Source organism: Pezoporus flaviventris, unplaced genomic scaffold (genome assembly GCF_033815535.1).
Source record: "Pezoporus flaviventris isolate CSIRO_AGI_PZ_B2104156 unplaced genomic scaffold, CSIRO_AGI_Pfla_v1 ptg000213l, whole genome shotgun sequence".
Classification (NCBI taxonomy): Eukaryota; Metazoa; Chordata; class Aves; order Psittaciformes; family Psittacidae; genus Pezoporus; species Pezoporus flaviventris.
In genome coordinates, this window is record NW_026892761.1 from 10,066,991 (window position 1) to 10,134,514 (window position 67,524).

Here is a 67,524-nt window from a genome sequence, read left to right on the forward strand (position 1 = left end):
ACCTTAGAAAATTTGAGTGAGTGAGATCTAGTAGAGTTGAAAAGCTTGTACTTTCTAAAGAAGGAAAAATTGCAGATAAAAATTTCCTGCCTGAGGGTATAAGCTGGCCACCGCATGCCTGAGGTTAGGACAGACAGTCCCTTTTGAGCATGTAATTCCAAGATTTTCTGCTGGAGGATTTCCTTGCAACTTTGTCATGTGGGGCTGGCCACTGTCATATATTGGACTAGATGGCCATAACCATTGAAATTTAATAGTACAATTCTAGTCTTAACATTAAAATTTATTTGTAGTTTCAGCCAATGTCCTGCCCCCTCAGTAAACTTCAAAACTTTTGGCTGCCCCAGGAAAAGTTTGTTCTCTATAGAGTTAGCAACAGTATTTGTACAGTAACTGAGGCTGGGCATCATTTAACACCTGTTAAGTGCCACAGAAAACAATACACGATGAGTGAGTCATAGCTGGGTTTTGAAACTTAAGTTTCTGCTTACATTCTTCAGAACCAGGGAACCTGAAGCAATAGTTTTGCAGGTTTTGATAAAAGTGGTATGAATATTTCATCCTGAAATCTGCAGCTAAAGAAAGGAATCTTGCTTTACTTTTAGTGCATCTTCTATTTATAGTCTTCAGACTGAAGATGCAGAGGAAGCAGGTTGAAAAGGGAACGGTTCTCACATAAAAGGACTATTGTACCCCTGCAGAATTGCATGTGGCCCAGTTCAAAGCACAAAGCATGAGGAGAGAGCAAAGAGCTGAGATGACAAATTCACAATCTGAACAATTTGGAGGTGTTCCCTGGAGGTAAAAGAAAGAATAAGACATGAATGAGTTTACCCCCAAATGTTTGATTGAATCCTAATAAGAAAGCATTGAGGCACATCTTCAGTTGAACTAGGATTCAACTAGGATGTTGAAGAATTCCAATTTTAGGTGTTCACAACAGCTGAATGCCCAAATCCATGAGTACAACCAAGTTTACATACTAACATTTATCACGCTTGTTATTTATTCAGTCAGAACAGTCTTATTCTGGGAGATATAGAACAGTACAAATCACATTTCATTACAAACACTGCTAGAACATGGAAATCCAGTAAGAATTATACACGTATAAATAAATACTTGTATTTATGGAACGCCTAGAAGAGCTACATATCCCTGAGCTTCTCCACATAAAAAATACAGTAGACATCTGTTTGAATTTGAACACACACTGAAAGCAGACCCTTAAAGATTCACAGATTCTACAAATATATCCATTTGCAGCTATATAAACTTTGTAATGTTTACTGTGTGTTTATCTTATATTGTTTATACTGCAGCCTATCTGATACAGATACACCTAGAAACAATCACGAGGGAAAACTGAGGCACATAGTAACTGCTCACCTGCTTCTGACCTCAATGGGAGCTTTGCTGGAGTAAAGGTGAAGCATTTTACCATCTGAGCCAGTTTGTGCCTGAAGATGCCTTCATGACACGTATGCATGGCTTTCAGATAGCAAAGCTCTCTCAAAGATTTTACAGAATTCTAAAAGGCTTGAAAACTTTAGGCCATTGCATACCTGATCAATCTTTCTAAAGATATTCAGTTTATTTATAGTATCCACTTTGTTTCCTTTTCCCTTTTTATTGTTTTTCCTTTAACAAAGTAAAAGACATTCACCATGTATAAGAAATCAGAATGAATGAATTCACCATGTATAGGAAATAAGAATGCCAAAGTGTCCACAAATACAAATACACTCTAATCACTATTGGTTTGAATTTACTTGACACATCTATCCTGAATTGTATCTCAATGAGTAAAAAACTTGTATGAGGCAAGTGGTCACTTCTGTTAACATTACCAACAGTACTCAGCCACCTATTGCTACTGTTTCTCCAGCGCTTTCCTAAGCATAAAGTATCACTGTCTGAAAGGAAGGGAGAAGATCAAGACTACAACTCTCCCACTTTGAGCACACATCACAGGACCTTCTTAGAAGAGCTGTAGCTTCTGCCCAATTTGTACAGAACAATCTGTAGCCCAGAAGTTTGCACTCCTCCTGTTTCTTTCTTGTTGAGAGTGAGGAGGGGAACCTGCTACATCTCTGCACAGAACAAAGCACTTGATGTCATGTATGCAGGAGCAACCCTGGACAGTAAATAATGCTCCAAAATCAGGACACAAAACATTGTCATAGGGTCAATTCCCCTGCAATGCAGTTAGACTTACAGCCTGAGCAAGATAAGAACAAATGGGGAAACTCTTCCTTTCTCCCTTTCATAATTTAGTAATTACCGCATCAGCCAACTTAAGCAGAAGTAAACTGTGTGTGCCCAAAACCATCATCCAAAGGGCATTGCAGTGTTCCTGCAATATCTGGAGCCAAAGAACAACCAGTAACGGGAACAGAGCACTTGGTGATAAACTCTGACTGCACTTCAGTTGCTTTCAGCCCATGCTTTCATGTTTAATTCACATCAACACTTGTCTGAATTTCCCATTAGCTACTAGAATACCAGTGCACAAAGTGGAAATAGAGACTAGTACATGAAGAACACAGAAATTTACATCTATGTAAAGATCAATACATAACGCCTTTCATGAAATAAGTAGTGCTTTATTCCTCAGCCTTTATGCTTCATTTCTAAGATACATGGCTGCACAGAAAGTTGAAGTTACTGGCCTTACCCTTTTCAAGGACTATGTAAAGAAGGGCTGTTATGAGCACCTATTAACTGTACACTTCATTTGACTGTAAATCATGGTGAAAGGCTTCAATTTTATGTATTTTAAAAAAAGGAAAATATATATGACATCACAACTTCTGTTATGGTTGTGCTAATTCTTCAATGAATATGTTAAAGGAATAATCATGATTTATTCTGCCTTTTAAAAGAAAACTTTAGCCAATCATTACAGTTATGCTGCTTTCATAGATGGAAAACACCAAAATGCAAAACATGTTTTGATTAGGAACAGCTTCATTTTGAGAAGAACTAACAGTTGTTTCAGCTTTAGAAGAAAGGCCTGTAGCCCACACTGACTATAAAATATTCGAGTATACATGGCCTAGCAATGGCAAAAACGTACTGCTTTGACCATGAGCTGAACTTTTTCTTTTCATCCCTATGTCCTATTAATCTGCTTTCACATTCTCAGCAGACATGCTGTTAGCATACAGCACAAAGGATGATATCCCTCCTCAAAAGGTCACAGTCCTCTTCAGTTTCTCTAAACTGTCCCTTGAAAACATGAAGAACCTCTCAGGTAAGAGCAAAAACTCTTCACAGTTGTGTGTGCAGACAGTTGATAGTTCTGGTTTCAGACAGAGGTAGTCTCTAACTGCTAAAATTACTTGACTGAACATCTTCAATTGAAGATAATCCTGTTGTGCCTTAGGCTAGCGGTGCAGGAAGATGCTAATGCAAGCTCAATAGGTACTCAAATCATTTCACAGGAACCTTCTCCCTCATTCTTCACAAATAATTATCCCAGTCTCCTACACAAATATAAATTAAAGTTACTAATTCATACACTGTGGTGCCTGCTCCGAGATCTTTAGGTCAGAAACACAAATAAGCTTTTAGTCAATTAAAACCCCCAAATCTACAATATTGTAAGTGTAGAAATATAAACTATTGTGGTTCTTTCAGCTCTCCAGGTGACCCCCTCTTTCTATATTAGACCTAGAAAGTTCAGAATATCTGCAGGTGCCCTTCAATGCATCTTATAGGTTAGAAGTATTTTCTTCCCTTTATTTTGATTTCATAAAGTTGACAATGTTAGGCACTTTTTCTCATCTCATTACTGATGACACACTTCCATGGTTGCTCTGCTGCTTCCAGCACTGTTAACTTTTTGCTCCTTTTGTTGTATCTCTCAAATGTACTGTCTTTTTGCAACACTGTTTATTGGTTTGTAATTCTAAGATGAATTCATGGAACTGAAAACAAAGGGACTCATAAGATCTTCTGAAGGTCAAAGCTTAAAAGGTCATAGAAACTAAGAGTATGATACTTCAGGACCAACATGTTAGTAACTGTATCTCAGAACTATCGGAAGCAGGAAGCAATATGAATTTTTTTACTTCACCACAATAGTGAAGGTTAGTTCAGAAGTTTCTAATTCAGATTTTCAAGCAAATAGACTGCCAGACCTAAGAGCAGTATTTCTGTTTAGGACCAATTTCTGGTGTGCTAACTCAATCTAAATGGTATGTTTGCCCTTGAGAAGTCCAGTGGAACACAGTGGTACCAATCATGAAGGCAGGACACAGCAAGAGTAGTCATGTTAGGTGGTATCTGTGTTGCACAAGAAGTAGAGGTGAAGAATGGCAAGTGTATTTCCCAAACCCTGAAATTCTCTGTGTGAGAATTTTCTCAGTATTTTCTCAGTTTCCATTTTTCTTTGAAAAAATACAGTATTTGTTATGCCAGTGGCCTGCCTTGACCTCCCACATCCCAGATAAAACCTATTTAAGTGTGAGGTGTCCCTGCCCATGGCAGGGGGGCTGGAACTGGATGACCTTAAGGTCCTTTCCAACCCTAACTATTCTATGATTCTATTAATATGGTTACTGTGAGAAAAAAAATATCCACCAAATTACTGTTTGCACATTTATCTACAAAGAATAAAGCAGAAGGAACATGTGTTGCTCAAATTAGGCAAACATTACCATGGACTGATTTTCTACATCACCTCTGTTCAAAGAATTCGAGAATAAGTAGTAAAAATGAAATGAATTGGCAGGGGGGAAATGGGGGAAGGGGAATAGAGTAGAGGAATTTAAAACTGCAAAATAAAAATAAATTCTAATCCACTGCACACTACAGCTAAATCTGATCAACTACTGAGCACTTTATAACACAGAAGAGTGTCATTATACTGGAGATTATCCTTTTCTTCTTACAGACAGTTCTCTTCAAGGCACTTTCTTCCCCCCACACAAAAATGCCTATATTGATAATGAAATTCAGTGACAAACCTGTGGGTTCTCCAAGGACAGATTGTACCTTTGGGTGAATTATTGTGTCTCCTAAAATATGAACACAGACTCTTTTGCTCAACAATTCAAATAGATGTCAGGAGTATGGTAGGTTTATGCATACTATTTCTTTTGCTTAACACAGACTTCTGTACCATGCAGGAGTATAGCTCTTTTTTAAATGGATTTTTTAATTAATTTTTCCACAATTCAACACCATAAGTAATATAAAAGACACAAAGGACTGAAATTCCACAAAGTAACATGCTATTATGTCTTGAAATTTATGAGATTCTTATAACACTCTTTGTGTTACAGAAACAATTTTACCAAGATTGCGTACAAAGTTTGATACTTCAGTGTGACTGTATTCTGTTCTTCTCTGTCAGAAAGTAATGTCTGGGTATTGTTTCTCCACATTCAAATAAAATTGACAGAATCCAGTGATGCCTAAAATCAAGCAATCATCCTTTTACCTTCAAAGAATCTTCAATCTGACCCCTAAGTATACACTTCTGACAAGGAAAGTGAAATGGCAGAACACAGCCTGGTGGTGACAATGAAAGGAAATTGATTGTTAATATGAAATGGGTCACCTTTATGACTATGTGTCAGCTGCAAGTGAGTGATAGATGCCTGGGAGAGTGTTTTGCCCTACAGATGTATGAGTGATACATGAAAATTTTCAAGCAGAAGCTGCTAGCATAAAAGCCAAAGAACATAATGAATAGGAAGTGGTATCTGACCTTTAGAGGGGAGTAAAATGGACAGGGACTGTGTAGCTGACTGATACTTTAGTAAAAACAAAAATTAAAAGTTCAAGATGTACTATAGTCATATTGGGGCTTGTTCGTTCTTTTGTGCAAATTACTACTTTACATGCTATCTCTGATATAACATTAGTTGAAATAAGAGGTAGAGAAAGGGTGAAGTTCCAATATTACCCTAGGTCTCTTCATTGTTCTTAAGAAGAGTGGGTGCATCATATGCTGTCTGTATAAACAATAAACAAAGGGAATTCTAGTTTCTCCTTTTTTTACATGTTGCTTACCTTTTACCTAATTACATCCTATGCTTTTTACAATAGGGATGTCTCTTGAGTCTGCATACGGTGCCTAACACAATAATTTCCCCCCATAGGCGGTTGGAAGAGCAGTGGAGTGTGTCTCTGAAGCTGGGAGATGCTTAAGGAAGGAAAGGCAGGGAGCATGGTGAAGCCAGTTCCTACTTGCCCAGGCTCTCTATTGGCCTCAAATGTGGGGATGGCCCCTTCTTCCTCAGCACTTAATTTATACTACTTGTCAAGAACAAAAGAATGTACAGATTAGTAGCTCAGTATTAATCAGCTGCAATCAGCCTCCTGTCATTCTACTCCCACAATATTGAAAGCCCTTTCAAAGAATCAGTGCCTTGGAGCTCTGGAGAATCATCATTTAATATTTGAAACTACCATTCAGGAGGTACCTATCTATCAACATGTCACTTTACATACTAATAAAACAATTCTTCTTCTATTGTATCTGAACTTCAGATTCTCAAGGTGTTTCAGAAACAGCCTTAAAATTCTTACAGGATTCTTGTGACTTCCAGTGAAAAAATGGATCTGGCGGCCTCGGAGGTTGCTTGATTTCTGGAAGGAACTCAGTCTGACCAGTGAAAATTAGATCTCTTTAAAAGTATGTTCAGTTTAATCCTTTGAACTTGAAAACCAAAAGTGGTCATTCACTTTTAAATTTAAGCCATAGCCAGTAGTTCCTAATGCTGTCTGCTGGATCATCTATTAGACACAGAGCCTTCAAAGAACACAAAATACATCACATGCAAACAGAATTTTTTAAATGTTTTATGCTCCTTGATCATAACCTCAAAAAAAGTATTGATTAAATTTAAGATATAAAGAAAAAATGCTAATGACAGATAGAAAGGCTGCTGAGACATCAACATTTAAAAGCACTTTGCTGAGTTGAGCATTTCTTTTTATCTATCCAGAATGACTTTTGCACATTTTTATATTCTAAAAATACAGGATTAACTGCATCTGTTAGGTCAATAACATGAAGTAGCAATGCTGTCTTCCATAAACACCCAGTCAGTTTTATGAACTAGATTATTAGTAGTTAAATATTTAAAGATGCTTGCCCGCCCTTTGGATCTCACTTTGATGCTTGCAGCCAGAAAATACTATCTTCCAACACTACATCCAGGCTCCACAGCGTGGGAGGAAGATTCTGAACCAGATCAAGAGTAAAATTAATTTTCCAACCTAGACATAAAAAGAAAACCAAGAACGTGTTCAAAAACAATACTGCACATTCTGGCTCATTAGAGATGGTCTTCAAGGAATGATGCAGAATGAACCATATGAGAACAGGCACAACAAATTTAAGAGGGCAGGGAGTGAGGCATAAGGATCTGGTTAGTGCATATGAAAGTCTTAACATACACAAAGTAATAACATAGCAAAAGAGTGAATCAACCAGTCACACTTCATTTCTTTGTGTCATTTTCTGTTTCATGACTTTCTCTTTCCTCTGCAGTGTTTGGCACTCTCAATTCTCCTCTGTGTTTTAAGTGCATTATCTCTCAATCTTCCCCATGATTTGCTCCACAACACCCACCACACACATACACCCATTTAGTTTAGAAAGTAAAACTAAATGTATACCAGGAAATATCTATTGTAACTCCTGAAAAAAAATATTTCAAGTACATTAAAATGACTGGATGTCCATCAACTGGGAAGGCATTGACAGTATCAGAACTAGAGAGCTCTTTATCAGGAGGATTCCACAAGCTGATTAAAGAATCCCAGGTATGTCTATGGGAGAGAGGCAGTGGGGGGTACACAGGGTAATAGCAATGCTGTTACAGGAGTCATCTGGTCCTTTCACCCAAAAAGTGGTCAGTGTAGCAGCGACCAAGGCACAAACATATATAACCTAGAAACATGATTGCCTCCCTGGAATTTTGCCATTTCCCCTGAGTACAAGTCAGGCTGTGCACTGAAATGTAACAGTTGGTTTCAAACAAACTAACAGCTATATTACACTGAAATTTTAATGGGCTGAAGTCCTGCCTGATTTCCTTTCACAGCAACCAAGGAACAAACTTTAAGAGCTACAGAGTAAAAATCAAAGCAATCCAACACAAATATATAGCATCTAATTAATTCTTGGTGTCCACTTGTATTTAGAATAATCCTTTTCTCTTTTGTCTTTTTCTTGTTCCTTCAATTGCATACTCGTCTTTGGGGGCCCACCAACGTGCCTCCAAACCCACTGTGGCAGAGGGGATAAGACTTGCATTCTCTGGACACAAGCAGTGTTAAACTCTAAAAGAGCACTTCAGCATCCAAGGCTAGGCAGCAGGCATTGAGGTGTCCAAGCTAGAAAACATCTGGATACAACAAAGAATAAAGTGTAATATGTGATTAACCCAGAAATGCTGAATTGGGTATTGACTCTGGAAGTGATGCTCAGCTAGTACTTGACAACTAAAGAAGATACAACTGAGAGAATCCAGAAAGTGAGGAGCATAAATGTTAGTAGAACCATACCAACACCCACAGTTATAAACTCTTGTTTATGCAGAGTTTATGCATAAACTCTCTGTAAACAAAACATAGACCCCATCTCAAAAACAAACAAACAAATGAAACAAAAAAAACACAAAACAAAAAAGGGTCTGTTTCTCTAGCACACTGTCCCCATGACTGCTACCTGCTGCAGCACCCAGGAAGCAATCCAGTCTGTTCTTACAATTGCACAAATTGTAGTTGGAAATCAAACAATAACTTGCATCCCAATAGACTCCCATTGGTTTAAAAACACACTGCACTACATTTTAAAGAAATATCTGTGCATGTAAATTAGATGTTTACAGAGATTTCACAGGCAAAAATATAGGGTGACACACCACTAGTCCCCTGGCTAGTGGTAGTAAGCTTGTCACTGTAACACATTAGCCTATCTCTGCAAAAATGTACATGTATCTGCACACATCCATCTGCACACGTATTTCTGTCCCCGTTTCAAAAGAATTTCATATAGTGTGATATCAAAACAAAAAAAGCAGTCAATAGTAGTATTTACATGAAGTCAGAGTAAGTTAAGATGCCAGATTAGTGCTTGTGCTCCTCTGAGACTTCTCTATCAATTTATTTCAATTTAAATATAGCATATTAGTTTTTCTTAAAGAGAAAAGAAAAAGAATCAATCTTTTTGTCACTTGGAATCACATTATCTCGTAAGTATAATTCACATAAAACAAATTAAGAGGCTGATCAAATGCTCTGTCAACATAATTCTTTAATAATAATATCACTTAGATCTTAAACTTCTTAATTAGATTTCAGTCATTGCAATCAACAGCCTCATTGAAACTGTTCATTTATAATTCATACTTTTTGCATTTTACTATTCATTTTAAGAACAGCATTAACAGTAAGAGCCAACAGTAAGTATGAAAAAAAACCAATAGTAACAATTAAACCCAAAATTATTTATAGAGATGTTGCACTCTTTAGGTTTTGGGATGAACTTACTTCCTGGTTCACTGAACATCAACGGAAATACTTCAATTGGCTTGAATGGACTCATGATTTCCCCTTAGGAAAAACACATTTGGACTTTAAACACAAATCTAGAACCAATGTTTTGCATTTGGCCACAAATCTGAATTGTATAATATAAAATAAACTGTACTTTTATTGAAAACTTGACATGAAATAAATCTTTCCGGTACACTTGAGGCCTACACACGTTTAATTCAACTTCCTTTCACTAATGAGGTTTTCCTAGATAATGAAGATGTAAACAATAGCCAATGCAACAATAGCTGCTGTGAAATAATGTTCTTTAAAAATAAAGACCTCCACTTTTGCTTAGCACAACGTAGAAGAGTTCTGTAAAGAAGACACTTCTGTGTTTATGCACATCCAACCAACCACAACCATGTTTGCAGATAACATTTCTTCTGACTGCAGATAGAATTAGGTCATCCAGGGTCAGCTGATTTACTGTCTTGGGATAAATTACAGTTATATCTACAACAGTAAAGTACAGCCTTTGGGCCTGACCTGCAGGAAACAGAACTCCATATCTGATGCCATTCACACCCACAGAGCAAGTGGAATATTACAGTTCCAGGACTTTAGATAAGATTTATGAGGTTTGTGGTTCCTCTTTGAACAAAGAGTATCTTAATGTTAACAAGACAAGCATTTCACTTTTATTCCTATTATTTTAATGGCCTGATCTTCATCTTTGTGGTTACTGCAAGATTATATATTTATAATTATGCTCCTTTTAAATAAGCAGTCATTGGTTAACACATGGGTGTTTCTTCAATAACTACTTTAGTTAAACTGAACACATTTCACTAGCTTCTTCCTAGCAGTGCCCATAACGACCCCAACTGAATTTTAACACCCATCTCTCTAGAGCATGCTGCTAATATGCTCAAAATATATGTGTAAACTAGCAGGCATCTGCTAAGCTACTAGTGAAGTATCCAGTAAGTAAATAAATGCATCTGGGTTGCAGCCACTGAGATTTATAGCACTTTTCCCTGATTTCCTTTTTCACACTACAGTAAATACAGTAATGGTGCTGGCTAATAAACAGCCATAAATCTGCCTTCCTGTTTTTATGATGTTGCTGATTGAAAAGTAATGCTGTGAAACTGATGAAGTCAGTGACTATGAATGCAGGAAGGCTTTGTGTGCTGGGGGGGGGGATTCTTTCAGTGTATTTGAAACAGTTTATTTTGCAAGACTTTTCCACTCCCACAACAATAAGTTGGGTTTTTTTCATAACCTTCACCCCCTCTATTTTCCACATGTTGTAAGCTAGATATTTATTCCTAATAAATTCAACAGATCCAGCATAGATGTAGAAGAGGAGGTCTGAATGGTTTTTTGGACATGGCTTCTCACCAAGAACTTAATTGAGTTCCCATGAAGTCGTTGGAAAAATTCCTGTAGACTTTCATGACAGTTGAATTGGGCTTCTGTTGCTTCCTTCCTTCCACCCTATTTCTTTGATACCCCCTCTTCCATCCTTGAAGCAGCAGGACAGTTTGGGAGCTGTAGTATACATCAGACATCTGTTCTTACAACTCAGTTAATAGAGCAGTGCATGATGCTTCTAAAAGTTCAGGAAACATTGCCTGCAGGATCTCTGCAGGCAAAGCAAGGCAGAGGGTTGCCAGAGATCATCCCTATAAGAATATCCATACTGTTTCAGTCAATGTCTCAGATTTTGCTGAGCCTGATGGAACTGTCCATAAAAGTCAGGCATTTCTTATCAAGTGATGACACCTTTAAGAAAAGTGTGGAAAAGCGATAGTGGGGTTTTTTTCTCAAATATTTCTTAGTGATAGAACAATTAAATTAGAAGCAAACAGAAAAAGTGGCTCATTTAGTAGCAATTTTATCTTTAGCAACTATGGAAACAACTTATTTTATCTACCAAAGACTTGCCACTTCTGTAAGCTAGAAGTGCTATACACTTGTGAAAGGTAGCCCAAATATTAACTAAAGCAGTTTGCAGATGTCAAATCTGCAAGATGTCAAGTGATAGTTACAGGGAATTAGCTGTGTTTAGATTTCAAAAGAGAGGAAATATTTTGTCTTCCTACCAATGAGAAGACAGACAGACTGTTGGCATCAGCCACCAGGAGTACTTTTTTAGCAGCTCATCTAGTCTTTCCTGTGTGCATCTTTACCTCCTTCCCTTATACCAGATGCACTAGTTTCAGGAAAGTTTGAAGTGAGTTCCTTCAAAGAAAATAGTTAAGGTAGGCCTAGCTATGCTAAAAGCTCTCCCAAGAGGAAGCTTAATTTCATTTTGACAACCTTTATCCCCTATAGCAGTTAATGGCTACCAACTTTGCAGACTGATGTAAAATCCTCAGGGCTAGAGGAACAAAGGAAGAAGTGGGACCTCATGACTGACTAAACAAGAAATCCCACTGTTTTCCTTCCACAAGAGCCTATGCTACAGTCTTGTTCATCTCACGCAAAAACATGTACTAAAGGAGAAAAATATGTAATAAAGGGGAAAAAGCTCAGATAAAACACATAGCTATACAGTGAGAATGTCCACAAGAATTGTAAAGGACTCTCTCCTTCCCAGCTATTGTCACTTGTTTAGAGCTGCACAAGCCCAGCAACTGCTATGCCCACAAGGCAGGTGAGTAGGCATGAATTCATTAGAGTTCACAGAATGGGGGGAACTTTTTTGACACTTAAGAATAGGGGGGAATTCTTTTTTTTTTGACACTTAAGAATAGGAAATGTGCAAAACAAGCAGTTGTACAAATGATGCAGGTGGAAAAAGGCCTTCTTTATGAATGGCCAAGTTATTTTTCGTAAAATAACCAAGTTATATTTTGTTCAGTATAATTTGAAGCAGGAGTTAAATTGTACATCAGGACCACCATTGGTTTCCTGCATATTATGCAAGAGGAGAAACTAAAACTGAAATTTTCAAGTACAAAAGATAAAACATCACTGTGCAGCTCTTAGACTGAAAGGTCACTGCTTGTCTTGCTTTAGCCCTAGCATTCCCACTTTATAATTTCTCTGCCATACATGGATCTCAAGTCCCATTTTTATTAGTGCTAAAATAGACTGTTCTCCCACTGTCACACCATCTGTGGCTCTTCCTCCTGCCTGCCAGTACACAGAACATCTAGGAGTTGTTCTGAAAAGAGAAAAAAGGAAAGAAAGAAAACTGTATTGTTTTGGTCACACACTCTGCTGGCGGCAGCCTGTTTCCAGTAGTGACTGTCTTCACAGAGGGACACATTCAGCCTTTGCCAGCCCATGACACACATTTGGTTAAAAAAAAAACAAAACAAAGCCCTCCCTGGTTTGGAATGAGGAAAAATATGATTTCCTTTTGGCTCTCCCACTGTGTGACTGCAGAGAAGGGCAACTCCTCCCAGTATTACTGTGGCCTTGTTGATATTTCAGGTTCTGTATCAGAAATTTCTCCTGACAAATTTCTGATTCAGGCTGAGCCTGAATCAGCAGCAACAAGACCTGTTCATAGCAAACACCAAGAATGGGATTTTCAGAAAGTGACAGAAAACACAATATGGGCTGTTGCTGCCTTTTAAAAAATTTGACTTTAAATCTACAAATGCTTTGGGGGGCTTTTTAATACAGGCAAATTTCACACACCACCACCCCCCACCCCCCGATAGTCCCCTGTATGAGTAGCAGTCTAGGAGACTGCAAATTCCACTCAAGACAAGATCTTGAGTGGCATCAGTGGGGCAACAAGCTGTTGTTATAACGAGTGTCCTCATGTATAGTTTTATACCTAAGACTGGTACCAGCAATCACTATCTCATAAAACAAGTCAGTGGAAACACTTGTATTACATGTTAGAAACAGATGTAGACATTTTTCAAGGGGGAGGAGTCTGAATCAAAGATCAGTGAGCAGGAAAAGAAAAATGCAGTAAAAATGCATTATTTAGAACAAATTATCAGGCTGACCATCACCCAAGTCCTGCGAGGTAGTACAAGAAGAGAGAAAAAGGACTAAGCAGCATGAGACTTATGAAATTGTTATGATACAGGTCTGTTTCTACTGTATTTAATATATAAAAGCTTATCTAAAGAGAACATTAACATTTATTTAGCTCATGTGTTGGTGAAGGAACTTAAGAAGCCTCCAGTAGCTCCCCTGCTTTGACTAGAGAATATTTCAAAAGCAATGTAAGTGTGAGCCGTAACAAAGAAGCGTGGATAAACTACATCCAAAACACGTCAACTTGGAAAGTTCTGGAAGCCCTATTTTCCACTTATTTGTATGTGTGAACCCTTAATAATAAAACTGAAGTTCCACCAAAATAAATTCCAGCATCTCACAGATCAGACTGAGAGGCTGATTGGGCAAAACAGAGGGACAGCTTTGAGGAGCTTCCATTTGATTTTTATCTACTTCAAAGCAATATGGCTTCATGTTCTGTTTAATAGTCCTTACAACACCCTGTTTTTTTTCCCTGTGGTCTAAAAATGAATTTGCATTGAAATCATTTGACTTTTCAAACTTTTCAGATTTTTCATGGGAAAATAGCACCATCTGTAGGAGAAAGTGGACCCAATTTTATGAAAACATATTTTAGTTTCAAGCCATTAAGCAGAAGTTCCTACTTCCTAAGAGAGTAAATGTATTAATTGTCAAAGTAGGCTCATGCTTTATACACAGAGGAAGCCAAATGGACTTCTGCTGGTCTCAATGTCATTCCCATCTCACAATGAGAGAAGGTTCTAAGACAAAAAGCTTGCTACTGTCATCACCTCTAGCACAGTTCAGAGGTGCAGTAGCTGTAGCCTACAAACCCCAAATCTCTCTTGCAGACTCAACATTAATAGCTGCAACTATAACCTTGCTGTTGTAAAGAAGGTGACAACATTCCATGCCTGACAGTGGCACTACTGCACATTTTTGGTACTTCCAACTTTCCTGTGCATCACAAACAGAGAAGAAACTATTTGAAAAGAAGTTCCAGCAGTAAACTCTGAGTGGAGGCCTTGCAGATCATAGACTCACAAAACAGCCCAAGTTGAAAGGAACCTTGAAAGATCATTTGGTCCAAGCTTTCATGGGAAAGGAAGCCTAGATGGGATTATATTGCAGTAGGTTTCCTATTCCTCTCCAACTGTCACTAAAATGTTAACTTTGCTGCAAAATACCACCCATGGTGGATAACAGCATTCCTAACTTAACTCTCAGGATGTATTTTGTGTACTTTATGAGCACACACATTCAGTACAATTCACATACTTTCCTCTGTTCATAAAAGCACAGAATTAATACATGCCCTCAAAGAAAGGACAACATATGAACAGCTATTTACCAACTGTGCTAGAGTACTTTGCAAGGAGGTGACAGCGAATTCCATGCAGATTGCACACTAATGCTGTAGAAACATGGCACTGAGCTTGAGTTCTTAAGCACTGGTGAGACGCACGTCTATTACTTCGCGTGTTCACACAGCTTCTGGCTCTGAAAGTAAAGCAGCTACTGTAACATAGAGTGCAGATCCACCATAAGTCTCTGTATGTATCCATACAGAATAGATGTAAAACTGAATCAACAAACAACCTCACATTCCTCACACAGTATTTTTAGTTATCAGCATATCACACAGAGCAGGATATAGGGGCAGCCATCATTTGTACAACAGTCTGAAATGCCCTGTTACACAGGAGAAGTAACAAATTAGAGGCAGGAGGATAAGAACTGAAGTAATTCGTAACTGCTGCAAAAGAGTTCTTGGATATCTGAATGTAGCTGACAAAAAAAGAAAGGGTGGGGGGAGGTAAGAAGCATATAGAGACAAAGAAATCAATTCAAGCTTAATCCAGTGTTCACTGAAACAGTGAGTTGAGCCTTTAAGGTCCTGTACCACCATGAAGGCAAACTTTTATCAGGCTATTGTCAGAAATATTTTTCCATTATTGCTAAGAAAAAAGAATTAGCCCCTTCAGTAAAGTTCCCTAACTGCTGGCCAAAGTTAGGTCTAACGTATGCATCCACTATCTTCCACTAAAGCACACATATAGCAGTATGTAGCTACAATAAAGCACTAGAGAATTTGGCTGCTTGTTGTGAATGAGTAAGATGTTCCACAAAAGGAGCTGCATAAACATTTAAAAGATTATTAGTTCCATGTTCTTAATCAGAAGATGCAACATCTCAATTGACAGGAATATGTTAACAGTGACAGTAACTATTCTGTAAGCCATTTGCTCTCTAAAGAGAAGAAAAGAACTCCAATTGCTAAATACTCCCTAGGAAAAAAGTCACCAGTCTGGGACCTAGTCCTACTTCTACTGTCATCTTGCTGGGCAACACTGTAAAGTCATTAAAGCATTCTGTTTAAAATAAAAAGGAACTCTGTTGGCTTTGGAAATATTCATAGTTTATTTCATGCTGTTTGAAATGTTTATATATACACACCACACCTTATTTCCTAGCAAGAATGTCTTGCAATTTTCTGAAAGGCTTTCAGTATGTCTCATGACACTGGTTGCTTTAAATGTACAAGTAGAATTTCAATTAGCCTAATAATGGTTTCCTAGGAGAACAGAAGATTCACTTAGAAACACTGCACAGAGCAGAACAGCAAGTCTTCAAGCTAATGTGTGCATGTAGGCATGCTTCTATCTTTCTTCATCACATAGTCAGAATAGTGTTATTTGCCCATGGACATTTCTCAATTTAGCCTTCACATTTCACTCCACTTTCTGTACTGACCTTTATTTCTTCATGGCAGTTAGACTGTGTCTGAATGCAAAATTTAAGGCCCATCCTTGTTCGCAAAGCCTACAGAAAATCCTTGTGGGTTTTTGTTTGTTTTTTTTAAACAGTAGCTGCAACACAGCTGCACAAACTGATAATTAAAGAGATATTTCCCCTGTTCAACTGCTATGTTTTATCAGATAACATTATAGTGCCATTTTTTTCATCCAGCCTTCAGGTGAGATGTGGAAGAGCACAGCTATTATCAAAAAACAATCAGCTTATCCCACTTACGTAACTGCTGTTACATGTGATAATACAAAAAGATGACCAAGCTGAACACATTAGACTGGCTACCCAGCTAAGGTGGCAGTCATATAGTCTTATAGGGGAAAAAACAAAAACAAAAAATCATCTAACATCCAAAGAGCATAAATAGCACAATTTGAAGAAGCATAGGCAATGTGTTTTTACCCCAGTACTAGCTGCTGTCTCAAGAAAAGAGAATTTCTGGAGAATACACCAATCTGGTAATTCAAAAGGTGAACACCGCTCTCCTCAGAACTACACCAACTCCTCCCTGGAGTCAGAAGGGCATGTGAAACCATTCTCTCCCAAATGCCAGTTTTGAAGTTACGGAACAAGCTGTGAAGAGTGAAAGAAAAACCTCTAGGTTCCATTCCTTCTAAGATCCTACTGGGGGCTAGTCTCACATGAAATGACATCCGATTTCTTTGGGGGGTGGGAAGGGGGGAAGAGGCACTTAAAGCAGCAGCTGCAAACTCAAGTCTTGAACAAACTGAAGAAAAGCTCCAGTACAGCATCTATGCCAGGTGGCACTAGTTTCCAGTGAGATCCGGGCATAAAGAAGATACATGCTGTTCTCATCAATGGAGCATAGGGAGTTGTATTTAGTAAAAGTTGTAGAATTGTTTGAACAGCCCAGGAGATATTAATCAAAGACTGATTTGTAGCATCTGCCGTTCCCTCATCTGTCTTACATAACTGGCTTTGAAGATGGAGAGGGAGTTTGAGTCTCTGATATTACTTTCCATTTTATGGCATAACACCACCAGCTGTTGCTACCTTCTGGGCTAACACAGACTAGGTAAATCTCACCCATGTGGAGGCAGCTAGCTAAACAGAGCCTCCACTTCATTTACATGCTCCTTCAAGTACACTGATATATTCCACATGATGTCTGCTCCAGGATTAATTTCATTCAAGCTCTTTTCATATCTAATGACCTTCTTACACAAACAGTGAGATTCCAGTAAGCTTTTTCATGTATTCAGAAATTTTCATGATACTTAAGATGATCAGGTTTTATTAAAACGTTTAAATAAAACAATGTTATGTTTATTGCACTCAATTTCCAGCTTCTCAATAGCCATAAAGGCTAGAAACATAATTTAAAAGGTAAACTGAAACTGCTACCACATGAATTCAGGAGGTTAAGATATGAGCAAAGCCTCAAGTATACAAGAAGTGTAATGTAATACTGACATCACCACAGTATGTTGATATATCACCTTCATATTAAAGTAGAAAAATGTAGCTGAGACTTGTCCATATCACAACTTCTAACCAAGCCTGAATCCAGAAACTGGCACAGTCAGTTTCCTATAATGTTACACTGTGCTGAAATGGTTCCACAGAATATAGCCAAAAATAACCAGTCAGTTGTTCCAATGGCCAAAGTAAATTACTGAGAACAAGAGCTGGCACTTGTGTTTGTGAGGCATCTAGGACAATACAATCCTAATCAACTGCTAGGGGTTCCCAAACATTACTACAACATCAGTAAAAATTAAGTTTTAAAATGCTTGTGAAAAGTCAAGACTGCAGACAGCACACAACTTTTTCATAGAAAAGGAGCTTACATTTATTCATGGAGGCTGCGTATATACAACAGTTCAGATTTAACAATGAAATATAAAGCAGCATCAGCAAGGCCAGGGGCAAAAGAAAATCAGTTTTAAAACTCAGTATGGTTTTAGGACCCTATTTGAATTTTCATTAAGAACACTCTGCTTCATTCCAGCACCACAGAGCAGATACATGAAAGTGAGAATTTTGTTCTGTTTTCTCTCACATTCTTCTCAAACTCATCATTTGCAGCTCCCTGAGATTTGAACAAATTGTACTCAATCAGAAAATTTCCAGTTTGTAGGGCAGCTTCCCCTCACCCCAGTGAAAATTCATGACTGTTATGTTTTCCTCTAGCTTATTCCTGTGCATACTACACTTAGCTGTGAACCTAGCCTCCTCACCAAAATGTGATGAGTAGGAATGGAATAAATGGATCAGGTTTCAAGAGATGTCTAGCTTGCAGTGATATTTGAAGCTCAGGAATGTAAACTGGCAGACAAGCTGTCATGGGAGAAACACAGGAAGATCTCTTAGCATATTAAGTGAAAGTCTCCTTAACCACAACTCTTTCTGCTGTCTTCCCTCGCCTCACCTGCAGCTAAGGCGATACAGTGAACTACAATAACTTCAGCAGTTTCATGACTGTAATTAAACTTCCAAGTTAGGTGACAAACTCAGAGTAAAAAAGATTTCACTAAATTCCACAGAGCTTTGTGTAAGTATATGACTTGGGCCTACCTAAGTGAATTTCAAGGCCTTACAGTTTTGTGCTGAGTCTGTAAAATTCATGTGTACACGCCTTTCATGCAGTATCAGATGGAAACTTAACTTTTCCAGTTGCATTTTAATTTTAGCCTGAGTCTACTGGAAACTACAAATGATAATAAAATTTCATGGAAAAATACTGATGCAAAAGGAATTTACATAATACAGAAACTTAAGGCAATATTTGCACAAGTTCCTCCAAAGGCCAAATCCCAAGCATCACAGAGCAGCAGTCAGCATGTGTTGAGAAACACAAAATATTAATGACACTATGACAAGGCTTATATATTTCATCCTAGGAACAGGACTCCTACTGTTTATGTTTATATTTGATTTCTAAAAAGTAAGAACACGCATCACAGATGTTGGAATTTCTCCTGCTCTGATTTGACTTGGAAAGGCACGGTGCAAACCGATAGATGAATACCCGGAGACTGATTGTCCCACAGAGACATTTGCATCTTTCAAGACCTATCACACTTCATGGTATTGCACTGTGTAGCATAACAATGTGATGTGTCTGAATAACAAATCTTTGGCTTCCTGCTGAACTTATAAACAAATAATAAACATACTTTGCCTTCCTTTTTCTTTGGTACATATTCTTGTGAGTGAAAATTATGCGACACTCTCTGAAGTCAAAGGACTGACAAATAAGGCTTCTCTGCCAGCATTCAAATTACCAAGGATGGAAATGTTTCATTTGTCTCTGTTCAAACAAGGCGGGCTGTTTTTATTTTTTAATGCTAGCATAGACCTATTTCCCTGCAACTCTCTCACATTGCTCATCAGATGCATGCTCTACTGAGAAAACTCCCTTCTGATGTTTAATATTGATGTCTCTGCAGACTGCTTTCATTGCACCGATTAGAAAAGGAACAACAAAGCAACCCTCAAATTAGGAGTCTTAAAGTGTATGTAAAGGTAGTCTTGTGAAATGAGCTATTGTAAATATAAGCAGAGTCCTCAGAATATCAGAAAATAGTAGATCATAAAGTATACAGGCATGTATGTACCACAGAACTGGAAACTAATTCAGAAATTGACAATATTGACCCATGCCAGTATTATTTCTTCAGTCCACAATACCCTTGTAAACAATCACTTGCACCCTATAGCATTAAGCCAATCAATGTGGATGTCAAGCCAAACCTCTAAACTTTACTCTCCTTCCAAGCCTGTCTTCAATAGGTTATCTGCCTAAAATTTATTATATGGCATCATCCCAGCATCTTATGAAAGCTTCATCTCTTAACTGAGCTACTTGCCTCCCCCCCCCCCCCCCCCAATTTTTGTTTTAAATGAGATCAGAGAATCACCCAACTCATGTCCATAGAAAAATCACCAGGGAGGCTTCTTATTGCCATTGTAAGGGACAATTATTGTCATTATTGTCATCATAGGGATAAGCAACCTATGTGTAAAGTCTAGATGTAACTGGAATACAGCTCCTTATTGCTTCACAAGGAAATCCAGAGACACTACATTTTCGAAAAGCACTGTACAGTCAAACTGACTCCATTTTATCTGGCCCAGTTTCTAAAGGCCACAACCATCCTTTATAAGCACTGATAATTACACAAGTGATTTATTTTATGCAGTGGGAACAGGATTAAAGGCATTCAAACAAAATTACAAAGACAGTCAACATAAAATCTTTAAATTCTTATTTTTTACACCAACCACTGCTTTAAAGAATCTTCACCATCTGACACCACATTGTACATTAGGATTCTGTTACTATGCTCAAGTATTCCCTTCCAAAGAAACATACACTGGTTGCAAAGAATGCTTTGGAAAAGACCCTAATCAGGAGAAGCATATAAGTGTCAAGAATGTGCCATTTACACTATCATCTATGATAATTTTCTAGTCATATGACCTTCACTAAAAATGTTTCTACCCAGTCAAGTGATTAAAGTGATGAAAGGTCATTTAGCACTTTCTACTCCTTGAAGGCACTCAGTCACACTTTGTGCTGCAGAGTATTTGTCTTCTCTTAGAGTTTTTAGAACTACAGAGATGGCAACCAACATTGCCATGATGAGAGAGTTGTTCATTTCTCTTAAATCAATTACACCTTATTACTAACAGCTTCTATTAGCTGACACTCTTCATTTGCTTGTTGATTACAGCAGAGGACAAATCTTACTCATATTAATGATGAAAGATTTCTTCAAAGGTATGGTCAGTCAGGCCCTCTTTATTCTTCTACTATCAGTTTACATAAGCTGCTATAGGGCATTTCCAGTTACAGTAACTGTGTTTTAATATACTTTTACAAATATTGATGCAAACTAAGTTTATCTTGCACTTGTTGTTGGTGTCAATTCTCGAAGTTATTACAAACAATTTTAGACTATAACTACTGTGCTGTTTAAAAGAAACCCTCATTTCCTATGACAGAAAAATAAAAGTTAAGGCCCTATTCAGCATGATTTCCCTGCTTATAACTTGCTCAACTTCACGCTGCAGACAGCCACTTTGAACATAAGCCATCCAAATAATTTAGTCATTATTTCCAGATAAAACTTCAATATCAAATAGAGAACACTCTCTTCTCTCTAGACATATTCTTTCCAGATTACAGAGAAGAACTGCTGTCTGAGAGACTAAATTGAGCCTAATTCTATCATATAGAATCATAGAATAGTTAGGTTTGGAAAGGACCTTAAGATCATCCAGTTCCAACTCCCCTGCTGTGTGCAGGGACACCTCACACTAAACCGTGCCACCCAAGGCTCTGTCCAGCCTGGCCTTGAACACCGCCAGGGATGGAGCATTCACAACTTCCTTGGGCAACCCATTCCAGTGCCTCACCACCCTTACAGTAAAGAACTTGTTCCTTATATCCAATCTAAACTTCCCCTGTTTAAATTTTTAATATATTTGAAACAAGATTTTTCCCTCGATCTTTCCTGGTTTAAAATTGACTTTTTTTTTTTTTTTTTTAAGATTACTTCTTATATTTTAATTCTTGAATCATATATTACTTTAAACCTAGATTAAGCTATTTACAGAAAGTGTGGGCTATATATGGGGCATAATCTTACTCACTGTAAACTCAGTTTTGCCAAGTCATCCTTTCAAGGTTTGTTAAGTAACTGGAGGTTTCTGGGACCGCAGAAGCTGGTGGTTATGTTTGCTGACTGACCTTTTCTTTTTCTGTACAAATTGTTCTATTCCTTGGAAAAAATTAATAAACAGATTACAAAAAAAAAAATCTAAATCCATGCTTGAGTACAAACAGTTTCTTAACAACCACCACCAACATATGCACACATACACTGACACAGAATCACAATCTCTCAGAAGTTTCCTACAATTGTAATGCAGCCTCTCCTTATACGGGACACAAGTAGTGGAAAAATAAAACATGCAAAGAAGTTCTGATGGTCAGAACTCCCAATAATCACTATTGCCAGTATAAAAATACCCTCATGATTTCTATATTTTACAGAACATTCAATGTTAACTTTCATTTTCTAAGAATTAACAGCATTGAGCACAACAGCTTGCAGGCATTGGCATGTCATGCTTGTAGGTTCCAAACAAGACAACTTAGAGTTAGGCGGCAGCCACCTGTATTGCATGCAGTTTTTAACTCCATCTTTCTTAGATTACACATCAAATATGTACATTCCATACTTCACTTGTACAATGTGGTTTATATTTTTAAATTAGGATACCCCTCAATAATGCATAAATTCTTTTCTCTGAAGGATGGAATTCATTTTAGCTACACAGCAGAAAGCTACAACTGATCTACACTACAAGATGCAGAAGATACTAATTTATCACCACAAAGTCTGATTGACTTCCATGGATGATAGAATGAAAAATTACAAGGGAGTCACAGACAACGCAGAGACGATCAATGTGATCAAGCAATTGCCAAATTTATCACAAAGCCTTAACTCCTTATATACTATTTCTTACATGCACTTACAGTGATTTGGCATATTATGATTGGATACATGTCTTGAAGACCCTTAGTGGCTAACATATAATTGGTTAAGTACAGGTGTGAGAACTTGACCTCGAAAGCTTGCCAACAGTCCACAGTTCTCATTAACTCAGTGAATTCCAGCTGCTTCTTATCTTGCTTGCTTAAGCTTCCTCAGGCCTCTCATGGCCTTGCTGTATCTTTCAGGATTATTCAGAGTTTATGTACTACTTATGCATTCTCCCGTGAGAACACTGTCTCCACATCTCCCCCTTTTTGTTTTATATATGTTTTGGGTGACCTTACTTGAGCAGGGGATTTGGGCTAGATCATATCTCCAACATATGCCAACTACAGACTGCTGGGCCTGCCCCTTTTTTCTGCTGTATGGCTCTCTGATAACAGGGGAGGCCATCCTTCACATCAAGGTCTGGCATGGCATGTGTCCCCACCACTCCACACCTGCTGGGTTGCAGCCAACAGCGGAGCTAAAGGTTCTTCTTGGTGGCAAACACAGAGGCCAACCTAGTCTTGCCCTTGACTGTGGTAGCAGGCATTTGGTCAGCCTCAGTCCTTGCACCTTGTTGTCAATGCAGAGTTTCACCTTCTTCATCCAGTAACAAGTCGCTACTATAGCAAGGCACACATAAATTTACATTAGCAGACTAACTATTACAGGGTGCAGCAGCATGTTGAAGATGCTGATTGCAGCGAGGGACTAGCCAAAGAAATTTCTTACCAGTGGAATTCTCCCACCCTCTTAATTTGTTCCATCACCTGCTTTATAACACTACCACTGTATTAGAATCTTTCCAGCTTTTGCCTTAGCATTTTCTAGCAGCTACTGCAAATTTCCATACTCTAACATCTCTTTTACAAGTGACAAATCCATACAATACAAGGTGTAGTTCCTCATTAGCAACTGGCTAGTAAATACAGGTGGTTTTATACACAAAATCACAGCCTCTAATAATAGCTACTTTACAAGCACACATATTCAGGATGTTACTTTTCAGTTGCCCCCAAGTGATGTTTTGCAATCATTAGTTTTTCTCTTCCTCTATCTCATTCTGCTTGGGGTATTCACAGTCAGCTCCTGTAGCTGAAGCATCAGGTTTTTCCATTCGTCTGTCCAGCTCATGGCTTGACAAACTTTGCAGGCAGTCGCTATGGACCTGTAGGCAGGAGGACACAAATATACCCCCTCCTCCAGGTTATCAGTTCTTGAGAAGCAGACAGGTTAAACTGCACATTGTTAACAGTCACGGAGTTTGCTGCATCATTGCCTCTTTTTTTTTTTTTCTGCCACCCTGATGCTGCTTAGGTGACGGCTCATAAAGCTTGTGGTTGCACTACCCCTCTCGCTTTTTTAGTTAGCAGTTCTTATTTCAACCAATCTGTCTATTCCTCTATTCCTCCAAGTCTTGGATTCACCCCCAGGTTACCTTAAACATACTAAGCAAGGCTCCTACCATGCACTGTGTTGCCGGTGCTCTTTAGGCTTTGTCTGTGGTGTCTCTACAAAGTGCCTCAATACCTCAATAGATTGAGAGGTTGGGTTTTGTTTTGGTTTGGTTTTTTGTTGGTTTGTTTGTTTTGTTGGGGTCTTTTTGGTTTTGGTTTTTTTTTCTTCACTCCTCGGCTCTAGCGTCCATCCTGGCCGTTCTGCCGGTGGAGCACCAGGAGCTGAATCGGAGGTCAGGGTTTTTTTGTTGGTTTTTTTTTTGGTTTTTTTGTTTGGTTGGGTTTTTTTTAAAAAAAAAAGTCGCTCACCCTGCTTTGCACAGCTACAAACGCCAGTCTGCTCGGCAGAAGCTATAAAAGCCTGCCTGCTCGGCAGCAACCATAAATACCTGCCGGCAACCGCACTTTTGCATTAACCCTTTCTTGCCCGAAATGTTAAACTGCTACCGGTTAAAAACTTTTACATGAACCCAACAACAAAAAATACACAGAACACTGTCTGCCCTCAACACACACACACGTATGGGATCCCATGAGCACACTCCACACAACTACAATATTTGAAGCACAAAATCCAGACAATCATTACTCCCACTACAGTCCCACGTACAGAACGTGGCACAAGGACCCTGTGGAGACTAATAGCAAACCAGCTGCGAGAAGCATCATTGCAGTGCGAGGTGGCAGGCTCCTCCTTAGCAGGTGTCCCCACAGAGGCTCTGCCTCCCCCACATCGTATGAGGCTTGGGCTTTTACACTGACCAAAATGCACACTCATTCTGACACAGGTGGCCAGCCTATGTTGGAAGAAGTGGCCAACAATACCTATAAAGGTCTCCAAAGGTTGATAGAAACCTGGACATACTTATATTTACCAACTTTTAGTACAGGAATATCACAGAGAAACTGTATTAAATGAGTTGTACATGGGGTCCCAGGTCCACGGTCTGTCACAGTACGCCCAATACCCCTGATAAGAGCATAAGAGAGACCTTCCCACCACCAGAAAATCACACAATACATCTGTATCCCACACTGATCTCGCTTCCCTGGAGGTTCGGGAGCGAGTGGGGGGTGGTTTTTTCTGTTGTGTTTTTTTTTTACTTCAGCATAAAAGAAAGGTTGCTCGCTTCACTTTAAGAAAGGCTGAAAACATCCATAAAACGGATGTCCTGAGCTCAAATTCCAGTTCATTCAATCACTGACAAGGGGGGTGTCCTGGGGTGATGCTGACTCTTTCCAGTGTTTCACCCATCGAGCTGGCACCCACCGCAAACCGGAATCTGTAATTTACACACATATAACCTCAACCTGTTAGTTTTACTTCCACAGGACCTTTCCAAATGCCGATTTCCAAATACTTGTACTGGACAAGAATACCCAGAGTTTTAGTCATATAACCTAAACCTAATGCCTGCCCATGTATTATAGCAGGGGAGTCATTAAAGTCTCCTGTCAATCGCAAAAAAAAATCATAACATATACAGCTTGAGTATAAGAGGATTTTAACCCATATGTGGTCACTGCTTGTCAGGCCTCCTTAACTATTTTGAATCAAAAGCTTCCCACTCTTTAACCCCCTTCTGTGTAGTATACACAGGATATACAGAGAGGCCATTGCAGAAAATTCACCAGTAATAATAGCATCTTTGATTAACCCGTGCCAACAGTGCGCAGGATTTGTGCCCCCTGATACCTCTCCTACCCTCTCCCCCCATTTGCCTTCTTTAAGGAAGGGGTTTTGTGGAGGATAAGGTGGAGGCGCTGATGGAGACGTATCAATCCGAGTTTCGAGGGCTTCAAGCTTTTTCATCAATTGTTGCAGCCGAGTGTCTCCAAGGCCAGTAAGTAGTTGCTGATGAGCTGAGCAGACCGACCCGGGAGACAAAGAGTCAGAGTCTGGAAGCAGAGGATATAAATCTGGCTCAGATTCAGGGGACTTGGAGTCTGATCCTGGGTTGAACTGAGGGTCTCCGTTGTTCGCAGCTATGTCTTTCTTGTCAGGTGTCTCATTCAGTATGTGGCCATCTGCGGACCTAGCCTCTTGCTAGGGCGTTGATTTTTTCAGCACCGTTCCAGGTACCACAGGAGGTGCAAAAGTCATAGCCGCAGCACTATGATGGGGGTTAGAGGAGACAGCCCCTTCTGGAGCTGTGGTGGCAAATACAGAAGCTACTGCAGCCCTTTCCAATTTCATCTCTTTCAAAGTCCCAAACACCAATCTCCAAAGTGTAGAGTGTTTCTGTGCATCTTTGGTCCCTTTACTAACCTCGCAATCACGGGACCACTTTAACAGCCTCTGTAAGGCGGCACTATCATATTGCAGTCCTCTCTTAGAGAGAATGTGTTGGAGGAGCTTCACCACCGCTTGTTCCTCTTTGGATAGCAAGTGCCCCATCTCCTCCCCGGCTGCTCACCTGATCAGGGCGAGATTCCCGAAGTTTTGCAGACATCTGACTTCTCAGCGCCAGGGCAGCGCTGAATTTTGGCCAGCACTCCGCCCCCTCCTTTTTGTCGGACCTTCAAACTCGTCTTCATCGAGTTACCGATCGGAGGGTCCCTGTTCAGGCGCCACTTGTTGACGCGGGAGTCACAGACAACGCAGAGACGATCAATGTGATCAAGCAATTGCCAAATTTATTACAAAGACTTAACTCCTTATATACTATTTCTTACATGCACTTACAGTGATTTGGCATATTATGATTGGATACATGTCTTGAAGACCCTTAGTGGCTAACATATAATTGGTTAAGCATAGGTGTGAGAACTTGACCTCGAAAGCTTGCCAACAGTCCACAGTTCTCATTAACTCAGTGAATTCCAGCTGCTTCTTATCTTGCTTGCTTAAGCTTCCTCAGGCCTCTCATGGCCTTGCTGTATCTTTCAGGATTATTCAGAGTTTATGTACTACTTATGCATTCTCCTGTGAGAACACTGTCTCCACAGTTCTGTAATGTCTTCACTCCATAGCATCTATTTGGAAGTTGTTCCCTGAAAGTTTAATCAAAAATAGAAGAGATCAAAATGCCAAGTGCCTATGAAGACAGGCCTGTGCAGTAATCAGCACCACAACTGTTACTGTAACCAGAGTTGGTCACAGCTAGCTTGGTAGGGAATGGCTTTTGAGTGAGCACTGCCTTTAAGGAAGAGGCACATTTTAGCTCTTCCTACTGCCAGTGTCAACTGCTACCTAGCATTGGTCAGGAAAATAAATAAAATTTTAAATAAAAAATTATTTTAAAAGCTACAAAAATTCCTGAGCTTGCAACACACTTGCAAGTTGGAATATTTTGGAGAGGTATAATGTACATGCCATTCAAGAGGTACCTAAAATGTTCACCTATAGTTAATAGCACTGTGATAAGCACACAAAGAATACAGTTAACATGATACAAACCCAAGAGTACCGTGTTCAGCCATAATAGGGTTCCATGTGTTGAGAAATTTTTTTAGTTTTAAATGAATGGTCTTAGTGCATGTCTTCCCACATATAGTAAAGCATGTAAGTGCTTTGGAATCATCCAGTTTATTAACTGGCTCGAATCCTAGAGTATGTATTTTCCATTACTGCATTTCACGGTGATCTCCCTTAGGACAGATTTTAAAGGGTTTTATAAGATGATCTTAAAAAAAAATAATTAAATCCCCAAACACAACAGAAAACCACACAAAAAGCACCAAACACCAAAAAACACAAAGCACACAGTTATTGTGTGATAGGTGTGTTACCTATCAGAAAACTTGAAAGAAAAACATAGGAAGGAAAAAACTCATTCAGGTGAGGGGATTTTCATGTCTTCAGGTATTTACATCCTTTTCTACTTGTTGGCCAACTTGAGCTGCAACATTAAAAACTTGGGCAGAAGAGAGCAGTGCAAGAGAAATGTCACCTTTCTTATTACTGCTTGTACCCTGTGGGCCACACCTCATAAGCATGAAGAATCCCAGCCACATGAAGTACTGTCACCATAGTCAATGACAAAAAAGCCACATCACTCTTGCAAATGAAATTTGGCTGTAGTAGTAGCAAAGAACAGAACGCCAAGCATATTTTTGTTTGGCAAAATTAAAGGACGTTCTATCGTTTCAGCTAGAACCCATATGTCATTCATACCAAGAGATATCAGTAACACATTTTCGTCTGAAGAAAGAACACAATGAACTGATTAATCAAACCTTAAAACTGTGAATAAAACTATTACAGCCATTTGCTAAAATACAAAAAGGCATTAAGAAAACAGAGTCCTAGTGATATTTGCTATGGTTAATGCAATGATGTTTTCAGAAACCTAGCTTTACAGAAAATCAGCACCTTCTTTCTGGGACTTGAGTGCTTCTGAAGAAAGAAGTTTCTCTGACTCACTAAAAATTAAAAGATTTATTTTGTTTGTATCTACATGAATCAGGATAAGACTACTGAAATAAGTGTGCTTGATCCTACACTGGCTCAAGACTTTCCTTATAACTGTGTGTGTCTCCAAGAATAAGTTTACTTAAAAATATATCCGAAAAATGTAACAGTCTTAAAACAGGTCTGTGGCATCAAGACAAGAGCGCTATAGAGATGAAAGAAGATGGAAGAAGGCAGACAAGGCAAGTGTACAGCCATAAGGTTTCACCTCCGTCATGTGATCAGAGTTCATATTTTACCAGGAAGCACTACAGTTTTTCTGCCCTTTTCATTGTAATTTCAATTTTTTTCACTATGTCACACAAAATCTGTGCTAATTTCATTAGCAATCCTTCAATCTTCTTTCTCAGCAGTAGTAAGGTAAAGCTGAAGTGCTTAACAGCAACAAAAAACATGGTGCTGCTAAAGCAAGTACTGGATGGTTCACAGCCCACTACAGATTGATTTCATTTTATCACAACAGTTTTGTTTAGAAACAGAAAGAGGGGCCCTTCCATACCCTAGCAAGCACTTAGCTGTAGTATTACTGCAACCTGCTGGATAACTTTCATGAGTAAGTACTGATATGGCCCTTGGACTGTACTTCCCTTAGAAGAGAGACTTTCTTATAGAGATACCTGCAGAAGCAGATAGAAGCAGAAGTAAAATGAGCCTATAATTTAGTCCACTCCTGTGCACTACTGAGGCATTTAACCAACAGTCTTGAGGACCTTTGCACAAGTAGTCATATCAGAGGTTTCAGTAGAAAGTCCAGGCGAGTGCTAAGGATTCCACTCCAAAATAAGGAAATTCAAAGGAAGGCCCTTATTCCAAACAGTTAAAACAGTTAAGCATCTGCATACCTGCTTGAATGAACAGTACAAGTGACTAAATGAGACTGCTAAACCTGAAATTATACATGAGCAGAACCTTCCCAAGAGCTAACAAAAAAAGTAAAATTATCAAATTGGAAATGCAACACTCAGCCATTTAAAAGACAAAAGGACAAAACACTAGTGGTCACTGGTTTTCTTATTTAATTGCTGTTTCCTCAAAGCAATTAATGAACAGAACTCTGAGATCACATATAATGCTGTCTGGATAGAATTTCTGTTTCCACACCATACACACATGAAATTCAAAGTGAAAGACTGGAAAGCCTAATGCAGTGAAGATAGAAAATATCAAACTTTTCAAACCCTTCTTTCTCTGGCCTTTTCCTCACCCCAGTCTCTTATCACTTTTTTTTTTTTCCCCCTTAAAAGACATTATGTGTTAGGAGAGCAAAGCAGCCTGGGGAGGTGATATTTTACCATTGTCTGTGCCATTAATGCAGTTAAAAAATCCTCAGACTGGAAAAATCAGACAGATGCATCTTCCAGGTTCACATGTGCCAACTCCATCTGTTAAATCATTAACACACAGGCTTGGCAGATTCTGGAGAAAAACACATTTGTTTTCACTATAAAGACGAAGAGTAAACTTTCTTTCTCTTCTTATAATTCTCCCCTCCCCCATAATTAATGTGAAAAACTGCATGAATGGATACTATTTAACATGCTACTGAAAAAGGCTTTAATTGAATTGGGATATGTGTGTGTTAAATTATACATCATAACCCAGGTTAGCCAAAGACATGGACAGTGGGATTGAGTGCACCCTCAGCAAGTTTGCTGACAACACCAAGCTGTGTGGGGCGGTCGACACACTGGAGGGAAGGGATGGGATCCAGAGATACCTTTACAGGCTTGAGAGGTGGGAACCTCATAATTTCAACAAGGCCAAGTGCAAGGTCCTGCACCCGGGTTTGGGCAATCCCACACAAATACAGACTGGGTGGAGAATGGATTGAGAACAGCCCTGAGGAGGAGTTGGGGTGTTGGTTGATAGGAAGCTCAATATGAACCACCAATGTGCACTTGCAGCAACCTTGTCTAGGGGAAGGTGTCCCTTTCCATGGCAGGGAGTTGGTAATGTCCTTAAAGATCATCTAATTCCAACCCAACTCATTCTATGAATCTTTAATCTCTTAAACCAAAGTTTATAGCTACATTAAGATGTTTCATCATTTGCCTTTTTATTGCATATAAATTGTTACAACACCTAGTTAAACACTAATTTTCCTTACAGGAAAGAACTTGTTCAGCATATGTTTAAAGGTGTAGTTTACATAAGGAGCAGCAAATCTGATCACAGAAAGCTAACAAGCATTAAATAAAGTAACTGATAACAACCTTTTTCCAAACTTGAAGAAAAAAATACCTTTCACTTTCAGGATAAACAAAAGCAGCAAAATCCTAAATTCAACACCAATATCCTGTATTTTCCCAATATCAATACTAAATTGATTTATGCATTATTTTTTCCACTGCAGTCACTGTACAACCATTTTTCACTGTGGCAACATTACCTATAGAGCATATGTCTAAAAATTGAGCATTCTGAATGCAACTAAGTATGTCTAAGTTCATTCTATATTGTAAGTAGGACAGTGTAAATATTTTAGATCCCATGACCTCCCACAGCTACCATTAAAAAACAGATTGCTGCTGAATGCATTTCTTTCTGTATTCTACAGGGGAACAGAATTTCAATCTCCAGACAGGGCTTTGTATTCTATTGAGGAACAGAACTTCCTTCTCCAGGCAGCGGCTTATCCCAAGAGCCTTCCAGACATTAATATTGAGAACATTCTACTTTTTTCTTTAAAAGAAGAGTGTTTCACAGCATATCATTCCAAAAATGATCACAGACCAGTCTACAGTTTCTGTCAGCATTAAGGTACAGAGCTAACAATAATTGCTAAAATCACCCTCGACTTTGCACAATGCAGAAGCATGACAGCATTTTTTGACATGTACATGGCCATTTCACATAGCCAGAAAGGGCCTTTTCATTTCTTTGAGTAATGATAAATAAGATCATCATGATTTTGGAGGAAACCTCTTTTCACAAGACTAGTTTTTCTAGACAGGAAGGCTTAAAAGTACGTAGTGAAGAAGTCATTATTTCTGTGAGCACCTATCTTCTTAATATGAGTATTTACCCATATATTAGAAGCAGTAGGATCCCTTCAAGCTTAGTAGTAGAGAGATTTAGACACAGCTGTAGTGGCTAGAGGGGAAAACAGAAGATTTCTGGGATCCAACCCTGGAGAGCCAAGTTGTGGCTAGCTATGAGAAAAGGGCTTGGACGTTTTTACCATGAGAGGGAAAACATTTTCCTTAGGCACAGAGGAAATCACCTTTCAGTATCTGGGTCCAAAACAGTACAAAAATTTACTGCTTTCTCAGCATAAGACTTCTCTCTTGGAAGATCTCCCAGCAAAGGGACAACTGACCCTTTTCCAAGGAAATTTAAAAATAATGTGTTTCCAATGCTTTCTTTTGGGAGTTTAAACTGAGCCTGCTATATTCAACTTTCCCCTGTAATGATTTACCTATTTTCAAAAGAAAGCTGCTCAAACTATGCCCCACTTCCAGACCAAAAGAAGAGGAATCAGTAGGTTTATTAGTGGATAGATGAAGAAACACTATTTCATAAGTGTGTACATTGTGAAATTTGAATTTACAAAAGGTAATAAAAATCCCATCAGCCCAGCAGAAGTGGTTAAGATGTACTGAAACCAACCAGTTACCAGCTTGACTTCTTGAAGCTACACTCTGGCTCAATCTGATGAGGAGGCGGTAAAGACAGACAACGCAATACAGCAGGATACAGGCAATTCCTACTCCTGTATTACACAAGCTGCTACATTTGGTTCCATGGTTTCTTTTTAGTAGTTCAGAGGCCCTCTGGAGGTTACATTTAAAATTTAGACAACAGACTACAGCATTTTAATTCCATGGGATGAAACATCTCCTCTCACAGGCAGTTCCACAGACAGCAATACACAGCATTAGATTTTGTCTTCTGCTGTCTGCAAAGGTTAGCTCAAGGCCAGAAGGCTGCTTAATCATACATAAATCAAGCTGAACTCAGGCAGTATGGAGGTCTCATATAGGCACTCTCCCCAGGATAAGTATTCGCTTGTTAAGGACTGTAGAAGTTTACTTGCTGCAGGTGATTGTGTTTGCACTTTCTACATGGGGCTTTTTATGTGTGTAAAATAAAAACATAGCATAAGACTGGCTACCAGAATTTATACTGTTAAAATACTGAAAACTATGGTAATTTAAAAGAATGCTTTATAGATTTAGAGGCTAGAGCAAGTGTTTTAATTTCATAAATTAAAATAAGCTCAATGGCTTCTTGCTAGAGAAATTACTCTCAATTAGTCTACCACATCTATGGTATTTTTAGTTCCTATAATAAGAGGTGTATTTTTTAAAGAACTACTACATTCCCAAAAAATTAAAACAGGATAGATTAGGTGTTTGCCAAATGGCCAGTGAGCATGTATCAACATGAGATTTGGACCCACTGTAAGACTGCAGCCTAATGTCAAAACTAGACCCTTCCTGTCTGCACACAGCTTTCACAGCAGGGAAGCAATTTTATATCCTACCCCAGAAACCAAAATGTCTTAACACAGTTCTGGGCATACCCAAACCTCTGTCCTTCAGACAACATTACTATCTGACTCCATTTTTAATAAATTCCACAAAGAATGAAGCACTCTGCATAGATGCTTACTTTGCCACAATGCATTAACAGATCCAGAAACCCAAGCCTTCACCATTCTCAGCCAACAGCTCAGTAAATACAGTGTGTCACACTGCACACATTTCACTGCTTGAACACAGGATCAACTTCACTGCAATAAATGTCTCATTGCTCTGCTGTTACATCAGTGTAACTCCACAGTTGTCAGAGTGGGCTGGTAAGAAAGAAATATAGCCAGTACAAAATACGGCTATTGTAGTTGTTAATAGAAAAACAGCATAAAATGCTCCTACAAATAACTGAGCTTTCCTCACACTCGCAATATATTAAGTGTATTCACAATCCATAGACATGTACTGGAAAAACATTATTATCAAGAGTCTTCAGATTCTTCTGAATGCCAAGATATTATTTTAATACTTTCCTATTGGAAATGCTGAGTATACATCCAGTTGGTGGTTTACTTTCCAATTACAGTTTCCTAATTACTTTTGGTTTTAATAACATCAGTAATTATAAGCATGTTTTGTTGATAGCTTAAAAATTATTTACTGAGAGGCCATTAAGAAAGAGAAAAACATTCCAATGTTTGCCATTTTCCACTTCTTATTACTTGTTTGGTTTGGGGTTCTTTGGATATTTTAATAACTATCTCCTTGTCTTGAGAGAAACAATTTAAGGAATTCTGGGAATTTTTATAGACTTCATTAACATAAGGGGGAAAAAAAGGGGAAAATATTTAAAGATGAGTATGTTCACATTTATGTAGAAGCGTTTCCTATATATCCAGAAGTCCCCTGTACTTTGTTCATTCCCGTTTAAGCTGTACATGTCTGTTCAACCACACACAAATAATAAAAAAAAAAAAAAAAAATCACATAGACAAAAGATGAAGTAAATGTGACCAAGAGACAAATTCTATTAATTATAAACTGAGCCCAGGGTGAGTGATATGTACCTTTACTGTCATTAATACACACTTAAGCCAACCTGCTACAATAGTAGGTAAATTATTGTGTTCCTTGTTCCTTAAAAATGCAAAAGAATAATTTCATATTTGTCCATCTATTAATATTTGAATACATGTCAAAACTTCACATTTACTAGTTCAAACGAAAAAAAAACACGTGTAGTTTGAAAAATTCAGCAGCAGGATTATATAAATTACACTTGCATTGGATTTTGATTCATTTTTAACTATCAATAATATATATTCTATTTCAACTCGGCAGTTGTATTTGGAAATTTTATTTGACTTTTTCGTGGTTTCTTACATTTTTACAGCTATTTCATATCATCATTTTTCCTCTAGCATTCTTAACAGCAAAGTGGAGAAATGAACAGCTACTTCACATAAAGATGCCTGCTTTTACAAAAGAAAGGATATTCCACTGCACTATCTTCAAGTTCCAGTAAGTCATCACTACCTGCTATTTTGTGCATCAAGGCTCATAAAACAGACTTTAGCCTTGAAACCAAGACCTTGCTTTATGTGTTACATGACTGCAGCCTTCATTCCTGTCAACAGTCCTCACAAAATGGCTGTGGGAACTGCAGTTCTTTCCAAAAAGGGGTTGGAATATTTCTTTGGAACTGGCAATTCTTCTGCCTTTTTTAAATGCATGAACTACATTCCCACCTTTCACTCCCATCCTCCTCCAAAAATCCCATGAAAAATCTGATGGGATTTATTCTAACTGGTATCTTCACATAGATCTGATGATGAACTATGTTCTTCATCATCAACAACTTAAGTATTATTCTTGTATTTACACAGTCCTAGAAGATAGAACCTTGGAAAATTGCAGAACCATTGCTTTGAGTCACAGTATCACAGAAGGGTTTGGTTAGAAAGGACCTGTCAGATCACCCAGTTCCAACCCCCTGCCATGAACAGGGACACCCCTCACTAGACCAGGTTGCTCCGACAGTTTCCTAAATATTACTTATGTACCACCTAAATATGGCTGGGGTCTACATAGGGCACTACTTACAGCTTCTCCAATGAAAATAAACCTTGGTTAAGATCAAGTGGAATAGAGTTCCTCCAATACTGAGCAACAGAATATTTACAATATATTTACAACCTTACCACTTTTTATAGAATCAAAATAACTTCACTGTTAAAGCTTTACTCAGGTAAGACTAAGCAAGTAAGGTACAACACAAGTGTACCAAGTAGAAAAACAAAACACAGGCATATCATAGAACACAAAAAGTACTTTAAGTATTTTCAAACAAACAAAAAAAAACAAAAAACAAACACACGCCCCCCCCCCCCCCCCCAAAAGACAAAAAAAAAACAAGACAAAAACCTTATTGTAAGTATGTACTTTCTTGAAAGTGTTTTAATGCATTTGCTGAGACAATGCACAGGGAAATGTATCTGAAAGAGGCAGTAATTTCATCATGTTATGGTTGCAAATAGGGAAATCTGAACTAATAACAAATACTCTCCTAAAGTAGGATACATTTAGATGCTGATATCCATTATTGCCTACAATCACCCTCAAGGGAATCAAAATTACGTGGGACTAACAAAACATTCACTTGTTTTAAAATTTACAGGAGGCTCAGAGAAGTTTCACATGCATTTTACCCCAGAAACAATGTGCTACTTATTCTTCCTAGTGATGGTATTTTATATAGCATTCCAGGATCAAAACGTAATTTCAACAATAACATTTTTCTGACATTCTCCAAGGAAAAATTACTAGTTTCTTCCCTCTAAAAGGATTTCGATGGAATAACATCTGTGTTGAGATTATCGTGAATATGTTAAACTGACAGCAAGTCTCTAAGGGGCATTGCTCATTAATGTTTGTGCATAAAATTAAAACTTGAAATATATTTTTCAATCCATTTTGAATCATTTAAGCAATTCTCATGCAAAGAAACTATTCTGCTGCAATAATATATTTGCAGAGTAGGATATGAAAGCTATTAAAATGTCCTAGACCCCCTGCCTTTCACGCAAAAGGAAAAAGGCGACTCTGAAACATGCGGAAACATGCACTGTATTGAAATAAAAAAATTCTGTCAGACCATGAAGAGTTTAATTTCAGTTTATACAATGTAACAAAATTCAAAATTAGCTCTTTTTCCTTCATCTTGAATTCATCTTGTGCCTAGGTACTCCAGATTGTTATCAGCAGGAGAATTCTGGTAACTGTTGCACATTGGCATTTACAAGGAATTTTCAGCCTGAGCAGGCTACAGGGGGTGCCCTGGTCCCCTGATCTTTGACATTGAAATGAGTTGGCATTCTGCAAGGTCTCTGCTGCGAAGTAGTGCTCAGAGACAATGCCAGTTAATGAAGAACTTTGATGAAAACTTGTCCTCCAACTTAAAAGTGACAAACCTCTCCATACCAGCAGCAGAAATGTAATTGTTTGGAGGGCATGTACACTTCACAGGTTACAATACAATGTAAGCGTATCCAACAGGTGTTATGTAAAGAAGTGTCTCATAAATCCTTGTTTGAACAAAAAGCAATGAATCCACTCAAAACCAAATGAAACTCCAGGAATTACTGAATGGTATCTAAATTCGATTAAGATTGTTCATGCCTTCCAAGCACAGATATCTGCGTAAAGCTGTTGCTGTAAGTGCCATTTTATGGCAAGAAAAAGAAAACATATTATTGTTGGGAAAACAGACATACCACTTGCTGTTCAAAAGTCACTGGATAATTACAGCCACACTAAGATGACAGTTCTAAGTTTTGCTACAACATACAATGGTTCTAGCCAGACCATTGAGCTCCTTTCATAAACGGAAATTCAGGAACTCCAATTAACATACTCTGCATGTGATAGATTTTAGAAGGGGCTTTTGGAATGAAGCCAGTCTATAGTGTCAATTGGACTTTGTTTACTTAAATCACAGCAATCATAACAAAGCAGTCTACCTTTCAGGCTGCCTATCTCTGAAATATTATTTAGAAACATTAGCAAAAGACACTAAAGTTATATTTACAATATCCTCTATTAGACTTCCACACCTAATATTATAAACCATGGAGCAACAAGCACAGAACTGCCAGTACTAATTAATATTTTTGGCAAGCATTTTCAATGCAAGAGCCTAAGCACAAATTCACAACTGGATGTGTAAACGCCTCAGCAAACAGCTTCATTTTCAGAGGTTCTGAATTGCTGACATTGGAGGGGAACAAGCTCAGTGTAGCTGGAAAAAATATTGAAGCTGCTTTGTAAGGTTTTAGATGTGAAGATGGCAGTGCTTAGAGTGTGAAGTGCAGGCCTTCACAAAGCAAACCAGAGAATGTGGACTGGTTTAAGCCATTGTGGCCTTCCTTATGAACATTAGCGTTCCCCCCTCCCTCACTGCTGTTATCTCCCATCAGTGCAGTGCATTTGTTCTACTTCTCCAGCCATCAAACAACCTGGTCAGAGCCCTGACAGTTGCCTCTACAGAGCTGCCAGACATCCTGCAAAAGCTGCAGCACAACAGGAACGTATAAGACTTACTGGTCACATACGAGTTTGCAACACAGATCTGGGACAATTCCCTAAATCACTAGCATGTGCTATTCATGGTACATGTATTACATTGCACTGTCTGAACCCCTCTGATAGAATACAACATTTACAAACATCTATCCCAGCAGGACACACAGCTCTAGAAGCTGCATGGCCCCCTGTGCTGTAGCTGTTCCTATGAAGAAACAATCACTGTAATGCTTATATCTTCACAAGAAGATATATTTCTGTTACACCAGATCTTTACGGTTGCTAGTGTGTTGCAAAAGCATTTAGAAAACAAGTATACAATTCAAAACTTGATTTAGTGGCAAATTCTTCTCATCTTGGAAGCTTTGAGCTCCCAAAGTTGAAAAACACTCATACTTCGTCATTTGCATTGGTTCTTTCCCATTGACTATGGCAGCTACTACAGTTCATGATACAGTACACTGTTATAATGTGGGGTAAGGACAGAACTGGATGAAGAGTCTCCCAAGCACTTCCATGCTGCTATACACCTGAGTCTACCAAGAACCAAGACAGTCCTTAGCCAAAACATGTCTAGGACCTCCTGTAAGCCCAGCCAAGATTAGATGCTCAGGGACCATCCCACCCAACCACAGTATTAGGTGCTGCAGTGCCCCAAGCCAGCCCTGCCTTCGCTTACTTTCTATATATACAGGGCAGTAAAATAGCAATAGTTTTTTTTATATCACTCTGTACTTCTCATAGACAATTCTCACTTACACACACCCAGCCCCCAAAGGTATGTGTGCGCAAATGTCCAATCTGAACAACACAGAGCTCTTCCTGAAGAGATAAAGGATTTAGATCCAATTGTCATTCTGTGATGAATAATATAAAATAACAATTTATTGCCTAAGAACTAGAAAATGTAAAAAAAAATAAAAATCCTCTTTACAACAAAAAATGAGCTCTTCCTTTAGCTTTCCTACCCATTCTCTGATGAAAGGCAGAAAATTCTAGTTTCCAATTGGCAACAGCCTTGAGCGCAATAAACCTGCACAGTTGATAGCATAATGCTGGAATCTAGGACAGGGTCTAGGTCCAGCCTTGTAACTAAAAATTACAGAATAGCTAGTTTAGAGCACCACAAAGCATAAGGTATTTTATTCCTACATCTTTAGCACTTGAGCCCAAGTATCATCTAGAATCAAATCTCAGCAAGCTCAGTGAGAGTAGAGATGCTCATAAACAGCACTTACAAATACTTACATAGAGCCAAAAGAGAACAGATTTTTTGTCCTTTCAAATAACTTCAAAGATTATCACACCGAAAGCTATTGTGTGCCAATATGGACATTTTTCTCCATAAATAAGGAATATAAAAAAGCCTTAACATTTTCAGATCAAGGTAGACACGAGAGATTTCCAGAAACCAAAAATTAACCAAAACCCTGGAGACCACGAATGACACTTCAAAACCATCATTGCATGACACAAAGTCTTTTGCAGCAGTAGAGGTTTAAAATATCCACCTACCCTGGGTTGTTCACTTCAGCTCACGCATCATCTTTTCCTGTCTCCATTCTGTCTGTCTTGATTGCAGAAGCACAGCTGCTTCTGGAGTGTTCTGTGAAACAGATTAAAAACAGTGAGCTGACTTTCTGCAGAGTCTATTTAAGTCACTTTGGTTCTCTGACCTATTTTGCAGAGCAGTACCACCTGTACTTGTGTCAGCATAACATCCTAAGTTTGTAGCTTTGTAAACACAAGGACTTAGCATTATCTTCCAGAAGTGCCCTCTGCCAAACCCTCTCACACTGCCCTGCCATGTGCTGGTAGAGGCATTTGTACAGCTACACAGAAAACTGTATTAAGGTTAAAGCAGATTGTTTTCCACATGGTTAGTTTTAATCTCTATCAGTACCCTAGCCTCCATCTGAACATAGCACCGCAAGCACGTCTACTATCTGCTGGGAGAAGGGAGTACAAGGTCCGTGAAAAATCAAGACTGAAACCACTTCCCCAGTGGCAGGATGATGTCCTGTGCAAGTGAAAGGATATCTGAAACTCAAGATACTATCTGCAGCTCTCAAGATATAAACAGGTTGTAAATTCCTGAAGAACAGTTGTGAGTTCTCTGAAGAATAGCCACTTGATCAACAGCAGCACTGCTGAGCATATATATTGGATATTGAATAACTGGATAATTCCTAATCGGAAGAGGACAGGAAGCACTGACATTTCAGCATTTATAGCCATATCCAGGTTAGGATTTACCCATCTCAGAAGACCTGAAGCATCAAGTGTTTAAACTTGATTCTGTTTAAACATGTGTCTTGAGTGACGTAGTATCTACTTCAATATTTGTCATGTGATGACAAATGCTGCTGTAGGTAAGCCACAAGATCCAGACTTTCAGCAAATGACTTCTGAATCAAAATGGACCTGTACCGCCAAGTCATTCAATATAGTTATTAGCTCATTAAAATCCTATTTCACTTCTTCTCAGAGTGAAAGTGCAATTCTAATATTGTCCTATGCTCATAAGAGCCTAATAAGACCTACAACTAAATACTGATTTACTGCATCCTACAACTAACTGCTTATTTACTGTGTTACCTTAACTGAAAAATAATTCCGTTAAGTAGGAAAAGAGAAAGACTGAACATTATAAAGCTCTATTTTCACAACGTTAGTGTAAGAAGTTTCATTCTCTCGACACATACTAAATCCTGACACATACTAAACTATGGATTTCATTGTTTTCATTAACTTTTTTTTTTTTTCCCCCACAGAAAGCATCAGGGCTGTAGTAAGAGGACTCCTGATACAAGTATGACTAAGCAGCAGGAGTTAATTAAGTAGGACAATGAGTAAGTGATTCTGGGTGTGAGAGGAGACCCAGCTGATTTAATTGCCAGTCTAATTATCAATTACAGCATCAAGAAATGGCATGCGAGTGAAATATTCTGTTGATAGTTTAATGATGTTGAGAGACCCAGAAGCATAGCATTAATGGCTATTTTGAGACAAGAGGAGTTTTTTCTTCTTACTCAAATAGAAGTTCTTAGTACTTCAAAAGTGACTAATAAATGTATATACAGCCTTCTCCTACTCAAATATTTTAGGTCTTTAGATCCTTTGCTCTATAAAAAAAATACAAATAAAAAGCTAGCAATTAAGCATTCCAACACACCACCTATAAAACACTCAGCTTAGGTCAAAACCTTTCTGCATTTATTTTATAATAAGGATAATAACTGTCCAGTGGTGTGACAGAGTCACATTAACTATTTACAGTGTGTTTGCACAAGCCAGTTTCCAGACAAAAAGAAAGGAAAGGGTCAGGGAACTATTTAAACCCGTAAGGGCAAAGAGCCAGTTGGCTACATTGATTGTTGGAATGTTTTATAAAGCAACTGCAAGAAAATAAAATTACAAAAAAAAAAAAAGTGATAGAAAGCCAAAAATATTAATATATTGGAGCATAGAGAACTTATTACAGACTCTAAGTATTTTTTGGGTTCTCACATGTAACCCTTGAAGTATGTTGAGGTCTTTCCCAGAACTTCTAATATTAGCATAGAGCTTATGAAGGACAACATCTGCCAGAAAAAAAGAGATCACAAAAACACTGTATGTCACAATACTGATGGTATTTCCCACTACAATTACCAAAAGGCAATTTTGGTGTATAATGAGAGAAACTAGGGAGTGGAGATAGGAGGGTAAAAAAAGCAGGGAATAGAAGCAAACACCCACCATAGCACATGCAGTCTGAGCTTTGGACATGTTAACAAGCAGATCCCTATAAAGATAGGGACTCATCATCCTTCAACCATTTCTCATGTCCATTACAAACAATTAAACACACTACTAGTTTTTGGCTGTAGCATTGTCCCTTGTCCAGGTTTAAAAAAAGACTCCTAACAACTCAGTATCCCAAAAGGTGTCCAAATACTTGTTTTCTGCCAAGGGGAGCCTGGCTAATCAGTAAGCTGTGGAGTTTAGAGAACATCTCTCCCTTGAAACTCAGCTAACTCCTCAAGCAAGGTACCAGCTTTTCACCTGCTTAATCACTGAATCATAAAATCAACCGGGTTGGAAAAGACCTTTAACATCATCCAGTCCAACCGCTCCCCAGCACTGCAGAGGCCACCGCTAACCCGTGTCACTGCGGACCTCATCTCCACATTTGTGAGCCCTTCCAGGACGGTGACTCCAAACGGTTTCCTACTGAAAAGCATTTTAAGACCAAACACACCACAGAGCATGGACTGATTTCCTACGGGACACCAGAACCCCCGAGGGGCGGGCTCAGCCGCTCACCTGAGAGCCGCGGGCTCCGGGCCGACACCGCGCCAAACGGAAGGCCGGCTGGGGCAAACCATCGCCTCAGAGCACCAACGGCCCTTCCCGCCCTTTTGCAACGGCCGCCGGCACGAGCACTGCCCCCTGCTGCGTTGCCTAGCAACCCCGAGCCGCAGGACCCGGCCCGCCGCGCCGGCCGGGCCGCTCCGTGCCGCGGGTATGGCGCAGCGCCGCAGCGACCTGGCGAAGTCGCGCAACAACACAGAGCAGGACAGCTGCTGGTAACGGCCCCGGGGCTCCGCTCCCCTCCCCTCCCGCCCGGGGGAGGTGCCGCTCTCAGGCGGGCGGAGGCTGAGGGAATTTGCACACCCTTCGCGTGTGTCCGTCCGCGCGGTGCGTGGGCTCACCCGGAGTACGCCAGGTGCGCAACGCCCGGGGGGTTCAGCCCCCTGAATGGCGTAGCCCGGGTTGAACCGGCGAAGCGAGTGATGGCCGCGGGCTTGCAGTGCTTCCCGCCGGGTGAGGAGGGACAAAGGGCCCTTCATCGGTCAGTAAAACCGAGAGGATGTATGGAGGGCACCGAAACTCGCTTTCCGTGTGTGTCATAGCACCTTTGACCTCCTCCACTTCCCAACAGGAACGTAATTTGCAAGTGCTTTCATACCTACTGTTTAATTTCCCCATTGCCTCCAAGTCAGAAAGCTGTTAACTCATGCATAGACTTGATGATTTTGGGGGAAAGGTCTCAAGCTTCATGCTAAAGTGTCGTGCCTTGCGACAGTAGTAGTTGGGTTTGCATTTTTCCTTTTATTTTAATGGAAGTTTTCAAAGTAATTTAAATATTTCTCTGTTTCAGGAAAAAATACATTGAAACTGAACTAGAGGCTGCAAAAAAATGGTCTCACAAATGGGGATTCTTGAAAACACCTGTTGACGAGGTAAAAATGAATGGCCTACAAGAAACACATGAAATTGCACACAAATTGATGTAGACGTAAATTATGAGAGCACAAGTGACTAGGAAAGCACTGAGTGTGCTTTACTAAGCCAAGTTCCGAGGTAACAAGTGCACTACTCTTAAGATGGGTTCAAAGTTTCACTTTTCCTCTGAATAAAATACGTAATTTATATGCTGTGCATATTTTGATATATTTCTCTTGAGAAGCATGACTTCCAATAGTGTTAACGAGGACTAGAGGCACACTGACAGGAAAATATTTCCCCTTTGTCTATCCATATGGTAGCTTAAAAGTCTAAGGGAAAAGGTTCTAGCTAATGAAATTTTCAGTGGGGGAATTTACAAAATACTTGGAGAGATGTCTATTCTCAGTGCTGTTTAGATACTAGAATATAGTAGAACATAATGTACATTTGGAATCACAGTATTTCATTGCTAAAGAACAGGGTTGGTGCAGCCCCTGAGTAATTATAAATGTATTTTCCATGGGGCTAGAAGTACTTAACCTGTCCTAGGAGTGTTTGAAAATTCCTGTAGGCATCCAAGTTAACACCTTGGAAAACTTTGGCTCTCTAGGCTTCAATATCCATCATGCACATCTCTTTTGCACAGGCTACAGCTGAAAAGTTGACAAACTTTTGTTTGTTATTGTTACTATTGGTGAACATATGTATTTAGCATTTGTCAATCTTTGTTTTGTGGTCATATAAGATACGTGTCAAGGTACCTTTCTAGCCCTTTTTGGGCAGTGATGTAGTTAAGAGAGTTGGAATCAGTCAGCAATATTTAGCCTTTCATCCGAAATTCAGAATTATATCACTTTCTGAAACCAAAAAAAAAAAAACTACAATAGTTTCCAAAGCACTACAATAAGTAGCCCTGTTTTACATGGAAAGAACAGGAAATTGAGATGCAACAGTGAGGAGAATGGTGTCAATATCAGATATTACAGCATATTTCAAAAGACTAAGTCCAACATTTAACATTGATGTTTTGGTTTTAGTTGATTCACCATAAAAAGGAAGAAAATACAAGCCCCAAGATAGAGCTTCCAGAACATCTGCAGGTTCGACCTGTGACACCTGTGGAGAAATACATTAAGGTCAGAAAATTAGATTTTAAAATTGCCATGCAGCAGTACCTGTCTTAAGAAAACACACAAGCTCTAAAATCAGTTGTCTTGTAGAAGTGGGCCTTTAACTAAAGGTCAAAGTAAATTGTATTTGCAATCTGAGCAATGATTTAAAAGCATTCATTTAAGACAAGGAATTGCCCTTTGGATATGGCTGTTAGTTCACAGAGCTTTCACTGTACATAAATCACTGTATATAATAATCTTTCTGTAAAGCACCTCCCCCATGCACTCCATCTAGTATCACAACAGTGCAGCTCAATGCAGAATGGCGATCACAGAGCTGTTTATGGCTGCTGACAAGTCATTGCTCAGATATATACATCTGTATTACTTCAAGTCTTACCAAAACCTAACTCAGTTTTAACTATTAGTTAAGATGCAGCCATTTTTCTGGCTTTAAGACAGCCTTCTTTTTGTCAGAGATAATGCCACTGTCCTCTTTAGTAGCAAAAATTAGTAAGAAGCCAGTTCTAATGGGCCAGTTAATAACTGATTTTATATTATGTGAGTTATATTCACATATTCAGAGTCTAAAAGTTGTCAAACAGCTGGAAATGAGAGTGGAATGTGACTGATCATTTGACTTATAATGTGTCAGAATCACCAGTGAATAGTGTAGCTACACAGGCAGCTAAATCAGTGACATTGAGAGAGGACCATATTCATAAAAGGGGAAGCAGAATATGCTAACAAAAAGGAAGGTTAGTCCACTTAGAGTAGATTAAGGAAACAAAAGAGATTGGAAATTCCTACTTGCTGAACTAGCTTTCTTTCAAAGGATTCCAAGGGTGGGGAAATAAAGCGAGGAAGTAGTAAAAGCTTTTACTGAGATTAAATCGAAACAAAAGAGTTAATGCTGAGTGTGGCAGAGAAATTAAATAGCAGCATTTTTGCCATTAGTGCTACTTGTTCTTCAGTTTTGTCTCAAGACTCCAATTTCAGTCAAGTTTACCTCTGCTTCAGCACAGTGAGGGTGTATGTGTGTGTTAGCAAATCATGCAGACAGCTATCAGCTGCTGAAGTAGCATGCATAGCCTAGTGCATACTGAACAAGGATCGTAGCTTCCATCTCACCTCAGAGTCGTTATTTGCTAAGGAAAATAAAGATTACTTGTGATTTAGGTCCCCCTTACATATTCAGAGAGAAGTTTTCCAAGTCCTTATACAGAACTATGTGTCTCTTCGCACATTTACCTTCATGGTCCTTATACAGAACTGTGTGTCTCTTCAAACATTTACCTTCATGGTAACAGTCATCATATCTGTTCTTCTCTCTAGGTTAGATTAATAATTGCTTTTTCATAGTCCTTTCCCCCAGACTGCAAGTGGGACATGGTTTCCTTCATTATCCTGCTCAGTGGGTGGCACTTTTGGCCATAAAAATTATCTTTTCAGAGGAACTGCTCCACCTAAATATCATAAACATTTTCTAATCTTGGCCAAAGAACAAAGTGAAGCAACTCTGGCAAGAGAACTGAAACATTGTTCTCTTGCTGTGTGTTTCTTTAAGTCCCCAGATGCTAAAATGATATAATGTGCCCAATTGAGATGATTCAGCCAAAGTAAGCACAGCAGTCAGTGAACAGAGTCGGTTGGCTTTTGTTTTGTTTCCTTTTTAGCTAGATTAGTTGCAGATTAATTTGATGCTTACCCATCCTTTAAAGTAGAAAGAAGGTGGAATGAGTAAGTAGTTCTTGATGCAAAAGGCAGCTTGGTCAGTAGTATCTTTAGCATTTGGCCACAAAACTATTATTCCATCTCTGCATTGCTACCAGATACATTACAGGAAGTATAAAATGCTATTTCTCCCATAGAAGTTAACTAGTTTTAAAGTATTATTATTATTTAAAGAAAAAACTTAAAGCTGAAGAGAGAATTCTTCTAATAACATAAAGCCAGTAAAGCCTTTAGAAAGATATGGAATAAAACTTAAGTATGCTAACATACAATACTAAATAATATTTTGTGTTTTGATTTCCTGTTAAACGTACCAGTTTAGGCACTAAAAGACTGTTTTTTTCTGAAGGGTGGTAAATGAAAGTTAGTTAGTTCATTGGAATTTGGCAGGTTTACTCCTCTCTTTCCCTGTGCCTTGCTATAGAAGGGAACCTAAATTATCCTAATTACTTTCTAAATTATAAACTATCACATATTATAAATCAAGCTTGCTTGCAACTGGGCTATCTTTCAAAGTTCTTATTTCCTAACACTGATGTCAGTGTGTGCTCAGGATATTTAATTCAGCAAATTGCATTTAAAAGCACTATTTTTCATAAGTTTTCATTTCCATCCACACTACAGTACAAAAGAGGATGTTGCATGAGAGAAACTACAATCAAAATCCTTTTAATCATTGAATTCTACATGTTACTTTTATTTTAGGTGCTTCCATCTCCTCCAGTACCTAAGACTACCCAGCGGTTTATTGGTTGGAGATCAGCTGTGCCAGAGTTGCAACTTGAACATGGTTTTCAAATCCAAAGCTGCAAAGGTTCCTTTTTCAAGGATCTGAAGTGGCCACGTGAGCCATCTGACTGACATTATGAAATAACAGCTAGGCACACAGATCCATTTGCATCCCTAAGGAAACATTCCAGGGTGGACTGCTGGACTGTTAAACATTTATGCTCTAAAAAATCCACACTAATTTTGGTAAAGTGTGAACATTTTAATGTAGCATTTTACTTGTTAGAGCTGTGGCATCCAAGCTGTTAATGCTTTACGTTTACTTTGAAGTAACAGTGAATAAACTCCTATAAAGATCACAGAGCATGTACTACTTTTATTAGCATTAGTAAGATTATGAATTTTAAATATTTACTGGAATTCTTAAAAAAAATAGTTTGTAATGACAGAGCACATTTTTATACTTGTTTCTTCATGAAAACCTCCATTCAGAGTCAGTTTCACAGCAGCTTTTTCAAACGTAAATACTGATTGCCATGTTCCTGACAATCCTATCCTGCTGCTCATTCCCAATTCATCACTTACCAGCACTGGAATCAGTGTTTAGAATTAGTTTTCGATTAGCACTCTGAACTGGCCCACTACTGAGTTGCTAAAGTGCCTGTGCTAGCACAAAGACATCACAAAGAAAGAGAATGAGAAAAGGCAGAGAAAAGTAGTAGGCATGGCTTAAATTGGCTCAGGCTGCCATGGAACTGCATCCTTGCATTTGGAAAGAAGCTTTCCTCATTAAAAACCAAAATGCAACAAACAATTGAACACACCTGCAAAAAAAAATTAGCAGAGTTCATCATAGTGTATCCACTGCAGCTAGAAAAGAACGGGCAAATCAGAAATATGGTTAATTCATAATTATGAAATTCATTGTCTTTTGTGTTGTGTATGCCTTACTGGTACACTGTGTAGTTGCAAATGTAAGTACTGAGTAGTTTTCAGTGCAGCTGCTGATTGCTATCAATAAAGTACACAAAGGCCACAATGACACCAAGTCACTTTCAAACATCAGTTTTGATACCAGAATAGGTTCTGTTCAATTAGTTGATCAGAATGCAAATGTGTTACAGAGTATTTATGTTGCTCCAGTTTTGCTTATATCAGTATCTATACCAACCAGGACTCGGAAACAGTAGGGGGGTGCACTGGGAGTTACTGGTGTAGCTACCTCAGTGCTATGAAGCTCTTGCACTTCATGACCTACCTGAAGATTTGCCAGGACTTGTGGAAACTCAGAAGGAGAACCATTTAGTTGCAGCAGCAACTATTTGCAGGATATAGCTCCTACTGGCTAACATGTTTAAACTAGAAGAATGTTTAAACAAGGAACAGCCTCCAAGAAGTCAACACAGGCAGCTCCTTGTAACTCTGTATTACTTAAAGAGGAAAGACTTTCCTCTTTAATCCTGCTGCAAGGTCTCCTTTATGTTCTGCAGCTAGCAACATTTATTTCTTGAGTCAGCATTAAGTCCTTGGCTTTCATAGCTGTAGGTCAGCAGCTAGTGTTTGTTCTTTCCTTCTTCCCAAGAAATGACTCACAATGATCAACATCCCACCTTTTTTTTCTTTTTTTATTTCACATTCAGTTCCAAATACCCACAAAATAATAATATTTTACTTTTTCCATATTCTTTGCAAATAATGGAGAAGTGACTCATATCCTTTGGAAAGCTTACCCAAGAATAAGAATACATAGCAGAAGTAACTTCAGATACATTACTTAAAAAACAAAATAAAGAACAACTTGGAATCAGAGTCTGGAAATTTAAGCTAAATTGCAGTTTAGCTACCAACTATAACATGTATAAACTGTTCTTTGAACAAGCAACATAATTGTAAGAACAATATTTTAAATCAGTGTGCTTGCTTCTCATTGCTAGCTTTGTATATCCGTTTTAATCACAGACTTCAGTTTATTTTAAGGTCACGTATAGATCCTCTGATTCTTGTCTGATTTATATAAACAGGTATTGTAAAAATTACTGTGTGATTTAGTAGCAGCAAAATTACATGAATTCAGGCCAAATGAAAGGGGAGCTTTAAGACCACTATTTTTTAAAACCTGTCATATTAAAGAACCAGAGCTAACACCTAATAGCCAGGAGATGTTTGTGTGAAGTGAAATCCAAATCCAGATGAGCCATGGCTAGAGTCTGAAAACCAAAAGAAGTTTTGTCCAGCATCTACAGTTGAACATTTCTGAATCTTATTCCCACTGTCTGAGTAGTAACTCTGTACTAACAGTAAGGGCTTTCAATTACGCTGCCCATCATTACCATTACAGCCTATTGGGATGTATAAGGAGTATCATCCAAAATTTGAACTCATTCCTCTAGCATAAATTTGTCAGTTAATTGAGCCGTGTATTGGGGTTTTGGTGTGCAAGAATATGAATCTACTTCTTTCCCCAACACTTTTAGCTTGACCCTTTATACCTGAAAAAATTGTGTAGAATTGTGGATTTGTAGCTGGGACAGGACTGCCCAATGAACTGCCCCAGTTGTGAATCCAAAAGGCCAAATACAGAATTATTAAATCATCTTGTACTGTTTCAAACCTGACATATAATTTGTGGAAATTAACCTATTTATTGGAGCCAAGTTGGGCACATGAATGTCACTGCACACTGTAAAATACCACACCATTGCCAAGGTCAGGACAGTGTTAGTAAACTCAATGCACACACCAGCAAAACACTTCAAAAATGCATCAAAAGTCGACATAATTTTAATTCTATATTAAAGTCTTAGACCTGCACTTCTGTGCAAGTCAGAGCAGAACAGGCCATTTCTAAACATACATTACAAGATACACAGTTTATTTTTAACCAAAACCTGAAAGCAAGATGCAAGTGTATTTAGATGTCTTCTATGCTTCAACTTAAATTTTGTTTGATAAAGCTTTCTGTGGTCTAACGTTCACGTTAGCAAAGTGGTCTGAATGGAAATCCCTTCCTAGCTGACTCCCAGTTTTTCAGAACACTGAAGCCATCTTATCTTCTGACTGTTGTTTTCACATAAACTAGTCATTTGGCAACAGGCTGATTTTAAAGAACTATGGATGGTGCTTTCTGAATTGCATAGGTAAAAAATATACTGTATCGATACACAGTCACCACAGCAAGACATGAAAATAGGTCTGCCAGACATCTTTTGTTACCATGCATGTGTGCCTGTGTATACTTGCCTGGATGTGTGATGAAGTAAGAGTAGAGGCTTATACAACGGCTGTATTCAAACTGAACTATGAAATCAGAATTGTCTTTCTCACAAGCACTTGCTTTATAAACAACAAAATTGGGTGACAAAAACCTGGTGCATTTTCCTTCACAATGTGTTCTTTTCTGTGCTGTTAGAACTGGCACAGAACTGGCACTTGCTATTTATAATTTCATTAATGTAAGGCATTTTACCAGGAGCTCAGAGTTGAAAATGCATTTTGCATCAGAGAATAAAGGGGGTTTTATTAGATAATAGTGAAATGGTGATGCCGAATTAGCAGCAGTGCTGAAATTGCAGTCACCATACAAGTGGTTCTATATGTTTTGAAAGAAGCAAAATGAAAAGCAACCACAGCATGTGCATAGCCAATTGATCCAGCTACTATGGAAGGAGGCCGCTTCAAGAATAAAGCTAATCACTATTCTGCACAAGACATTTCTACAGCTTCATGCTGTGCCTATCCTAAGGGATACCTGCTGCAGTCCTAGCTTCATGCAAAAATTACTGCCTCCAGCTCCTGCTATTGGCTACTCTGTTAGCCTGAAGTAACACTAATTCTAAACTAAAATCACTGCTTACAAAACAGGAGGTATGTTATTGTTTCCTCTTCAAGGACCTAGGGCTCCACATTCCCACACATTTCCTCCTTTAGTGAAGGATTCTTTGTGGTTTCTTCCATGTTCTACAAAGTACCAAAGCAACAAACACTAGTATAACATAGCCATTGGCAACCAGAACAGAAATCTCTACTCCCACGTGAAGCCCAACCCAGATCACTTCTTGCATGAGGCTTCTAAATGTGTTGTATTTAGCTCCCCTTGAAACCATGTCAGTGTAGCAAGACCGATAAGGCCCACTCACAGACCATTACCTTCTTCCTGACTCCTGTGGTTTTCACATCCCATCAAATTGTTATTTAACTAGTTGAAAGCATGTCAAACCACTTCATAGGACCATAGTGTAATAAATCTAACTGTACTGGAAAATGATACCATTGTGCTGTGAAACTGATGAGGTTGCCAGTGCCCCTTCAGTCTACTCTGTCACACATAAGACCAGCAGTATGGAGAAATAAATTCAAAACAAAATTGGAAACTTTGTGAAAACAGCACCAATCTGGTTTGTACTGCACCAGTGAAACAGAATACTGGAAAGGGTCATTGTTTTTGTCAGATGAATTGGAGGTAATTTTGACCTTAGGGTTTCAGGCTGCTCTCACATGTCTCAGGATTTGTTTTGTTACACAGAGAACCGTTCAAACATATTGAAATAATGCTCTTTCCTGTATACCTCAGTGATGGATTTATTTCCACAAGGGTTTCTAACTGGAAAATCTCTGATATAACCTGAAAAGTACTGCAGGGCAGGTTTTCATCTCCATGCAGAAAGATGCAGTGTTTCCACCTTTGAAGTAAGAAACACTAATGAGTCTGAACACTGGGTTTTACAGGCTCTGACAGAGGATGAAATGTCCAAAAGCATCCCAGGACAGCAGTAAGCCACCAGACATCTAGCACACATATCTTCTTATAGAGAAACTGGACGTTGTGTTCATGAAGAGGGTTCTGAAGCATCTGCATTTTCTCTGCACCATCCACAAACTGCCATGGCTTCAGATGGGCATTGTGCAATGATGTAGCTTATGGACAACATGTCAGCATCTATGTCAGCATCAGGGAGCCAGGTTCACCGGATATTCAGAGAAGGATGAGATGAGCCCAGACCATCCAGTTAGTGTAAAAGCAAACATAGCAGCTTAATAGAATTCCTTATAATTTAAGCAAATGGAGTTATATTTACCATAACATGCAAGATTCTAGCTGGACACGAGGCAGTGTATTCTCCAGAACATCATTATGCCTGATCCCCAGTGTAAGATTTTCCCAGCATTTAATGCTTTAGTTATTCTTAAATCAGTCCGTTGATCTCAAAAGTAACATTACAGAGCCTCAGTAAACCTTCTAAAAGTAAAAAAAAAAACAAACACATTCAGTGTGTGTTTAGCAACAGCACAGGAAATTATAGATCAAAGGCTGGTTGTTACTTCTTGGTGCCTTTTTTTTTCCTCTTTAAGAGATGAGAGCATATGAAAACTTTGAGTTTAGAATAAGCAACGTTCCTGTTCTTTGGAAATGCATAAGAGGGGTTACATTTTATGGAAGAGATGTGCTAGGTACAATACATCAAAGTATCATTTTTAGACAGTATCTCTAAGGGTAATAACTTGTCATATCTTGTATATCATTTAAGTTTATTACTCCTGACTTGTGTCAATAACAAAAAGCTGAGGATTTTAATGCTACCTAAGAAAAAGGTAATCATGTTCCACACAAGTGGCACGTCCAAGTTTTTGCTTCATTTCTCAATTTAAAATTATCCATAATAAATAAATTTCTAATTCTAGTTTACTTTAAAAATAATAATATAATATCTTTATGCTGATTATGTATTGTGTAAGCTGATGCTGCCACAGCAGAGGGATAGAACAAAAGATTGTTCAAGATACCTTCCAGTGCTACTTTCATATGTCTCTCTAAGACCTAAAAGATAGCAGCATCACAGGGTCCTTTACATATTCCTCATGGATTTTCAATGTCTCACTGCAAACCACACCTGAAGCATATCTAAAGCCCTATAGCACCCAAACCTTTGAACACTTGGATGCCCATTCAAACTTCAGATCAAACACAGATAAAACTGTTTACTCAACTGGAACTGCTAAAGCTTGCTCTGAATTCACTCGAAGTCAAGGAACATTAAATCTGTCACCATTCAATGTCCATTGCACACTAATTCCAATACTGATGCAAGCTGCTGGTTTAGGGATTTTCAAGTCTGTATTTATTCATTTAATAGTTTCAGAATGGAGAGACAGAATTATATCAGTAAATCTGGAGCCCGAGAAATAAACTCTAATAATGGAGATGCAGGTTTACCATTTTTAATGGGAGGCAGCTCACTAGGTATCTGTTCCAAGCTCTATTGTTCTTTCTCATGTGACAACCTTACACATCCTCTTTTAGGTGAGGGGCATGCTGCAGTTACACAGTTCTGCTGAAATCTGGCTGAAATTTCAAAGCAAATAATCAGCACAATGTGTTTTTATCAATGTAAACCACACCCTGTGGTCACAGGTTGCCCAAGTTTGTCCCTTCACCTCATGTTTCGCCCACCCCATGCTTTATCTGCTTCAGTAAAGAAGTGAAATAAACTGAAGATTCACTAAAGAGTGAAATAAACTGAGAACTTCGAAGCACAAAAAGAGATGCAATCATGAAGAAATAAACAACAGAAAGAACCCTTCATTCCTACCACTGTCCTTTTCAGTTAAGTGGCTCCACTGACACCAGCTTCACTGGGAGCAGCTGTTTGCAAGATCAGGCCCTGCCAGTACCAGCCTGGGATTAAACTGGTGGCTGGGCAGGGCTCCTGTTAAACAACATTTTTAACATCTCCAATAACAGCATTATTTATCCTTTTAATACAGGGAGTTTAGAAGTGGCCATTTTCTCTCTCTACCTCCTTTACAAAGCCTCTTTATTCGATTCATTTTTTCTGTCTGCTTTCCAGAATGATCATTGTTGTAGAGAACAGCCTCGCACCCAAACAAGGCATGGCAGCCTTCACCCCCGCACACACACACTTCTGTCTCTTGCTTTTTCCCAGCGATGCCTCCAGGCTGCCGTGTGACACCCAGCTAATCTGTCCTGCTGAGAGCTCCAGCCTGACCTAAACCTGACAATGCCTTCTCACTTCTGCCAGCCTGAAAGCAGCCCCCCCTCGTCCTCCTGAAGTGAGAGACGGTTAATGCTTTTATTCCTCACCGGGGAGCAAGATGAACCCAGCTACGCTAGTGAATCTCCTTTGCTTGCTGACATGCGTCAGACACAACATTCTCATCCTTAAAAGCTGGAGCAAAAACAAAAACAAAGCAAGAGCCCAAAAAACCCCAGTGAGCTACCGTCCCTGCCTGGAAAAACTAAACAGCCATTATGCTCTTCCTGCCAGAGCACAGTTGTGTCCTTTGTTTAAATGAATGCTATAGTAATTTCTTGTGCTCCCCATCATGTGCATTACAGCTTCCATCTTAGCGTCATATTTGCTTAATGAACAAACCCCACATATTTAAAGTCTCTCCACGGAAGTCAAGGTACAGCTGACAGGCTGGAAAGAGTGCAGAAGGCCACTGGCTCACTGTTGTCTGTCCCCCACCTCATTTCCTTCCAGGCTATAGTCACAGGCAAAGTTAGGATGTGTTGCCGAAGACAACTCCTTCAGAGCAACAAAACACTCCTTCTTGCTTAAGCGCAAGTACTGAGAGGTCAGGCTGGCTGTGCTGCTTCTGCTGTAGGAGAATGGAGGTCTGTGAGCACTGGAGCTGTTGGGTCAGGAGCTGGGAGGAGGGAGAACTCTGACACCCCCAGCTCTTCCCTTGCAGCACAAAGCACTGGGAGATGGGACCTGAAGCTTGAAGGCAGGAAAACTCACTTTAGCCTACATTGGTGGGGTGTTTGAGCCACACAGGGTAAAGGGAGCACACTGCAGTGCAAACTAGACAATAACTGGGCTCTCAAGGAGCACTGATGATGTTTTTTTACCTCCTACAAGCTGTGTCCTTAATAATTTGAGTTCCTTATTTGCAAATAAGGAAAGCTTCCCCAGCTCTCAGCATAGTTCTGGCCAAAACAGGGTTTTCAATACATTTATTTGTCCTTCTGTTTGTTTAATGTAGGAGCCCTGAGGAACTGAGAGTTTTACTGTGATAGCCCCTAACAATGGACAGCACAAGACTAACTCCTTCACCTTGGGTCATTACTATTTAACTTGTGAGGGAACAAACTTTCATACTCAGCAAATCACAGTTAAAATGTCCCTCCTAAATTTGTGTGGTAGCATTTAAAAGATTCAAGAAGGAGAAAAGATTGCCTAAATCTGCTTTTAATTCTCCTTTGAGGATCAAGTGAAGGAACCTCTCCTGATGACTACAGACTTCTCCATAAAATTACTGCTTTATTATGCATAATTCACTTTCATCAACTGCTTTTCTTTATTGTCCCTTCTAATTATAGAATCATAGAATAGTTAGGGTTGGAAAGGACCTTAAGGTCATCCAGTTCCAACCCCCCTGCCATGGGCAGGGACACCTCACACTAAACCATCTCACCCAAGGCTCTGTCCAACCTGGCCTTGAACACCACCAGGGATGGAGCATTCACAACCTCCCTGGGCAACCCATTCCAGTGCCTCACCACCCTTACAGTAAAGAACTTCTTCCTTATATCCAATCTAAACTTCCCATTTAAGTTTTAACCCGTTACCCCTTGTCCTGTCACTACAGTCCCTAATGAAGAGTCCCTCCCCAGCATCCCTATATATTATGCACACATACTTGTAATTTATTGGAATATAGAACCCGTGCCCAAAGAACTTCACAGAAGTACATACACAGTTCCTTTGTAAGGAGAATGGAAATATCAGTGAGGCCAATCAGGAATTTCTTTACTCGTCTCATTCCAGATTTGGAGGCATTTGTACAGGTTCACAAACCACCTCTGAATTCTGTCTGAATCTCTCTTCGATTGTTACCCAGTCATTAATTAGCTGTACTCCCGAATGTATCACAGCACCTTCAGTTGGGTTTTATAAGTGAAAAACAAAGCCCGATGAACAAAAGTTTTAGTGCTTCTAACAGCCTATTGAGGACAACACTGTAACTCAATTTGTTGCTGCATCCTGGCTCAGGGAGACCAAGGTCAGGGATGTTTGATATTTCACATGGATTAATTTGAAGCTTCGCTGATCATGATTCAGGACTGGAGTCAAATTCAGACCTTTAAATGATACGCAACAGGATCCTTGCTTTCTCCAGAGAGCTGCAGAGGGAGTTTGGGCAATAAGGTCTTACCTTTCGACTTCAACAGCAGTTGTCTGAACTCAGTCAGTGTGGATAACCCCATCAAGGCAGAAGGCCAGGGCTGCACAGGAAGGTAGCATGTTCAACTTGTTCCTCCTGAGCCCACATTTACTGTGCTGACCTCTTCAAGAGCACCCTTCCCTTCGAGAACATCTGCGTAGAACAAAACAAAGCAAACAAACTTCAAATGTATTTTTCTGCACATATCAAATTACCTGTGGAATGTAATTCATCTCAACTGTACATCACATCTGCAAGTGTCAAGACAGCACATAGTCCGGAGGCATTTACGTACAGGAAAGATGGAATGCCTGCAAGTGTTTCCCAGAGGAGAGACTCGACAGGCCACTGGAATGGATGGGTTGTTTGTGGTATTGATTTATTAATTTGTTACATGCTAATCATTAATCATCATCTGAGGCATGACAATACAAGAGGTCAGACAATCAGCCATGCAGTTTGTTACCCACTGGCCTGCAGAACTCACAGAGCATGAGCAGGCAGATGAACTGAACTTCCTTCAAGCCCAGAAGGAACTTCAGTTTCATAAACTAAATGCCAACACTGTTTTGCACTCCTTGGTTGAGCTCAGCCACGAAAGCACTCGTGACTAGATTAGGGAGAGCTTGCCTCACGTCCCTAAGGTCAGAATTTGGCTAAACATATGCAGAACATGTTTGGCTCGTTACACATGTGCATATTAAATCAGCAGCAAGGGAACAGAAAGACAGTATATGGTAAAGATACTGGAATTGGACTTCAAAGATCAGGATGCAATTCCACAGACTCCCAGGGTGACTCTGGCCACAACAGTCACTCTCCCCTGCATCACTTCCCATCTGTAAAAAAGCAATATAACCATCCCTCATTTTTTACTTCATCCATCTTTGCAATTTAGACTCAGGAGTTCTTTGTAGTGGTGTCTCTCAAAATACATCCAGCTCCCAGCACAAAATGTCCTCCTCAGAACAGCCTTATGGAAATGCATCCAAAAAGAAAAGAAAACCCAACCAACCTTATAAAATAGCCACTGATGAGATGAGACCACCAGCACAACAATGCAGGGAACAGCTGTAATCTGTGGGAGGATTATTTCCTTGCCATAAATGCCATCTATTTTTCAAGACGCAAGTTATTCCCTTTCATAGCACAGTGAACTCAGTATCTGCAGACAACTTGCCTCCCAACCAGTGCGTTTTTCAAAGATGCCCAGTAGCATGTGATATTAAATAGAAGATGTCACATCTTAATGACAAATATTAGTACTAGCTTGCTTGACTAACATAATTTGCTTCTTCATTGGATATTTTATTCCAGATGAGCTGCTTTTCATCCATCCGTATTTTTCAGGGCAAAAAAATATGCATTGTGACATGCAATGCTAATGTGCCCTCTGCAGTCACCTCTTATCTCTAACTTTTCATTCTCGCCTCCCATTCTCTTCAGTGCATGAAATAAGGTCTAGCAGCAGCTACTGGTCAAGACTCTCACACACTGGATACCTGCCAAGGCTTTTGGGGTGTTTAGCACGGACAAAAGGTCCATTCCTTGGACACACACATTTAAATTTAGCACTAAACTGGTGGGAAAAAAAGAGAAAAATATGTAAAATGTCACTTTCTGACAAGCAGAAAATTAGAATTCATTCCCCTAAGAATTAAATGGACTTTTCTGCTTCCAGTCACTAACTATGACAAGGTTAACATTTTTCAGTCTAATGACTAAGGACATTATGTGTGCATGTGAATAAGAAATAAAATTACTAGAGGGTATTAGCTAAGTGTGTGACAACAGCCCAAGCTGACAACAGAACTCCAGGGATGCAGATTCTAACAGTGCCCAGTTGCTGTGGAGAACCAACGGGTAACAGAAACATGGGGTACCAGTACATGAGGTTCTAATAATAATTATGTGCAAAAGATGACAACATAAGCAATCACAGGAAGAGTTACATCTCTGGATGGAATTAGGTCACATCTCTAAGTGCATCCAGCATGCGATCAGTACTCCAGGCAGGGACACTGAACTGGGTATCACATTAACTAGAGGCCACAAAAGCCCAAAGACTCTCTGGAAAGGAAAAATTCCACATCCATCTTTCATTTCCCCAAAGATTCTTTCACCACTGCCCCCCTCCCCATTCATGACTCAATTTTGATAAGGATTAGAGTACAGCATCAAGTCACCATTTGTGACTTGCATTAGATTCCGTCCTTCCCAGTTCAGTTCTCCCTGTAGCTCCTCGCTGCCTTACTCAACTATGACAAACATAACACATGCAGCTGTGGCTTCTAAGACAGCAGTGGATTTCCATCCAGTGTAGCACTGAGTAGGGAGGACTCAAAGAAAGGAGAAGCCTATGTGTTACGGATACGCCCTAGGTACTGAGATACTGGAAATCATCAACTAATGGCAATCTTTCTGGACATCAATGAAATTTGGGCAGTGAAAGGTAAGACAGGAAGATTATATCTTCAAATATCTAATTTGTCCTGTGAAAAGTGTAAAAATGATGTTTAGAGACATGAGTCACATTTAAGAAAGCACTTTTAAATGGTGATGGTTAACACGTATCTAACAGAACGAAGAAAGCTGCAAGGACATCAACTGACTTCAATGCAGAGAGCTCTTCTTTTATTATTTCTGCCTTTGATTGGGTTTCAAAAGCTACTTGGCCACAACTGAGGAAAATCTAAAGCTTACAATTGAGGGGACAAATGAAACACTTGAAATTAAAATAGGCATTAGAACTAAAAAGAAGAAAACCAGAAGAGAACAAGCACTTTCAAAACCACGGAATCCACCTCCAGATTAGCCAACTGGAAAGATTCATCAGTTTCTCTCTGCTTTACTGTGGCCCAGCAGGGTGCTCATTAGCCTGAAACAATACAGGGTTTTATTTTCCTACTCTAAAGTCAGTGTGATGAACTATAAGTTACAAATTGCCCAGTTACGGTTCGTGTTTCATGTAACATCAAAAGCTGGATCCTCATCCATTCATCTGCTAGTAACAGATGCATTGCATCTTACAGTCTCTGAAGGCGTTTTGCTTGGTCAAACCAGCATGAGAGGATCCCTGCATGTTTTCATAGCAATAGAGAAGGCCTCACTCTGTCCATCTAACTCTTGCCAGCATGGCTACATCTCCTCCATCTACCCCTTTGCTTTGTTTGCTCCCAGAAAGAGGGACAACTATATTTGGAGATCTTCAAAGAGGAAGATCATTTCAAAGAGAAAGATCATTTACAAGCCAGTTCATGGATTGACAGTGCTGAACAGGAACCTCTTTAGCTGGACCAACCATTTCTCACCATGCAGTGAGCACTCATGTAGAGCTGAGCTGTGCAGGAGAAGCATCAAGACAGCTTTTACCTTAGACACAACTTCCCCAGTGCTGCATGCCCTGCTCTGTATGTCACACCGCGCTGTGACTGGAGTCCAGTTACTTTGGTCCCTGGCCTCATTACCTCACAGTTCCCTGCAATAAACTGCATAAGCCACTTATCTGCTGTAATCCCTCTGAATGAGTTTTTGTTCCTCTGTCCCCTACCCTCCTGCCCCTACAACTTCCTCAGCCTTATTCTGTCATCAGCATATTTAAGGCACTTTCAAAATTACATTCTGCTCAAGGTCACTGCTCTGAATTCACTTCCCCCCCCCAGCACATCAATGCTTTAACTCCCATCTGATTTATTTATACTGTTTATTATCAGAGACCAATTCAATCAATACAAGCTGGAATTCAAACACACACATGCACATTTGAATTATACAAACACTCATCACGAGATAGAATACAACTGCTATAGCCCAGATCATTCCTCTAACATATGGGCAGCTTATAGGTAAGGAGGCTCACAGCACTGAATTTTTATACCTTGACTTTTGCTTGACCCCAGTGGTTGTTTGGTTACTGGAAACCAAAGGAATTGGAATAGCATCACAAATTCCACGGAATAGGCTTGGCAAGGGATCACTGCATTTCTTATCCCAGGCCAGTAAGACCATATTTTAAGATGGGCTCTTCTGAGTTAACAGTTCCTTTATTAGCTTCTGTACACATAGGAATTACAGCAGAACACCATCAAACCATAGCAGACAGTCATGTGAAGCAAACATTGCAAACAGAAAAGTATATGGACAACTGGAACTTGAAGGAAAACCAAAGCACTAACCTTAATTGCAGCCTAGGTTAGGCATTAAACCAACCAAAACAGGATGCTGGAAGCACAGTAGAAAGTGAATAACTTTTGGCTTCCCTCTGCAAACCACTCTTCTTTCTAAATGTTAATGGTCAGCAGGATCCTCAGACATGGTTCACAACCAACTTCTGGTTGTCTTTGAACACAGTTGGTGGTTACAACTCAAGGAACACTGCAAAGTCACAAAAGGAAGGCAGAGAGAGCATGCCTGCATGGGTTCTGCTACAGACAGAGATCATGCTATAGACACAGGCAGACTATGCACACTGGACTGCAGTCTTCAGGGATTTGAGGCACAAAGACTGATTAATCAGAAAACTCCAGTGTGGTGCATGAAGTTTGGGAAAGAAGAGCACACGCTGTTCTGTACAGAAGTGTTTTGCATTTGCTTAGTTAGCTTCAATGCTGACAGAAGTCTATTGTGCCAAGTAAAATGCAACGCGGTGTCCACCATCATCAATTTGGGGGTCTCCAGGACTAGGCAGCAGATCCCTGCATACCTATTACCTTCATAATCATAATCCCCAGCTGATCTGCAGTTCTTTCAATTTCTCTGTCCTTTACTACCTCCTTATTGCTCTTCTTTCTCCATCCTCTCCCTAGCATAGAGGATTCACAACCACATTACTCTCTCTTCCAATCACTCTTCTGGAAAGGTCTCAGTAATGAGAAATAGAAACAACAACATCTTCATCACACCAGAGCTGCACTGGTTCATACTGGACACAGGCACAGCTGTGGTGTCAGGGATTAAACCACAGCCACACTGAGCTCTCCTGGACTCTGACAGTGTTGAACTTCACGCCTGCGTCTTCCCTGGCCTGCAGTTATGTGAGTTCCAGGAGTCTCTCTGAAATTTTTTTTAATATTTCACCATTTATGCCCAGAGAATATTTTGGCTTCTCTATCAATACATTTCTGCTTGGAAACTCCCAGTTTGAATGCTGATTGTGTTTTGCATAAATTAACTAAATTGCAGCCCTTCTGTTTCATTGGTACTTTTTGTCTGCTTCCTTCATGAACAATGTCAGGGAGATTGCAAGCTGACTACAATTCTCTTTCCTAAGCAAGAGGAAAACAACATCTAAGAGCCCAATCAGTACAAGTTTCCTGATGTCTGTTGGGTTTTATAAGCTACATTGTACTCTGGCATTTAACAATTTCTGTACATTTGCTTCACTTTAAGGAATGAATGTAATGATTGCCACAGCGCTCTGCACTACTGTTGTCTATTGATAAATATGGAACAGGTATAACAACAAGCTTGCTCTTTTATTCCATTTAAAAATTCACTGAGCTAACAAGCTATCTGTGCAATGCCAAAGTAATGACAGGTCCTTGTTCCTGAGTTTCAGCACTCAAGTTTCCCTAGGGAGTTACACTGCAGACTGCATTTCACAAGTAAGAGAGGACCAACAGTGATGTTGGGCTTACAGGAGTGTTGATAAAACACATGAGCACAAAACTCCATTCAGGTGTTGCTTGAGTCTAGAGGGACCCATAGTCCCACAGTTAAGGAAGTTCCATCAATAAATGGTACATTTTAAAAGAAATTACCTCTGTCCTCATTGAGAAGAGCTTCTAACATCAAAGACGTTTCCAGGCTATGAACTGTGAGCAGAGGGAGAGGTTTGTCTGCTGCCTTTGGGTGCACAGCTCTTGTGCGTGGAACCCAGATGCTACACAGGGAGACGCATCATTTACCTGGGGACCTTGCTATATGAAGCAGAAGATGCTGAAAAGTAATGCTGCAACACAGACTGCTGTACTTTACTCCTTTATAGGCACATCCATTCACCACAAGGCACTTCCTTGTAGCACCTCACTTTGGGCAGCAGCACCAAACCTTCCTCTTCTGCAGCATCTGCATGGGAAGAGCTTGGCAAGACAAAGCAAGCATCAGCAAGCGTAGCTCAGGTGAGATCAGACATTTCTAGAGAAAGGGGAAATGTTTGGGGAACATTTCACCACTGTTTGAAAGTACAAAAGGTGACAGTTCAGAGACATCCACAGCTCTCCCTGGCTACAGTGACTGTTTCTAAAGAGCAGCAGTCATGGTTTCAGGCTTGCTGAGCCTTGTTCTTGGGACTCTGGGGAGCAACAGCCAGCACAATGGCTGCAAGCAATACTGGAGTCTGCCCAGGCAAGGGAAGGGAGGGAGGTGGTGATAATGATAAAAGCCTGTGATTAATTATTCCTGTGCTTGTCATCTCTGTTTAAGCTACTGCCATTTCCATTCAGGGGAACCACAGTCCTTCCAAGAGAGTTGTTCTGGATTTCTTAATATTAGGAGACAGTTGTGATGTTTGTCCTGCCCTGGGCATAATTAGACTTAAGGCATTTTAGTGCCTTTTCTTCTCCATAATGATCTATCTCCCTGTTTCTTTATACGAGGAACCCAAAGTTCATTAACAAGTCCTTGCTTCTGGAGAGCTGTGCTGCTCTCCGAGAAGAGAAAGTAATGGCTGCAAGGCGAAATGGACAAATCTTGTCTTGCCTGTGTTTCCTTTCTTTGGAAAGGTTGTTATTACAGCTTCTCTTCTAGAACCACCGCATCGGTGCAATAGAGAAACAGCATTTGCAGAGATTCCTGACGCTATAAAAGACAGAAATCAAGTTCTCAAGATCCAGTATGATGCAGCGACCAAGCAGAGCATGGATTTCAGGAATCCAGAGCCCCTATCTCTCCAACAGACACACTCCTGAACCCTGCATTGCAGTCTGCTCTCTCCCCTGATGTTTATATCTGGTGCACACTTCAGCAGAGCTGCTTACTTTCAGACAAGCAATGTGATCTGCTTTGTCTACATCCGATTTGTATTCCTCAGAATTGAAACTCTAAGTAACAAATACAACATTGCAACATGTAGAATCAGCATCCAGCAATGCTGCCCTGCAGTCCAAACAGTTCTCCAGAACTCACACAATAGCACGCGCTCTTGCAGGGTTTGTCTCACCCAGACATAAATTTTCTTCTGATCTGCCCCAGCACAATTTTGGATTGGTGCCCACCAATCTATTTCCAAACTGCAACACATCAGTGACCACTGTTCTGTCTTCCTAAAGGATAAGGCTTCAGCTTCCAGAAAAGAAACTTGGTATTTGTCCCTAACTACAGTCACATAGCACATGATCAACCCAAAGCCCTTTCAGTTTACAAAGAAAGCTTAAGTAAGGGGATATTTTTCTTAGATCACTCTAGAGAATAAATTTGTGTTTCTCATCTCAGTCTTCATTCCTAGGTCTCAGCACAGTGCATAGTCTGGCATCAGGAACATACAAGGAAGGTGCAAGCCCTGCTTTCAGACCAGGCATCTACCCAACCCTTTACCTGAATGAGGCAGTCAAGGGCTTGGGGGGTGCAGCTGCATTTTTCAAGCATTCCAGGTTAGTATTTTAACTTCACTAACATGGAAACTTGGCTTAGGGACTCACTTCCAGGAAGCTGAGGATTGTGAGCACAGAGAAACAATTCCCTGAGCAGACTAAACTGCATGAGCTAGGCAGCCCCATGTCTGGATACCTGCCATATCACACTTACTGTGCTTATCCTGAACAACACTCCACATCTCTGCCTGGGACCATCTGCTTGGAAACATACACAGGAACATAATTCAGATCCCCTGATTTTTTCCTGGAATGCAGGGCACCTTTGCTTGGGTACTACAGCACCCTGCTCTGCAGCTCTTCCCACAGAACTAGGGCATTGTGACTTGCCTCCATTCACACAGTACACACAGTCGATGGGATCAGAGCACTCAAATCAATCCTTAGTCCACACCATTAGCCACAATCTCTCCCTTAAGGGATTATAAACTAAAGGTATCCCAAGTTTACAGCCAGCATCCTTCTGATCCTTGTTTCACCTACTCAGACAATGTTGCACAACAGGACACTTGATTTCTATTGTGTTCTGGCTATGGCTACTCCCAGGCACTGATCTGGAACACAAACTGCAGTTCTGAGGCCAAAATTCACCAATTACCTGGATATTTATGTAGCAGCTTTATGTATCAGTTAAAGAAAATGCTCTGACATAAGGAAACAAGAACAAAAAGTTCGTTATTTGTTGAGTCTCCCAGCTATACACAGGGCTTTGCAAGCAAAAAGGCAGCGGGCCAAGTTCCCAGGAATGCTTGGTTCCCACTGAGAACCACCTCTTCCGCAGTTAATTGGAAGCTCAATGCCAAGCTCCTTGGAAAGGTGTCTCTTTAAGCAAAACAATGAAAACTGCTCAAGATAGAGTCCTTAATAAATCCTCAGAAAATAGACCGGGAGCTGTTTCCTTCTACTGATCGTAAAGAGACCATAAGTAGTATTTTTATCTTTAAAGCATGTAAGGAACCCAAGATACTAAGAAACTTTGGAAGCAGATGGCCAAGTCCCTTCACCTCATCGCTGGCTTCAGGAAACCCCAACCTTAAAAGCCCTGAGGCTTAAAATGTTGGAGACACTAAGCAAGCACTGGGCAATTGTAATTAGGCACTTACACGCACATCAACCCTGCCTGCACTCTTCCACAGCAGACAAACTGCCCTACTTACAAAATAACCCTTAACTGATCTGCCAGAGGCAATAGAGCCAGTCAGGGCCAGAACTGGATTAAAGATCTAGGGATTTCCAGTCCCCTGAAATACCCATTAAACTGTATCGCCCTGGTCTATTGCCAACTATTAGGAAATTACCCAAGCAAGGAACATTCCAAAGAGCACTTGCAGATAAGCTCAAGCTCTGCTACAAGCCATATTAACTAAATGGATGGTTTGGCTGGGGAACAATGTTATAAATACTTAAGCTACAAATTAAAAGCGTGTTTGAGAGCTGTGCTGTCAAGTTAATTGTCATCTTAGCTGCAGCATCACCAGTACATGAGCTTATTTCATAACTAAAACCTCCAAATCCCACGCAGTGACCTATATTTGAAGTGTGGGTCTCTGGGAAAGTTACTGACTGTCCCTTGAAATTTGCCAGAAGCAAGTGAGTTCATATGTATTTCAGGATAGGGGACCAGGCACCCGCTGCAAGGCTGGATTCCCAGTGCTGGAGGGTGGCACAGCACCAGGGGATGTCCTCCTCCCCTGGAAGGGAACCATGGGTTGGTTGTTCTGTTACCAGGTCCACAGGCAGGCAAGGCTCACCCCACTTTGTCCCTCGCTGACCCAGCCAAGTTGTAGCTCAGTGCAGTCACATAGCCATGATGACAGAGGTGAAGGGCTCGTCCTTCCTAGCAGGGTCTGAGAATGCAAATCCACACCTGCAACAAATGACACGCAGTGTGAGCGTGACAAGGCATACGAAAGGAGATAATGCCACCTACGGGCCACAGGGCACAATTATTTTCTGAAGGCAGACGCAGTTTGTTTCAGTCACATCTATCAGTGGAATTAGCAAACCTGTCTAGTGAATAAATGCTCCTGCGTCCAGCTCACACTCTGCAGTTAGATACTTTTTGTTCCATTCAGGGCCATTGCCACTGTTTCTGCACTGGAAGCTCTCACTAGGAGAGGACAGTGTCCTTCAACAGGGACAAATTGAGGCGGCTCAACAGCCTGGACTGAAGAGAGCATGGCCAGACAAGGTGAGGTTTCCTCCTCAGCACTCACTTTCAACAATAAACAAACAAAAAAAAAATCATTAACAAATGCCCTTTTCTTCAGGACAACTGAGCAACCTCAGCTGACCCAAAGGCCTATCCATTGTGCAAATGCCAATTTCTGGGGAAAGAGCTGATTTAGTGGTAAAGCAACAAAAAAGCCTAAATGTCAGCCCACAGAACTAGTGCTTACAACTCTGCCTGTGTTTCTAGGGCCGATAAAGCACTGCAGAGGCCTGATAAAAGCATTTCTAGATAATGAGAAAAATAGGACTAAATGAATGAGACTTAAAACAGGGAAGAAAAAAATTCAGAACCCTGTTTTTCCAATATTAATTTCTGCTACACCAAAAGTTGAAGAAACACTTAACAGTGTTTTGCGTTGCCAAGTCTATACCAGAACTAATGTGCTGAATACATTTCCCCCCTGAAATATGTGAGGTCATTTGGGTATTATTCTGTGGGCTGGGTAAGCAGGAAAGTGGAATGCTGAGCAGGCACAGCCAGAGAAGAATTGTGCTATCTGGGAATATTACTGTATCTCAGGAAAAACTTGGCAGTTTCAACTTGATCTCTGTGGCTGACAACAAACTGTGCCTCAACAGCCTGGTGTGCTGCCTATTCCTTCTTCTGCTCTGGTCCCAGTAACTGCATATGGCACAGTGCCTGCAAAGTCTTCTGTAGCTCCCAGACAGGTTGGCTGCAGAATAAACAAACTTTGTAGTCTCTTTCAAAAGAGCAGTCTGATTCACTTTAGGTATCAAAGTCTCATATCTGTTCTTACAGGATGCTTGCAGACTGCATAAATCACTCCAAGACCAGCTAAATAATACCTGCTTGTGTCTTATTGTTGATTCTCTTCTATCTAATGATATTTATTCATAGCCATCCCTTGGGGGGAACATTAACGTCGGTTTTACTTTTGCACGTAGTTAGTAAACAACACACAACCTAGAAATTTTCTTCACAATCCTTGTCCTTCTGTTAAATTTGCTGGAAACTGACCTGAGCTTTTGGTGAAGAGGACAAAGACAGCATTGCACACATAAGCCCAGGTTCCTTAGGAGGCATAGACTTCGGGCCTCAACTCAAACCCATGCTGCCTCAGTATCACATTCCTTCCCAGGAGGAGGTTTTTCTGCTAAATAAACCCAAACACATTAGTTCTAAAGTGTTGCTGAGAGGCCTCTTGGGAACAATTTTCAGGTGTCTCATGCTGCTGTTCTTCCTGAGAAACCATTTCCATGTTGGGCTGCATGTTCTGCAGTGCACCATGGTTTTCTCATCTAGTAACTGGAGGCACATTATTAGAACAGCTGTGTGTTTTATTTCTTAAAAAGAAAGTTTTTTTTCATTTGAGAATGAACAGTGTCAACAAGCTTCCTGCAGGGCTCTTATGCCAATGCACCTTTCATTTCAAAGGACACCATCTGTCTTTGTGACACATCCTTCTGTTTCCTGCTCTATACCAAGTAGGAAGAATCTTTAATAAACAACAAATTCAAAACATGGGAGAAAACCAAATGAAAGCAAACAATTTGTCCAGTAGTAAAACACAAGCCATTTGCAGCATGAGGCAGAACAGCAGCTTGCCAGTGAACTGCAACACTACACAATAGTCAACGGAAGGAAGCAAAGAACCCTGTCCCATCCATTTGCAGTGGCTGGGGAAACACAGAGGAGCAGAACGCAATTAGCCAGGTTGGAATTTGGCCAGGGCAATGGAGATAACAGTTCTTTATGAAAGATGCCAAAGGATACTTCATGAAAGCATCTGTTCAGGCCTGGAGGTTTACACTACAATTCAGCTAGAGTACCTTGCGTTGCTGCTGAGACAGTATTTCAGGCCTAAATCAAGAAAGCAGCATGCCCTCTATTAAAGCACCACAGAAACTATTTGTTCTATAAAAAAAAAAATCAAAGTTTTCTTACTCAGACTTAGGATCCCACACTCAAGACTGTCTGTAAACTAGCACCAGATTAAGTGGATGAGACAGG

At 39.7% G+C, this 67,524-nt stretch overlaps 1 protein-coding gene across 1 annotated transcript; it reads left to right on the top strand.

The window, feature by feature from the left end:
- Window positions 1-42,238: 42,238 nt before the first annotated feature.
- Window positions 42,239-46,903, top strand: CIMIP1 (ciliary microtubule inner protein 1). The gene is made up of 4 exons (XM_061441639.1): window positions 42,239-42,324; window positions 42,900-42,981; window positions 44,005-44,103; window positions 46,519-46,903. Exons 1-4 carry the CDS (start codon window positions 42,263-42,265, stop codon window positions 46,672-46,674), a joined length of 399 nt encoding a protein of 132 aa, XP_061297623.1. The 5' UTR covers window positions 42,239-42,262; the 3' UTR covers window positions 46,675-46,903.
- Window positions 46,904-67,524: the final 20,621 nt, after the last annotated feature.

Excerpts from the sequence above, each read along its gene's own strand:
- CIMIP1 (XM_061441639.1), top strand. The coding sequence starts at position 42,263 with ATGGCGCAGCGCCGCAGCGACCTGGCGAAGTCGCGCAACAACACAGAG. Across the intron at positions 42,325-42,899 it reads ACAGAGCAGGACAGCTGCTG|GAAAAAATACATTGAAACTG; the intron begins GTAACGGCCCCG and ends TCTCTGTTTCAG. Across the intron at positions 42,982-44,004 it reads TGAAAACACCTGTTGACGAG|TTGATTCACCATAAAAAGGA; the intron begins GTAAAAATGAAT and ends TTTTGGTTTTAG.